The 68,258-nt window shown below is 40.8% G+C and overlaps 9 protein-coding genes across 9 annotated transcripts; 2 read left to right on the plus strand and 7 right to left on the minus strand.

Moving 5' to 3' along the window:
* Window positions 1-5,714: 5,714 nt before the first annotated feature.
* On the minus strand, window positions 5,715-6,419 carry LOC307018454 (olfactory receptor 5B3-like; the record flags this gene model as incomplete). Its single annotated transcript, XM_079648689.1, has 1 exon — window positions 5,715-6,419. The coding sequence occupies one exon, from the start codon at window positions 6,417-6,419 to the stop codon at window positions 5,715-5,717; it is 705 nt and encodes a 234-aa protein (XP_079504815.1).
* Window positions 6,420-7,494: 1,075 nt separating this feature from the next.
* LOC307018455 (uncharacterized protein) lies at window positions 7,495-13,074 on the plus strand (the record flags this gene model as incomplete). The annotated part of the gene is made up of 4 exons (XM_079648690.1): window positions 7,495-7,508; window positions 12,229-12,379; window positions 12,516-12,800; window positions 12,982-13,074. The coding sequence occupies 3 exons, from the start codon at window positions 7,495-7,497 to the stop codon at window positions 12,747-12,749; spliced, it is 399 nt and encodes a 132-aa protein (XP_079504816.1). The 3' UTR covers window positions 12,750-12,800; window positions 12,982-13,074.
* A 2,072-nt stretch (window positions 13,075-15,146) lies between these two features.
* Window positions 15,147-20,033, plus strand: LOC307018456 (uncharacterized protein; the record flags this gene model as incomplete). The annotated part of the gene is made up of 10 exons (XM_079648691.1): window positions 15,147-15,290; window positions 16,098-16,205; window positions 16,301-16,381; window positions 16,600-16,695; window positions 16,924-17,058; window positions 17,415-17,536; window positions 17,692-17,760; window positions 18,348-18,474; window positions 18,627-18,744; window positions 19,761-20,033. The coding sequence occupies 7 exons, from the start codon at window positions 15,147-15,149 to the stop codon at window positions 17,729-17,731; spliced, it is 726 nt and encodes a 241-aa protein (XP_079504817.1). The 3' UTR covers window positions 17,732-17,760; window positions 18,348-18,474; window positions 18,627-18,744; window positions 19,761-20,033.
* Window positions 20,034-20,891: 858 nt separating this feature from the next.
* LOC307018457 (olfactory receptor 2AT4-like) lies at window positions 20,892-21,878 on the minus strand (the record flags this gene model as incomplete). The annotated part of the gene is made up of 1 exon (XM_079648692.1): window positions 20,892-21,878. One exon carries the CDS (start codon window positions 21,876-21,878, stop codon window positions 20,892-20,894), a length of 987 nt encoding a protein of 328 aa, XP_079504818.1.
* A 5,191-nt stretch (window positions 21,879-27,069) lies between these two features.
* LOC307018458 (olfactory receptor 2AT4-like) lies at window positions 27,070-28,089 on the minus strand (the record flags this gene model as incomplete). Its single annotated transcript, XM_079648693.1, has 1 exon — window positions 27,070-28,089. The coding sequence occupies one exon, from the start codon at window positions 28,087-28,089 to the stop codon at window positions 27,070-27,072; it is 1,020 nt and encodes a 339-aa protein (XP_079504819.1).
* A 1,662-nt stretch (window positions 28,090-29,751) lies between these two features.
* On the minus strand, window positions 29,752-31,169 carry LOC307019796 (olfactory receptor 2AT4-like; the record flags this gene model as incomplete). The annotated part of the gene is made up of 1 exon (XM_079650901.1): window positions 29,752-31,169. The coding sequence occupies one exon, from the start codon at window positions 31,167-31,169 to the stop codon at window positions 30,150-30,152; it is 1,020 nt and encodes a 339-aa protein (XP_079507027.1). The 3' UTR covers window positions 29,752-30,149.
* Window positions 31,170-32,389: 1,220 nt separating this feature from the next.
* Window positions 32,390-34,748, minus strand: LOC307019795 (olfactory receptor 2AT4-like). Its single transcript, XM_079650900.1, has 2 exons — window positions 34,457-34,748; window positions 32,390-34,292 (listed from the first exon to the last, which is right to left on the minus strand). The coding sequence occupies exons 1-2, from the start codon at window positions 34,571-34,573 to the stop codon at window positions 33,228-33,230; spliced, it is 1,182 nt and encodes a 393-aa protein (XP_079507026.1). The 5' UTR covers window positions 34,574-34,748; the 3' UTR covers window positions 32,390-33,227.
* A 6,645-nt stretch (window positions 34,749-41,393) lies between these two features.
* LOC307018459 (olfactory receptor 2AT4-like) lies at window positions 41,394-42,347 on the minus strand (the record flags this gene model as incomplete). The annotated part of the gene is made up of 1 exon (XM_079648694.1): window positions 41,394-42,347. The coding sequence occupies one exon, from the start codon at window positions 42,345-42,347 to the stop codon at window positions 41,394-41,396; it is 954 nt and encodes a 317-aa protein (XP_079504820.1).
* A 6-nt stretch (window positions 42,348-42,353) lies between these two features.
* On the minus strand, window positions 42,354-54,915 carry tpbgl (trophoblast glycoprotein like). Its single transcript, XM_079652213.1, has 3 exons — window positions 53,651-54,915; window positions 42,551-42,606; window positions 42,354-42,413 (listed from the first exon to the last, which is right to left on the minus strand). Exons 1-3 carry the CDS (start codon window positions 54,661-54,663, stop codon window positions 42,364-42,366), a joined length of 1,119 nt encoding a protein of 372 aa, XP_079508339.1. The 5' UTR covers window positions 54,664-54,915; the 3' UTR covers window positions 42,354-42,363.
* Window positions 54,916-68,258: the final 13,343 nt, after the last annotated feature.

Here is a 68,258-nt window from a genome sequence, read left to right on the forward strand (position 1 = left end):
AGCTAGCTTGTCGGGTCAGGAGTCCCTCATGTCCTCTGATTTACCGGACGGAAATCAGGACACGAGGGCGTCCGCCACAGAGATGGAGCCCTGCACTGTGTCGGTCTGGGGCTCATCAGTAGTGGCAGCTGCAGAACCGGAGTCCCGCGCCGTGTCAGGCTGGGACTCGGTGGCAGCGAGGGACGTGCGAGCGGGGCCCCACGCTATACCAAGCTGGGGCTCCCGGCTGGACCGCCCGCCCGCAGAAGATGTCCTGGAGTTGGACTATACGGAGGACGAAGAGGATGCCTCTGGATTCCTCCTGTCCGACTCTGATGAGCAGGAAGACAACGTCTTCATGTCATCGGCTCAGGCGGCAACGCCGGGAGCGATGGCTGCTCTCCCGGGCGATAGCACACCAGCTTCGCCCTGTCTGAGTATGGACCTGCAGGTCCTGTTACTAGGTGAAAAATTTGCCCCAAGCAGCGAGGACAAAGAGGCAACTCCTGCCGGTCTTCCCGGAGATGTTGGATGAGGTGTCGGTCTCGTGGAGAGACCGGCCCTTCAGCAACAAGGCCCCAATCCAGGGTGCCTCCTCCCTAGACTGCGACGGTATGGAGAGGCTCGGCCTGCTCCGCATACCGCCGATGGAACCGCTGGTGGCAGCTCACCTCCTCCCGAGGATGGCGACTACACCGAGCAGGAACCCCACGCTGCCGGCAAAGGCGGACTGGTTCCAGTCTACCATGACTGAACGGTCCTACAGAGCCGCAGCATTGTCCGCCAGGGCTTTGAACATTTCCTCGCTGCTAACCGCTTACCAAGCGGAGCTCTGCGAGGAAATGTCAAGTAATCCTGGACCGGCAGTACTGGACAAGATAGCCGCGATCACGGACATCTGTCTCCGCGTTCAACGCTGCGCCGTCCAGGCCACGGGCAATGCAATGGGAATTATGGTGGTGCAGGAAAGAGCTAGATGGCTCAACCTCACCAACCTCCCAGACCGGGAAAGAGAGGATGTGCTGGACATGCCCAAACAGCAGAGGTCACAGCCCGCCCCGAGTCCCCAGCCCAGGCAGGAGACAAGGGTGAGTTGGCCCAGAAAATCTCCGGTTCCGGCTGCAGCCCAGGCGCAGCCAACCCAGAATGTCGGCCAGCAGTCGAGGAAGAAGAAGCGGGCGGCCTGACAGCCTCCTCTTCAACCCTCGGTGACGGAGCTGGAAGGTTTCCCAGCTCCATATGTGTTCCCGCTGCCTTAAGAGATGCCTCAACGCCATCCTCAAGTGCACCAAAACACGTCACAATATTGTTCTGTTTTCTCGGATAAAGCATTTTCCGCTGACGCATCCGGGCCTCAGGCCGAGGGCGCAGCTCAAAAAAATGAAAGAAAAAACAATAAAAACAATACAACCAATAAACAGCCCGCCATCTGTTCCCCTTTTGAGAGCAGCTACGGCCTCTCTCAAAAGGCAGACAATGAACAGGTCTGTGAAGGAATGTGCAGTGACGACTGGGGCTGTGAGGTCACCACCGTCACGTGCAGGCGCAGTGCTGGCTGGGGTTGTGAAGGCACCTCCGTCACGCGCATGCACAGTGTCGGTGGGGACTGTCAAATCGGGGTACCACCGTGTTCAGACACTAGAGGGCCCCATAACACAACAAATAGAGAGTCAGAGGGCAAAAGACGTGACATCTCCGCTGGCTCTAAGGAGCGAACAGTGGAAGATGCTCACAACGTCTGCTTGGGTGTTCAAGACAGTTACACGGGGCTACAGACTCCAATTCGCTGTCAACCCCCCTCGCTTCTCGGGCGTTCTGTATTCACAGGCCCGAGGGGAGTCAGCCCACATTCTAGAAAGAGAGATCCTCTTGCTTCTAGAAAAGAAGGCTATATCTATAATACCCGCCGAGCGGAGTCAGAGCGGCTTTTATTCCAAGTATTTCCTCGTTCCCAAACGGGGAGGGAACGGAATTCGGCCAATACTAGATTTGAGGGCTCTGAACGCGTATCTAAAATAATACAAATTCAGAATGCTCACTCACACATCTCTGCTGCGTCTCGTGCGACAAAACGACCGGTTTACATCAGTTGACCTGAAAGATGCGTATTTCCATATCCCAGTAGATTAGCCACACAGGAAATATCTGAGGTTCACATTTCAGGGGGTCTCTTACGAATACAGAGTACTTCCCTTCGGGCTGTCTCTCAGTCCAAGAGTGTTTGTACGATGTACGGAAGCCGCGATAGCCCCGTTGAGACAACAGGGTATTCGCCTGGCAACCTACCTAGACGACTGGCTGCTCCTCGCACAGTCGGAGCAGGAGGCTATTACGCAGACAAATGTCCTCGTAAAGCACCTGCTCAACCTGGGTTTTCATGATAAACACAGAGAAGAGCATGCTGTGCCCAGCACAGACTGTACTCTTCCTGGGTTTACGCCTGAACTCGGTGCCCTTTACAGCCCGCCTGTCAGCGGAAAGAGTGAAAGCTTTCAGAGCTTGTCTCGCTCATTTCCAGCTGCGCAAAGATGTTCTCTTCAGATCATGCCTGCGGTTACTGGGGCTCATGGCGTCAGCCATTCTGGTCATACGACTGGGACGCTTACACATGAGGGAGTTTCAGCGCTGGGTAGCCGCTCTAAGATTAAACCCCGCGTGACCACCACGGAAGGTGGTCACCACGGACGCATGTCTGACAGGCTGGGGAGGTATTTACGAGGGTCGCCCGGTGAGGGGTCTCTGGAGCAGAGACCTCCAGCGGGCGCACATAAATTACCTGGAGCTTTTAGCGGTGTTCCTCACCCTAAAACTCTTTCTGCCTTTTCTTAGAGGACACCCAGTCCTCGTGAGGACGGACAATACGACCACAATATCTTATATAAACCGACAAGGGGGTTTGCGCTCTCTCCAGTTACACATGCTGGCACGCAAACTGATCTTGAGGAGCTGCGGCCGTCTCCTCTCTCTGAGAGCGACGCACGTACCAGGGGTATTGAACCTCGGGGCAGACTTACTGTCCAGAGGTGCACCACTATATGCAGACTGGACTCTACATCCAATGGTTGTGAGCCAGCTGTGGGTGCGTTACGGCCGAGCCGCGGTGGATCTGTTCGCATCAAAAGAAAATGCTCACTGTCAGCTTTTCTTTTCAATGCGTGATCAAAACGCACCGTTAGGCGTGGACGTGCTCGCACACGATTGGCCTCCGGTCCTCCTGTACGCGTTTCCACCCCTGGCGCTGATACCCCAAACTCTGGCCAGAGTGAGAGAACAGCGCCACACAATGATCCTGATAGTTCCGCACTGGCTTGCAATGTATTGGCTGGCGGAGATATATCAGCTGCTGTGCGGTCAGCCGTGGCAGCTCCCACTACGCAGAGACATACTGTCTCAGGTGGGGGGGACGATCCTTCACCCACACCCGGAGCGCCTGGCCCTATGGGCCTGGCCCATGAGTGGTACAATCTGAGTACAGTGGGTCTCCCGCAGAAGGTGATAAACACTATTCAGAGTGCGAGAGCCTTCTCCACCAGGTCTCTTTAAGACTGTAAGTGGAGAGTGTTTGAGGAATGGTGCCTTCAAAAAGGGCACACCTCTTTTCAGTGTCCTGTTGGAGTGATTTTATCATTTCTACAGGACCTGATTGAAAAACACAGAGCTTTCTCTACGATCAAAGTCTACCTGGCTGCTATTGCTGCATGCCATGTGGGCTTTGAGGGTAAGACGGCCAGCCAGAATCCTCTGGTCTGCCGTTTTATGAAGGGAGCTCGCAGGCTCCTCCCTGTCTCCAGGTTACTGGTGCCCTTATGGGACTTGACAGTGGTTTCAGATTGGCTCACTCGAACCCCATTTGAACCTCTGGAAGACGCTGACATGAAGCACCTGTCACTAAAGACAGTGTTGTTACTGGCTCTGGCATCAGCCAAGCGAGTCAGTAACATTCATGCGCTATCTGTACATCCTTCATGCACTCAGTTTGCCCCAGGGCAAACGAGAGTGTTGCTGAAGCCCAACCCTGCCTTTATACCTAAAGTGGTTGGTTCGTGTACCCCAAATGACATTGTGGCATTTCCTCCGCCGCTGTGTCCCTCCGGGGAACAGCAGCCGAATTTGCTGTGTCCAGTTTGTGCTTTACGCACCTATATGGATAGGTCAAAAGAGTTTCGTCGTAATGACCAACTCTTTGTAACCTGGGCTAACCCTCACTAGGGCAAGCCCGTTACTAAGCAACGGCTCTCCCACTGGATTGTGGAAGCGATTGCTTTGGCCTATATGAGTCAGGGTTTGCAGGCACCTCCGGGTTTGCGTGCTCACTCTACTCGTGGTCTGGCTAAATCCTGGGCTTTGATCAAGGGTGTTTCCATTCAAGACATTTGTGCAGCGGCGAGCTGGTCCTCGCCGCTCACTTTTGTCTGCTTTTACAGGCTAGACGTCTCTGCTCCCAGTGTGGCCCATGCAGTGCTGGGCCCCCTGCTGAGTTAGAGCTCTAACTGTTAAGTTCTGGTTGGTCTTGGTGACTTTTGAGATAAGCTCGTCTGGCAATACGGGAGCTACAATATCCCATAGTGAGACATCGAACGGAGTGTTACAAATGAGAACTATAGGTTACTTACGTAACCCCAGTTCTCACAGTAACATGAAGTGAGATGTCTCACCAGACGGCCCTCCTTGCTATGGTGAAGCGAGAAGAGGTGCATATTTTGAATGACGCATGCGGCGTAGCGCAAGCTACTTATAGGGGGTGGATTCCCTGACGCTGACGTCAAGATCACCTGCCAATCAGGATTGGCGTAATGAGCACCTATTAGGAATAATGGCAATTAAAAACAGAGGGAAATCGGAGCATTACATTAATTGCTTGTGTGAAACTTTCTTTTCATTTAACTTCCAATTGCTTTCTAATGGCTGCAGGAGACACTCCAGAGGTCATTGACCTGCCACTCCGACAGTGTCCTCTGACACTGTTTTGTTTAATCAAATAACAATTTTTACTTTGTTGTATACATTTATAGGCCTCCCTAAAGGACTTTCAAACACTAATTTCCATGCGAACTTTAGGCTCAGCAGAAAGTGGTTCTTGTACATTCATTTTTAGGTTTATTGGTAGATTTCCACATGGAACTATATATCTAATGCCAGTTTATGTATATTATATAGATTTATATTTCAGCAAATAAATCATTTAAAAATAATTTACAGCTATCTACTGATGATGTTGGTATTTTCAATTGAACCACTTGCCGACATGGTTCATAGTAGGAGACATACAACAGTAGGAACAATTACACATTTCATTTATGAGGAATAAACAAAAGAGATACAGTAAAAAAAAAGTCAAAAGTATTTCAGATAATAGGATTCCATATGACACATAGAAGAACCAGAGCAGTCATATGAACACATTGCAAATAATTACAATCAAGTACAGTTTACAACAAGTATATTTTATGTCATAATAAGTCACTAATATGTTTTCCGGCATTATTTCATGCTCTTGAATTTGTTAACATAATAGCAGTATATCAAATAAAAAAGACATATTATGAATTAATATGATTGATACATAATATTAAACTTTAAGCTTTGAAATGCTTATAAATCAGACACAAGCATTCCAATTTCCTTTACTCTAGCCCTCTTTTTGTTCCACCAAAGACACACACACATACGCACACAATCGTGACCGTTGAACATTATAACTCTCCAATGATAGCTTTTGGAAAAAAATTAATTTGTTAAGGGCTTATTTTTACTCTTTTGACCAATGCCAGGGCTCTGGTTCTGATCTCTTTTGTTTTTAAAGAATATACAACAGAATTTATGCAGGGTGGGATGCAAGAGGCCAGCGACAGACTCAACACACGCTGGTCCGGGTCAATGGATCGCACATAAAGACCAATTAAGAAAATTATGATTATAGGAGTGAAAAATACAGCAACAAGGACTAGGTGTTCAATGCAAGTAGCGAGAGCTTTCATCCTAGTATTTACTGATTTCATCCTGAACACAGTGACCAGAATGATGAAATAAGACAGGAGGATGAAAGTCAAAGGGCCCATCAGATTCACCATGCTTGGAGTTGAAGCGATTGACCACTGTAGTGTGTAATCATTACAGGCGAGTCTAAAAACAGGTGCATAGTCACAGAAGTAGCTAAACACTCTGACAGAATTGCAAAAAGAAAGTCGAGTCATGATTGCCGTGCTGTATGCCATCATTCCCAGACTGTAAATCCAAGTAACGCTGATAAGACAAGACATGATCGGCAGTGTGTTGAATACGTTCTGACGCAAAGGGAAACATATTGCAATCAACCTGTCATAGGCAAGTATAGCAAGGGAATATGACTCCAAAGATATAAAAGCGTAGTAAACATACATTTGTAACAAACAGAGGTTGAATGGAACAAAGTTGTCCTTAAACAGAAATGTCTTTATCATGCTTGGAATAGTGCTTGTGTTTAAGATAATATCAATTACTGCTAGGTTGACAACTGCCATGAATTTTGGAGTGTGTAAGCAATGGTTAAAGGCAATTATGTAGATCAATAAAATATTGAACACTAGTGTAACCACATAGACAAATGCTAGAAAGATAATGTAGACACTGATGTTGGGAAATGTCTCAAATGCGATGATATAAAAGCCTGGAGGATGAATGATGAGAGAGTCGTTTAAAACAGAAGACATTGTTGAACTCGGCAGGCTACAGACTGCTGCTGGTCCGCGTTATATCAAAGCTCTGTGGGCTAAAAAAGATTAAACAAATACATTTATTACTTAGCTTTCCTATCACATACTTCAAATGAACACATGTACACCATGACCAGTCTTGAAGTGAATACAAACACACAACAGAATACAACACAGTGCACTTTTTACTCACCTTCTCTGTTGATGTCCGTTATACACAATGAGGCTCCATGTGTCTGCGTGTCTGACCTGTGTACAGTGGAAATTATATCATCTTCATTGATCTCTAGTGATGACATGAACTCTGCTAATTAAAGCAATATGTATAAACAATAACATAATTAGTAGGACCCTTTAGTTGCAATTAAAGTTGAATCCGTGAAGACTACTGCATTGTTTCATAACTTATCTTGCAGAGAAAACAAAACACCTCATTATTGTTTTGTGGCTCTCATTAATCTTTTTTTCTAAAGGGAAGGAAAGAATGCAGGTTATAAATAATGTCACTTAAGAATAACACTGAAACCCAAACAGCAAAGTTTGGAAGTGTTATTTACTCTTTTTGATTCTCTTTACAATATTACTTATTCAAACAAGCCTTTATTTATTCGGACAACATTAATGATTCTAATCTTTTTAGGATACTGTCAATAGATTTGGGAGATCTGGGATTATCTGATTTCATGTGATTGTGAATTTTATAGACCAGTGATACCAACTCTGTAAGCAGTCTAAATATGGCTATATTTTAGCGAGGGGAAAAACTGTCATGACCATATTCACAGCAGTCCTTTGACCTGTCATCACAATATCTCTTAATGTCATGGGGATCTATTGGTACACATGTACCTCCACTTAATAGACATGCTTATCCCAGTTCAGGGAAAAAATATTCAGTATTAGAATTGCGTAAATTGGGGATTTCTCTAAATCTGAGACAATTGTGAATCCGATTAGCTCAATTGTTTTCACGTTCGATGGTGTTCCGAAATAAGACCATCTTTTTTTATCTTGACCTCCCTGTCAAATTTGAGTTTTTTTGGTATCTAGGATAATCACAGCCTCATAAAGCTTTACAACAGCAAACTTGAGACCTACTGTAGGGCATTCAGAGGATGTTTGGCTTTTCTACTCATATTGACGATATGGTGGCAGTTTTCAGAATAATTTTCGCCAACCACAAAAACAATACAATTTAGCAGAAGTCAAACGTCTTTATTACTAGATCATGAATGTTCTCTCTCTACTGAGTTGCTTGAGGTCCTGAATGCACTACAGTTGCATTTTCGAGGGATTTGTTTTGCCTTTTTATCAATTCTTGAGTGATTGGTTAAACTTAACCCCAAAACATTTCTGTCTTGACCACGGTGTAAATGATAGAATCTGAATAAAATCTTTATGACTAAAAGCGAATGAAAAACAATGTCCAAAGCATCCTCCTCTCTGTTATCATCAAACAGTACATAATGACTCCAGACAAAAGGACTTTCTGTTGCAAATGACATCTTAGAGCAGGCATGGGCAAACTAAGGCCCGCGGGCCATATACGGCCCGTTGGGCTCTTTAATCCGGCCCGCCGAATATTGGTACAAAATTGTCCAAATTATGGTAAAGACCGCTTTCATTTTGCCTTTTTCCTGCAATACCCGGCATTTCAGTGCATCCCACTAGATGGCGCACTCTAGACACAATTGACCTTTGCTGGAGTCGGCAACCCGGCTAGATCTAAGAACCAAATACGTCATTCTTACATTGCATCTGTAACAATGAGTGGACCAAAGAAAAGAAAAGTCGGCATTGAGTGCAGAGTGTTTAATGAGGAGTGGACAGCTAAATATTTTTTCACCGATCTGCTACTGGCCCGGCCCGTCTGACACATTTTAAAACTATAGGTTACTTACGTAACCCCAGTTCTCAGAGTAACATGAAGTGAGATGTCTCACTATGGGATGCGCTTCAAAGCATATGCAAACAGAAGCATCAATCTCATTACGCCAATCCTGATTGGCTGGTGATCTTGACGTCTACGTCAGGGAATCCACCCACCCTATAAGTAGCTTGCGCTACGACGCAGCGTCATTCAAAATAAGCACCTCTTCTCGCTTCGCCTTGGCAAGAAGGGCCGTCTGGTTTGACATCTCACTTCATGTTACTCTGAGAACTTGGGTTACGTAAGTAACCTATAGTTCTCATTCGTAACACTCCGTTCGATGTCTCACTATGGGATATTGAAACTCCCGTATTGCTAGACATGCTTATCTCGAAAATCACCAAAACAACCAGAACTTAACAGGTAGAACCCTGTCTCAACACGGGGCCCAGCACTGCTCGGGCCACACTTGGAGCAGAGACATCTAGCCTGTAAAAGCGGACAAAAGTGAGCGGTGAGGACCAGCTCGCTGCTGCACAAATGTCTTGGATGTAAACACCCTTGAACAAAGCCCAGGATGTAGCCAGTCCACGAGTAGAATGAGCACGCAGGCCCGTTGGTGCCCGCAAACCCTGACTCGTATAAGCCACAGCAATCGTTTCCACAATCCAGTGGGAGAACCGTTGCCTGGTAACGGGCTTGCCCTTCTAAGGGTTAGCCCAGGATATAAAGAGTTGGTCATTGAAACGAAACTCTTTTGACCTGTCCATACAGGTGCGTAAAGCACGAACTGGACATAGCAAATTCGGCCGCTGTTCCTCAGGGGAACACAGCGGCAGAGGAAATGCCACAATGTCAATGGGGGTACATGAGCCAACCACCTTAGGTATAAAGGCAGGGTTGGGCTTCAGCAACACTCTTGTTTGCCCCGGGGCAAACTGAGTGCATGAAGGATGTACAGAGAGCGCATGAATGTCACTGACTCGCTTGGCAGATGCCAGAGCCAGTAACAGCACTGTCTTCAGTGACGGGTGTTTCATGTCAGCTTCTTCCAGGGGTTCAAATGGAGGTTGAGTGAGCCCATCTACTGTAAAATCACTGCCAAGTCCCATAAGGGCACCAGTGACCTGGAAACAGGGAGGAGCCTGTGAGCCCCTTTCATAATACGGCAGACCAAAGGATGTTGGCTAGCCGTCTTTCCCTCAAAGCCCACATGGCATGCAGCAATAGCAGCCAGGTACACTTTGATCGTAGAGAAAGCTGTGTGAGGGACCTGTAGAAATGATAGAATCACCCCGACAGGACATTGAAAAGAGATGTGTCCTTTTTGAATGCACCACTCCTCAAACACCCTCCACTTACAGTCATAGAGAGACCTGGTGGAGGAAGCTCTTGCACTCTGAATAGTGTTTATCACCTTCTGAGGGAGCCCCACTGTATTCAGATTATACCACTCACGGGCCAGGCCCATAGTGCCAAGCGCTCTGGGTGTGGGTGAAAGATCGTCCCCCCGCCTGAGACAGTATGTCCCTGCGTAGTAGGAGCTGCCATGGCTGCCCGCACAGCAGCTGATATGTCTCCGCCAGCCAGTACATTGCAGGCCAGTGCGAAGCTATCAGGATCAGTGTGTGGCGTTGTTCTCTCACTCTGGCCAGAGTTGGGGGTATCAGAGCCAGGGGTGGGAACGCGTACAGAAAGACCAGAGGCCAAACCTGCGCGAGCGCGTCCACGCCTAACGGTGCGTTTAAATCGCGTATTGAAAAGAAAAGCTGACACTGAGCATTTTCTTTTGATGCGAACAGATCTACCGCGGCTCGGCCGTAGCGCACCCACAGCTGACTCACAACCATTGGATGTAGAGTCCAGTCTGCATATAGTGGTACACCTCTGGACAGCAGATCTGCCCCGAGGTTCATCACTCCTGGTACGTGCGTCGCTCTCAGAGAGAGGAGACGTCCGCAGCGCCATAAGATCAGTTTGCATGTCAGCATGTGTAACTGGAGAGAACGCAAACCCCCTTGGCTGTTTGTATACGATATTGTGGTCGTGTTGTCTGTCCTCACAAGGACATGATGTCCTCTGAGAAAAGGCAGAAAGCGTTTTAGGGTGAGGAACATCGCGCGTTTTAGTGTGAGGAACATCGCTAAAAGCTCCAGATAATTTATGTGTGACCGTTGGAGGACTCTGCTCCAGAGACCCCTCACAGGTCGACCTTCGTATATACACCCCCAGCCCGTCAGACATGCGTCTGTGGTGACCACCTTCCGCGATAGGACAGCACCCATAGGCACGCCCCGTACTAGAAAAGTCGGGTGTAGCCAGTGGCGCAGTACCATTACGCATTCCATAGTGACCATCACTCTCCGCGCGCCATGACGCGCGGGGTCCAGTCTGAGGGCAGCTACCCAGCGCTGAAACTCCCTCATGTGTAAGCGTCCCAGTCGTACCACCAGGATGGCTGACGCCATGAGCCCCAGTAACCGCAGACATGATCTGAAGAGAACATATTTGCGTAGCCAGAAATGAGCGAGGCAAGCTCTGAAGGCTTTCAATCTTTCTGCTGACAGGCGGGCTGTAAAGGGCAACAAATTCAGGTGTAGGCCCAGGAAGAGTACAGTCTGGGCTGGGGACAACATGCTCTTTTCTGTGTTTATTACGAAACCCAGATCGAGCAGGTGTTTTACGAGGACATTCATCTGCGTAGTAGCCTCTTGCTCCGACTGTGCGAGAAGCAGCCAGTCGTCCAGATAAGTTGCCAAGCGAATACCCTGTTGTCTTAACGGGGCTATCGCGGCTTCCGTACACCGTACAAACACTCGCGGGCTGAGAGACAGACCGAAGGGAAGGACTCTGTACTCGTAACAGACACCCTGAAAGGCGAACCTCAGATATTTCCTGTGTTCTTCCAGCGCAAATCGACATAGCATAGGCAAAAAATCTGAAGTCAGGGAATCAAGCTAATTCATGAAAAAAGTCTAAACTGAGTAAAAATTCTAACTATAAATAATAGATTTTAACTTATGTCTTTTCAGAGTCTTCGTTTTCTAAATGTTTGGGAAGGCAATTCAATCAGGAGAGACGTGATGTATGAAATACATGTTTATTACCGGGACACATAATATGAAGGAATAGTGACAACAAGTGAATGAAATGATGTTTGGCGATTAGGCCCCGGTTTGCAGGATGATCATTCAGGAGGGGAAAACCGCTCCGATGAACCCCCCGGGGTCTAGACACTGATGGTGGTGATAAGTAGTTCGGTCCGGTCTGAAGGGTGAAGGTTTAAGCTTGGCCCTGTATTAGGAGACAGGAGGCGAAGGGGTGGAGGAAGGTTGCGCGTTGACACCTGAAATGACAACTGAAATGACAACTGACGGAGAGGGAAGAGCAGATTTAAAGGGGTTAGCGGGTGCGATGATTGGCTAGCCGGGGAGTAACGCCCCTGATCACTTAATGAGAGAGGAGAGAGTATTGAAATGACGTGTAACACCAGAGGATATTGGTCTTCCTGATTGAACTTGCGCTGAGCTACATGTGTTTCTTAGTTGTCACACAATTGTAATTGCTTTAAAAAATGCAATGATTTCTCAAATTTCATATTTTTTTACAAAGAAATGACGGAAGTTTGACATTTCAATTTCAGACAAGAAAATTAACAATAACCAAATAAGTCCTTTTGGCTGTCAGTGACAAGCTTCGAGCCACAACCGAAACGAAAGACAATGATGAAGGTGACGAGAAAGCCACTTTCTGGGGCGAGGTGTGTCAGGAGCTTGGAATTTCCGATTACAAGACCAATAGGACACAGCTTCATCATGCCTATAATCATCAGAAAAAGGTAAAGAAAGATTTCTATTTCAATTATTTATAAATATTACGTTATCCTGATTCTTAATTTGGATGTGCTATAATATTTAATATCATTTGATTAATAATTAAATCTTTGGATTTAATTTGCTCCTTGTCATGTGCAGATGAGACACAAGACACAGATGGTGACCGCAGCACCTGCCAGCCCATCAACAGACAGTGACCACACGGCCTGCCACCCCATCGACAGTGACCGCAGTGCCTGCCACCCCATCGACAGTGACCGCAGTGCCTGCAACCCCATCGACAGTGACCGCAGTGCTTGTCACCCCATCGACAGTGACCGCAGTGATTGTCACCCCATCGACAGTGACCGCACAGTGCCTGCCACCCCATAGTCGGTTACACAGGCATTCACAAAGACGAGTGAACCAGAAGACATTTCAGAGGTAAATATCGCGTATTAGCACGTAGTTAGTGTTAGTGTGTTATGAAACATGCCCACTACTGGTTGGATTGAAATTATAGTTAGTCCAAAATAAACAATTTCAGAGATATTGATTCACATCAGTAAAGAGTCATTCCAACTTTGGTCACTTTCGCTAATATTTTTTTCATTTTGTTTTACAGTGTAATTCATCAGGGACATATGACTCCTCATCACACTCAAAAGATGGGCAATTCTTACATTCATTTAAATTGCCTTCAAATACTCTTACTGAGGATGAGACAACATAGGTGTTGATTTAAATCTTTAAACTGGACTTCAGTCATGGCCAATGGCAACCGGAGTGTTCAGCCACACTGTTGCTTTGTCTTCAAATCTCACAGTGTGTTGGGTCAAAAAAGAAAGGGTTACTTTTTTCATGTTTTGGCTACTGTCGATTTGATGACTGCCCTGTGGAGGTCCATATTAACATTGAGGATGAGTCATCCCTTAAGGCAGTTGTGACCTTCAGTGGTGAAACAGCATGGCACAACTGTGAAGAACTGAAACATTGGCCTGTGCGTGCAAATGAAAGGGATGCACTTGCTAATGCCCTCACCAGCAAACTTCCCAGAAGTGTGTACCTTAATAATCTCAATAAACTGGATGACACTGTGTTGGCTTCTGGAAACAGAGACCAGGTACCATCAACTGGTGTGATGAAAACATTGTCTTGGCAGGCAAGAAAAAAGCAGAGAAAACACAAAAATGAAATGATCAGCCTCCTAAAAATGATGGAGGAAGAGCTCGGGACTGAGGAAGCAGTCATTCAAAAAAAAATTATAGCACACTCTAAAGGAGTCATGCTATGCTCCAATAAAACAGTTGACCTCTTCCATGACAGGTGCAGGGAAGACATTGTATATTTGGATGCGACAGGAAGCATTGTGAAAAAGGGAAAACCTCACCATTTTATGTTTATGAGAAATCCATTCAAAGGATCCTCCCCTGTCCCTGTGGCCACCTATATCACCAACGACCACACAACAGCCTCCATATAATTTTTCCTTGGAACATTTCTGACTGATGTAAGACTCCATGGAAAGACAGACAAACAAAGGCCTGTCATGTTAATATGTGATGGCTCTACAGTCCTTATGCAGTCCATGACCTATAACTTCTGTGGAGTCAGCCTCCAGGAACTTGTGTCCAGGTACCACAGCATTGTGACTGGACAGGCAAAGCAAGATTGCATAGGGCTACCAATCATGCATCGCTGTCTCAGTCATGTGATGAAAAATGCTAAGGACCTATGTCGAAAGCAGTAAGTGATTTCTGCCCAGTGCTACAATGATTCCTGAAGTCATTCATTTGTAAAGTCTTTGTAATAATAATTGTACAACCTTTTTCTTATAGTGCCGCCAAACATTACCACCTGGCTATGCATGTTTTTGGACTGATGACACAGGCCACCACAATGTCAGAGCTGGATGATGTTGTCACCAGTGCTGTGGTGGTATTCTCCAGCTCCCACAGTGACAGAAATGTTGGAAAACATTTCGAAAATCTCCAGAGACTACTGACAAATTCAGCACAGTCAGACTTTGACAATTCAAGCATTGTGGAGCAAGACTGTGTGGTATGTAATAATTATGTGAATGTTGGAAGTTGTTTCATATTTCAAAAATATCATACAAACTGATTTGTTTACCTTCAAGTCCAACACAGCACAGAAAAGAGGACAGAGGCAGTGTGACCAGAAACAATGGACACATATTAACATGGTTTACATATTTTCCTATTACCCAAAGGTCAATGCAATGCAACTAAACTTATTTGTGGATTATTTTTTCTAGAATGATATCAGACATACGCCCTTCAAACATCATTTTGAGGACTTAACACAAACAGTTATTGACAAATCTGGTGATGACAACATATACTTCTGCCTGACTTTCATCCCTTCCTTGCTTAAGTACTTTCTTCCCCTGGCTGGTCTGTGGTCTGGCCTACTCTTGGGTAAGTTTTATTTTACACACGTTTCTATAGCTGCTTGTTAATGTAATGTAATATAAAATAAGAAGGCATGTTTACTGTTTGGTCAAGTGACCTCGGACGCCATGGAACAGGGCCCATTTATCAGAAACTTTCCCTGAAGTACAAAAGTGCTGCAAAGAAAAACACAGGTACAATAAACCTAAAGCTTTCATGTAATATTGAATTTCATTGCATTATTCTATAATCAATATTATAAACTGCAATGTAAACAGTATGTAATCCAAGTGATTGTTAACAATTTCATTTGATGTACCGTAACTAATTTGTTCAACCGTAGAATTACACACAGGACAACAAAACTCAAGGGATAATGGAAAAAAGCCAGTGGGACCTCAAAAAGATCAGTTTTCAACGGAGACGTCTGACCACGCTGGACGATTTTGTACATACATACAAAGTCACCTTGAGCGCCCTGCTAAGGGAATATGGCGGCTCTCTGAGGAGGGGGCAGAAGGTATAGTTTGTTATTTATATATGGCTGTTACGTTATCACATTTGTCCCTAGTCATTAAGCATTGCTATCGATTATGTTAGGAAAATATCACTCGCCCCTGGCGTTTCAATAATCAGGATACATGTATTTATTATCCTTACAAGAATGGAAGTAGTCATCACATACAGAGCTGCATAGGACAAATAGTTCACAGAACAGTGTCCTTCACATACTGTATATACAAGAGACTTGTAGACAGACTTGTTACACAGTCACAAGATGGAGGATTACCGGTTCAAAGCAGTATACAATGTTTAGTTTGGATTAGCTAAGGCTCACGACAGAAATGATCATGCTTGTCATATGTCTATCTCCATAGAGGCTGAATCATCATGTTAATCACATAGCTATCATATGCCTAAAACAGTCTTGATGCTCTTCTTGGTAATCATACATCCTGTCATGTACACAGCTACTTAGGCTTCTTTGTCATCATGTTCTACTCTGATATTCAAAGAGTACATTCAGTATTTTCCCAACAGTTAGTCTGCAGGTAATTTTGTCATTATTATCAGTTATATTAGGTTTGCTAATAATATGTCACAATAATATTGATACACCAATCAAAACTGTGATGCAAACATGCTGAATTTAGTTGGTTTCATAATTTTGATGAATAATAATTAATTAAATAATATATTTATTTCAGTCAAAGAAAATGTTTGTTGTGGAAAGAAAAAAACATTGAATAACGTGAAATGGCAGAATATGTAATGAAAGGTAATTTATGAGTGCATTTACCCTGTCAATATTCCTTATTAACTGCAGACCCATCGTGTGGACATGGAGCGATGGAAACAAAGAAAGCAGAACAGGCGAGGAGTTTATGTGACACCCATAAACAAGCCTTTTGTTTTCAGACAGCACAAGAACTATGTATGTATTTTCGAGAGCAAACCATTGTTATCCTGTTTGTTGAAAATAACATAAATGTTCTAATATTTGTGTTATTAACACTTTGTTTTTCTCAGCTCATGCAGAAGACAAAAACACCAAAAGCTCCACTAAAAAAACAAGCGTCAGGTCAAACTGAAGCACATATTCCATCACAGGTAATCCCATTTAGCATTCTTAAACAAAGCCAGGAAGCATTTGAAACACATACATCTAAACCAGCTTGGAATCTCTCATTTTCTATTAGTATAGGTAAAAATAGAATAACTGAAGAGTTAAATTGTGTGATTAAGTGATTAACTATGACATGCACATAACAACATATATTGGACAATGTGAAAGGCAATGTTGATGTTTCGGCTTCTACTGTATCCAGGATCCAAAAGACAAGGCAAGACAAGGTCAATCTTCAGAAATGACGGAGCATGCTGAGGATGAAGCACAGGGAGGTAAAGTGGATGCTTCATCAGAGGTAAGAAACTGTAAGGACACATCATCAGGGAGTTCATCAGAGGGACCAGATACAAATGTTTAAAGAATTGATTAACTAAAAAGTGAAAATGTAGATTTTAATGTTTAAGGAATGCTAAAGAAATGTTATAAAATAATACATTTCAATTTACAATGTGTATCTCATGCTCTGTTAACAATCTAGCTTTGGGACATAAAAATGATATAGTATTTTTTGTGTTACCCCCAGCTGACCGCGTTGTGGGAAAAAAAGGACACTGAGGTGGCGGTGTCTGTAGTCCCCAAGCAAATAAGAGGACACAGTTTCACCATCTATCACTCTGACATACGGACCCTTAGACCACACCAGTGGCTTACAGGCGAGGTATTTCATCCATATTGTAGGACAGAACCAGTGCTCATACCAAGTCTCTTCACTACACATGAATCCAATATTCATGTGATGCTAACTTCACGTAACGCTAGCTTCATGACACACCACTAAAGTCTTGTTAGCACCAAAGGCCTAAAATGTATTAAATTGTTTTAAAAAGTGAATCTTAAAAGGCATCCACAGTTGAATATTTCACTTTTATTGTACACTAGAAGAAGTAGTTAAATGTGGTCACTCACTGTTATAATTTTCTGTTTTTATCAACAAAGCTTAACACCTGTCAACTACATTATTATTTAATATAGTTGTATTTCTTATTAATGTCTGCTTGTCGACATTCTCTCCAGATCATCGAGTGCCTTTTCCATATACATGCAAATAAATGTAAACTGGGGACAAGGATTTATATTCTCAACCACTACACAGCTGGTGTGATCCTGAAGAGGTCAGGAAGCACACTTTGTCAAAGGTAACTTGTGTTTCTGTTGAGGATAACTAAAAAGGTTTTCATTATGTCTTTGTCTAAATATAAACATACTCTATAGCTATTTGACTCTACTGTATAAAGAAAAGAAAATACAGCCTGATGGGAAATGGAAGTTGTTTTGTTCTTATGTATTACAGATACACTTTGACAGCTATGGAGCCATTGTGTCCTTTGTAAATGTGGGAAATATACACTGGACATTTCTGGTTAGTAGTGTCTATGTCATATAATTGTATATTTCTTGATCAGCTTTTGGAGATGTTCTGTTTATTTCCAAAATATATATTTATTTTTCTGTGTCCACAATACATCAATGCTGAAGAAAGCACAGTGTATTTGGCAGATCCTGCACGCAACTCTGCAGAGCAGGCAGAGTCATTCCCTCATAATGTTTATATTTATTGTTATATGTATGTGGGAATAGATGGATCAGCTCTATTGCCACAACCAGCCCTTTTGTTTTTTTTATGTTATGTTCTACTACACCAGAACATATAATGTGTGAAAAATGTGTGCATGTTTTATTTGGTCCATACCGATTATACCATAACAACCAATCCACTGAATAAACAACCTGTCCTTAGAGTGAACAATTGTCAATTCAGTTTGATATCAGACTAGGTGTCTGCATGTTATTTCTTAAAATATATATTTGGGAAACATGCATTAACATCACTCCAAATTGCGTTACTCGACTGCTGAGACACAGTGTGACAAGGATTTATTTTATTATGCGAGTATTGAATTTATACAGTATGCATTGTACGTTAATAATATATCTTATCTCACGCAGTAATTACTTCAAAATGAGGAGGACCTGCTGCAGTAAGACAGACTGGGTAGACATAACATGGAAGGGAGGAGTGATGAAACACCCAGTACAGCAGGATGGCAATAGCTGTGGGGTAGTTATCTGCATGGTAAGTGGAATACTTATTTTCATATATGCTTTTTGCTAATACAACATTATTTCAGCTTTTAGGATAAAGTTTGTTTTACTGCCTTTCACAAAAACACATTTGGGGTAGTTGGATAGTTATTTTAAGAACATAACATGGTGTATCACTTTAAGATGGCAAAGGAGGTCATTGAAGTGTTTCCAAAAACACCAAAAATGGGTTTTGGGACCACAACAAGGGAGATGGCGCATCAAAGAAAAGTCTTGGCCCTGGAAATACTGACAGCATCAGGTGCGTGCTACATTTTCAAAATGTCAATTCAATTGAGATATTGTTGTACTTGAGATGTAACAATAGGCGCTTTCACACCGCAGTACTTTTCCCACAAAGGTTCATGAGAACTTAGTTCATCAGAACTCTTTAGTTCTGATGAACTAAGTACAGATCGCGTTCACACCGGAATAAATCCCTGGGGGTGGATTAGGCAAATGAAGCCGCTGACGTCACTTCTTCTTCTTCTGCTTTGGGTTTACTGGCAGGCCGCAAACAACTTCACGGCGTATACTGCCGCCCAAAATCCCCGGCCGGAATTCTCCGGAGTTGGGGACTGGCTTCAGTAGAAGCTGCCGGGACTCCCAGCAGCTTCTACTGAAGCTTTCCGAGTAAATCGCCAGAACGCCGAAACCTCCTCATCTCCACCGCTCTCATGTTTTATTTTGTGTTGCCATAAATTAGTCTCTCTGCGTTTCTGCGCAGGGCTAATGCTAATGCTAATAATGCTAATGCGAGGATAATAAAATGGTGGCTTCATAACACTTTTTTTGAGTTTTACGGGGCGTGGTTTGCAATCCGCCCAGCCAATCAGAAATATAGCTCTTTTCTCACAAGAGAGCCGCATGAGAGTCTCTGCTCTCTAGCAGGGACGGAAAAGGGGGTAAAAAGGTTCTCATGAACTAATTTTAGTTCCGGCTCTTTTTGGCGTGAACGCGACATTTTGGAACCATATCGGAACTAAAGTGTGAACGCGGCTATTAGCATTTTTTTTTTATCAGTGTTTGACAAAGAAGTCAACTGTGCCATGTGCGCTGCCATAAAACGACCCGGCTCAGTGCCACATCATATCCACACTGACTGGGTAAGGTTTAATGAATATTGAGACTTCAGATATTTCACAGTTTAGATTTATAGAAAAGCATTAAATGAAAGCAGAAACTAAATACAAACACTTCAGGGATGCAGTTGACCATTGCTCGAAGCTGTTATAAGCAGGGCTTTACTCTTGTTTGTCTCCACTCCTTCTATTGCAGATTCAGTGTGACAGCTGTTAGCGGTGGTGCCATACACAGTGCCTGCAGATTGACCAAAAGTGTCTTAAAGAGGCACAAGTTGGGGACTGGGATTACTCTCTGTGTAAAAAATAATGTATGTGAATGAACAGTAAAGGGTTTTCTTGTGACAAGCAATATTTTATTTGTCCAAATGGTGGGGGATGCGGTTGCTGTTTGTCCTATATTACAAAAAAAAGCACCAGCTGGGGACTGGGACTCCAGACTTTCCCAGAAAGCAGGGGATGTGGTTGCTGTGAAATATTTTTCATTTATATGCTCAATTTGATATATTTAAAATCTATATTTGAGATTTGTTTAACTAAGAAGTGACCGTTGAATAAATATTGCAAAACAATGCCTATATCACATGGCAGCCAGTGTGAATTGTTTCATTGCAAGATTTCAAGTTTCTATTGTAAAAAATCTGGGCCATTTGTTGTGTCATTTCTCCAAACACATACAGTACAAATGCCTGTTTTAGAGTCTTAAAAAGGTGCAGAAGAAGAACTTTACATACAGACAGGACTATTGTACTGAATCCAACAGTACCAATTTTATTAAGTACTTAATGCAAAAATTCCTTTTATCTCTCATCAAAGATGGCAGAAAACATGCATTATTGTACTCATGGGTGGAGTTTGACAAAGGATTACTCAAAAAGTACACAGTAAAAGTACTTGATTGTACTTGTGGTAGTAGTCCAAGTAGTACTGAGTCCAACAGTATCAATGTCACTTAGAACTTAATGCAAAAAATCATTTGATCTCTCATCAAAGATTTATATTTATAGACCACACAGGTATTAAAAGTGCAGACATTTATTGCATGAAATATAAATAAGTAATTGAAAAACATCTAAGTAAAATTAGTATATATTTTAGTTTGGGCCCAATGTAAAAGCTATTTCAAAATATTTGTATTGAATAATATTGAACTTATATTTTGATAACTAAAGTGTTAAAAAGGTAGAGGACAGATTGTTAAAACTGGAAATGAAAATAATGTGTGTCAATTTAATTGTTTAAACTCTAGTGCCAACGCTCTCAGGTATTAAAATTGAGTCCCAGGTCTAGAATTGACAAGCTTCTACCGAGACATTTGATCACCTTTCTAAGGTTTGCTCTTACGTTGGTCTGTGCCAATTTTACTTTTTCTTACCAATGCCAGAACTCTGATTTTAATCTCTTTGGTTTTCAAAGAATATATGAGAGGATTGACACAAGGTGGGATGCAAGAGGCCAACGACAGACTCAGCACACGCTGGTCTGGGTCGAACAGACCCAGATAAAACCCAATACTAAATATGGTAAGAATAGGAATGTAAAACACAGCAACAAGGATGATATGCTCCACACAAGTGGCCAGAGCTTTCAACCGACTGTCTAAAGATTTCATCATGAATACAGTCGCCAGAATGCAAATATAAGACAGGAGAATAAAAGAAAAGGGTACTGCAAGGAGCAAAACAGAAAGGAACGAAGCTGAAGCCCACTGCAGTGAATAATCGTTACAGGCGAGTCTGAACACAGGCGCATAGTCACAGAAATAGCTAAACACTATCAGAGAATTACAAAAAGACAGTCGAGACATTAGACTTGTTGTAAATAGTATTACTCCCAGACCAAAAAACCAAGTCACGCCGACAATCCATGACATGCTCTGCATTGTGTTGATGGAGTTGTGACGCAGAGGGAAACATATTGCAATCAACCTGTCATAGGCAAGTATAGCAAGTGCATATGACTCTAAAGATATAAAAGCGTAGTAGACATACATTTGTAACATACAAAGGTTAAATGGAATAAAGTTGTCTTTAACAAGGAATATCTTTATCATGCTGGGAATAGTGCACGTGTTCAGGATAACATCAATTACTGCAAGGTTTACTACAGCCAGAAATTTTGGAGTGTGTAAAGAACGATTAAAGCAAATGACATAGATCACCAAACAATTGGACAGCACTGTGACCACATAAACAAACGATAGAAAGATAAAGTAGACACTGATGAAGGGGAAAGTCTCAAACCCAATGATATAGAAGCCTGGAGGATGAATGATGATGTTAGAGTCATTTAAAACAGTCCTGAGGAAAGACATAGTAGATCTCCGCAGCCTGTGATGGAGCATGGCTCTCTGGTTTGATAAAGAGGAAATAAATCACATCACACACGTAGATGTTGAAAAGCCTCATACTGTATGCAGAATTATCATGCCATTTTCATTAATACAATTCAACCATTCAACAGTGTTTAAAATAGTTATGTGATAGTTAATCATGAAGCTTACCTGAGACCCTGGATCAATAGTAACTCTGACTCTAACTGTCCGACCCCTCATACAGTGGAATATATACTTTCCTTATTGATCTCCAGAGATAAAGCTTTCTAGTGACACTGAGAAGAAGAAGCCTTTTAATGATATTAATTTATTCCACAGAGATCAGGGCATTACTTTTTCTTTTCATTAAACTTATTAAGCTCAGTTCACAAGCACTTTATTGCCCTCACTGATGAGAAGTACCTCTTGTGAGTAGATGGAGAATTCAGGACCAACCACACTTGACTCACTGATTTATTTGGTCACATACATGTAATAAGCATTATTGTGTAATCATTTGCTTATTTAGATTTCTGTAAATGTACTTTTTTAATACATTATTGAGACAAAACAACTTTCAGAAAGTTTGGAAACAACATGCATTATGCTGACTTTCTTAAACAGGCCATGGTTTTAATGAGCCTAATTTGTGATGCCGTCAACAGAGAGTTTCTGTTAATGACCTTGTCTTTAACAAGAAAACTTTTTACTGTGCAAAGTTCAAACTAATTAATCTGAGTTGTTATTGTTACTGATCTGAATAAACACAATTCAACATGGAGGTTAAAGGTCCCATTATTCTATGGAGTTTTTAGAAAGCGGTCCTTTCATTTAAAGTACCCTTTTCCAGGCCAGCAGCCGGGTCGGTTGTCTTGGTCTTTCTACACTGCCTAAAAGTCTTATGTTGCTTACTCCTATTAACACTAAAACTCCAGATATAATGTGTCATCTTTGGTCTTGTTGTTGGCCTTGTCATGCTCCTTTGGCATGTGTGACTAGAACTTCGATGCTACGGTTGAATTCAAATCAATTCAATAACAGACTTTATTTTATAAAATCTTTTACTTGAAACATTATGTTCGACAGCGTGTGCAAGTGAATCATATGTAATTGTAAAGATGGTATTAAGAGCTCATTCATTCAATTGTGTTTTGGAGTTTATTTATACTTGTTCTCTGAATCATTAGCTCGTCGGCGAGCGTCTGGTGGCCGGCCTTGCCACGGAGCCCGGCCGGGCACAGCCCGAAAAGGCGACGTGGGCAACACCTCCGCTTCTCCGTCCCGCGGGCCCACCACCTACGGGAAACAGCGATGGGGTCGGGTGCGCTGCCAGAAGGGTGGCAGTGAAGGCAGAGGTTCTCGACGGACCAGACCCGGGCGACAGAAGCTGGCTTTGGGGACGTGGAACGTCACCTCTCTGGGGGGGAAGGAGTCGGAGCTTGTGCGGGAGGTGGAGCGTTACCAGTTGGATCTGGTTGGGCTCACCTCTACGCACAGCGTCGGCTCTGGAACCTTACTTCTGGATAGGGGTTGGACTCTATTCTTCTCCGGAGTTGCTCAAGGTGTGAGGCGCCGGGCGGGTGTGGGGATACTCACAAGTCCCCGGTTGGGTGCTTCGTTGTTGGAGTCTACCCCAGTGGACGAGAGGGTTGCCTGCGGGTTATGGGGGGGAAAACTCTGACTGTTGTGTGTGCTTATGCACCCAACAGCAGTTCAGAGTATACGGCCTTCTTGGAGACCCTGGAAAGAGTCCTGTATGGGGCTCCTGAAGGGGACTCTTTAATCTTGCTGGGAGACTTCAACGCACATGTGGGCAATGATGGAGACACTTGGAGGGGAGTGATTGGGAGGAACGGCCCCCCTGATCTGAACCGGAGTGGTGGTTTGTTACTGGACTTCTGTGCTAGTCATGGATTGGCCATAACAAACACCATGTTCGAACATAAGGATGCTCATAAGTGTACGTGGTACCAGAGCACCCTAGGCAGAAGGTCCATGATCGATTTTGTTATCGTATCATCGGACCTGAGGCCGTATGTTTTGGACACTCGGGTAAAGAGAGGGGCGGAGTTGTCAACTGATCACCATCTGGTGGTGAGTTGGGTCGAGTGGCGCGGGAAGCCTCTGGATAGACCTGGTAAGCCCAAACGTGTAGTTCGGGTGAACTGGGAACGTCTGGAGGAGGCCCAAGTTCAGGAGGCCTTCAACTCACACCTCCGGCGGAGCTTTTCGGGCATTCCTGTGGAGGTTGGGGACATTGAACCAGAGTGGTCGGTGTTCAAAGCCTCTATTGCCGAAGCCGCGACGGGGAGCTGTGGTCTCAAGGTCCTAGGTGCCTCAAGGGGCGGTAACCCTCGAACCTCCTGGTGGACACCGGTGGTCAGGGAAGCCGTCCGACTGAAGAAGGAGGCCTTCAGGGATTTGTTATCCCGGGGGACTCCCGAGGCAGTTGCAAGGTACCGACAGGCCCGAAGGGCAGCAGCCTCCGCCGTGGTTGAGGCAAAGCAGCGGGCGTGGGAGAAGTTCGGAGAAGACATGGAAAAAGACTTTCGGGCGGCACCAAAGTTGTTCTGGAAAACTGTCCGACACCTCAGGAGGGGGAAGCAGGGAACCATCCAAGCTGTGTACAGTAAGGATGGGACGTTGTTGACCTCAACTGATGGAGTGTTAGGGCGTTGGAAGGAGCACTTTGAGGAACTCCTGAACCCGACAACTCCGCCCTCTATGTTAGAGGCAGAGCTGGAGTATGACGGGGGATCGACACCAATCTCCCGGGGGGAGGTCACTGAGGTCGTCAAACAACTTCACAGTGGCAAAGCCCCGGGGGTGGATGAGATCCACCCAGAAATGCTGAAGGCTCTGGGTGTTGAGGGACTGTCATGGTTGACACGTCTCATCAACGTTGCGTGGAAGTCGGAAACAGTACCGAAGGAGTGGCAGACCGGAGTGGTGGTTCCCCTTTTCAAAAAGGGGGATCGGAGGGTGTGTGCCAATTACAGAGGCATCACACTACTCAGCCTCCCCGGGAAAGTTTACTCTAAGGTACTCGAAAGGAGGGTCAGGCCGATTGTCGACCCTCAGATTGAGGAGGAACAATGCGGATTCCGTCCTGGTCGTGGAACGACGGATCAGCTTTTTACTCTCGCAAGGATCCTGGAGGGGGCCTGGGAGTACGCTCATCCAGTCTACATGTGTTTTGTAGACTTGGAGAAGGCGTATGACCGGGTTCCCAGGGAGTCACTGTGGGAGGTGCTGCGGGAGTATGGGGTGAGGGGGTCTCTACTCAGGGCCATCCAATCTCTGTACTCCCAAAGCGAGAGCTGTGTCCGGGTCCTCGGCAGTAAGTCGGACCCATTTCAGGTGAGGGTTGGCCTCCGCCAGGGCTGCGCTTTGTCACCAATCCTGTTTGTAATATACATGGATCGGATTTCGAGGCGTAGTCGTGGGGGAGGGGGTCTGCAGTTCGGTAGACTAAGGATTGCACCACTGCTTTTTGCAGATGATGTGGTTCTGATGGCTTCATCGGTCTGCGACCTTCAGCTCTCACTGGATCGGTTCGCAACCGAGTGTGAAGCGGCTGGGATGAGGATCAGCACCTCCAAATCTGAGGCCATGGTTCTCAGCAGGAAACCGATGGACTGTCCACTCCAAGTAGGGAATGAGTCCTTACCCCAAGTGAAGGAGTTCAAGTATCTCGGGGTCTTGTTCTCGAGTGAGGGAACAATGAAGCGTGAGATGGGTCGGAGAATCGGAGCAGCGGGAGCGGTACTGCAGTCTCTTTACCGCACCGTTGTGACGAAAAGGGAGCTGAGCCAGAAGGCAAAGCTCTCTGTCTACCGGGCAATTTTCGTTCCTACCCTCACCTATGGTCATGAAGGATGGGTCATGACCGAGAGAACGAGATCGCGGGTACAAGCGGCCGAGATGGGTTTTCTCCGCAGGGTGGCTGGTGTCTCCCTTAGGGATAAGGTGAGAAGTTCGGTCATCCAGGAGGGACTCGGAGTTGAACCGCTCCTCCTTCGTGTCGAAAGGAGCCAGTTGAGGTGGTTCGGGCACCTAGTTAGGATGCCACCTGGGCGCCTCCCTAGGGAGGTGTTCCAGGCACGTCCAGCTGGGAAGAGACCAAGGGGTAGACCTAGAACCAGATGGAGGGATTATATCTCTTCTCTGGCCTGGGAGCGCCTTGGGATCCCCCAGTCAGAGCTGGTTGATGTGGCCAGGGAAAAGAAAGTTTGGGGCTCTCTGCTGGAACTGCTACCTCCGCGACCCGACCACGGATAAGCGGGAGAAGATGGATGGATGGATGAATCATTAGCTATTATTTTAGCATTAAAGTGTTTAGTGTGATAGAGTATATTCAAACCTTGTGATTTGGTGATATGGTACAGGCCAGTTTTCATGTTGAAGGTTCACCGGGGTTACTCAATCTGTGAAGTAGTCAGTGAATCTCACATTCATCTGCATGACCATTTTATTTTCTTCATCCTTAAACAAGGTCTGTAATCGGGTTTTCTTTCAACACGTTAGATTCACTAGATTCCCAAAACAACAAAGTTAAACCGAGAATCAATGATTTGAACAGTAATGAAGTACACAGGTACATGAAGTCCACATGTTTAATGATTGTTACGTTTTTTACAGATTTTTAAATCATATATACGTGGAAGATGAATTACTTCACTTTTAAACTTCATTGTTGGTATAAATAAACATAATAAAACAATATTCACTTTTATCAGTCACACGACATCAGATATATAAGCAGTTGAAGTACATTCAAATTTGAGAAAGTTCTGACAATGAGTAATTACAAACAACATCAACACCAAATCTTTAAAGGTTCTCTAAATATATAGCACATCACAACACAAAACCTGCAAACAAAACAAAACAATGATCCTTTAGAGTTGAGCCTTTTGAGATTCCTTTGTGTGGCTCATGCATGCTGTCTGCCCATAACCTGCTTTAGTGATGAGGAGCAACAGAGCCTCAAGGCTGCAGCTATAGTCATGCTGTTTTCCGTTTGTTTTTTTTAACTATGTAATGCACACGGTAGATATAACGAAAAAGTGTTATGATAGAAATGTCGAATTTTACTTAAGTACAGATTAGCGAAGTAATATTAGAGATACCAGCAACAGCATACTAGTAAATCAATTGACTTACTACTGCCAATCGGTCCTTTTTTTATTTAGTGCTGTGTTTTATAAACCCTAAAAGGATTGTTTTTTGGGGGGTTTGTTGGTTGTGTGCCAATTGTATTTCTTCTTACCAATGCCAGAACTCTGATTTTGATCTCTCTGGTTTTCAAAGAATATATGAGAGGATTGACACAAGGTGGGATGCAAGAGGCCAACGACAGACTCAGCACACGCTGGTCTGGGTCGATCAGACCCAGATAAAACCCAATACTAAATATGGTAAGAAGTGGAATGTAAAACACAGCAACAAGGATGATATGCTCCACACAAGTGGCCAGAGCTTTCACCCGACTGTCTAAAGACTTCATCATGAATACAGTCGCCAGAATGCAAATATAAGACAGGAGAATAAAAGTAAAGGGGCCTACAAGGAGCAAAACAGTAAGGAAGGAAGCTGAAGCCCACTGCATTGTGTAATCATTACAGGCGAGTCTGAACACAGGCGCATAGTCACAGAAATAGCTAAACACTCTGACAGAATTACAAAAAGACAGTTGAGTCATTATACCTATTGTAAATGTGATTGCTCCTATAGCAAAAAACCAAGTCACGCCGACAATCCATGACATGCTCTGCATTGTGTTGATCGAGTTGTGACGCAAAGGGAAACATATTGCAATCAACCTGTCATAGGCAAGTATAGCAAGTGCATATGACTCCAAAGACCCAAAAGCGTAGTAAACGAACATTTGTAACAAACAGAGGTTAAATGGAATAAAGTTGTCTTTAACAAGGAATATCTTTATCATGCTGGGAATAGTGCACGTGTTCAGGATAACATCAATTACTGCAAGGTTTACCACAGCCAGAAATTTTGGAGTGTGTAAAGAACGATTAAAGCAAATGACATAGATCACCAAACAATTGAACAGCACTGTGACCACATAAACAAACGATAGAAAGATAAAGTAGACACTGATGAAGGGGAAAGTCTCAAACCCAATGATATAGAAGCCTGGAGGATGAATGATGATGTTAGAGTCATTTAAAACAGTCCTGAGGAAAGACATAGTAGATCTCCACAGCCTGTGATGGAGCATGGCTCTCTGGTCTGATAAAGAGGAAATAAATCACATCACACACGTAGACGTTGAAAAGCCTCATACTGTATGCAGAATTATCATGCCATTTTCATTAATACAATTCAACCATTCAACAGTGTTTAAAATAGTTATGTGATAGTTAATCATGAAGCTTACCTGAGACCCTGGATCAATAGTAACTCTGACTCTAACTGTCCGACCCCTCATACAGTGGAATATATACTTTCCTTATTGATCTCCAGAGATAAAGCTTTCTAGTGATACTGAGAAGAAGAAGCCTTTTAATGATATTAATTTATTCCACAGAGATCAGGGCATTACTTTTTATTTTCATTAAACTTATTAAGCTCAGTTCACAAGCACTTTATTGCCCTCACTGATGAGAAGTACCTCTTGTGAGTAGATGGAGAATTCAGGATCAACCACACTTGACTCACTGATTTATTTGGTCACATACATGTAATAAGCATTATTGTGTAATCATTTGCTTATTTAGATTTCTGTAAATGTACTTTTTCAATACATTATTGAGACAAAACAACTTTCAGAAAGTTTGGAAACAACATGCATTATGCTGACTTTCTTAAACAGGCCATGGTTTTAATGAGCCTAATTTGTGATGCCGTCACCAGAGAGTTTCTGTTAATGACCTTGTCTTTAACAAGAAAACTTTTTACTGTGCAAACTTCAAACTAATTAATCTGAGTTGTTATTGTTACTGATCTGAATAAACACAATTCAACATGGAGGTTAAAGGTCCCATTATTCTATGGAGTTTTTAGAAAGCGGTCCTTTCATTTAAAGTACCTTTTTCCAGGCCAGCAGCCGGGTCGTTTGTCTTGGTCTTTCTACACTGCCTAAATGTCTTATGTTGCTTACTCCTATTAACACTAAAACTCCAGATATAATGTGTCACCTGTGGTCTTGTTGTTGGCCTTGTCATGCTCCTTTGGCATGTGAGACTAGAACTTCGATGCTACGGTTGAATTCAAATCAATTCAATAACAGACTTTATTTTATAAAATCTTTTACTTGAAACATTATGTTCTACAGCGTGTGCAAGTGAATCATATGTAATTGTAAAGATGGTATTAAGAGCTCATTTATTCAATTGTGTTTTGGAGATTATTTATACTTGTTCTTTGAATCATTAGCTTTTATTTTAGCAGTAAAGTGTTTCGTGTGATAGAGTATATTCAAACCTTGTCATTTGGTGATATGGTACAGGTCAGTTTTCATGTTGAAGGTTCACCGGGGTTACTCAATCTGTGAAGTAGTCAGTGAATCTCACATTCATCTGCATGGCCATTTTATTTTCTTCATCCTTAAACAAGGTCTGTAATCGGGTTTTCTTTCAACACGTTAGATTCACTAGATTCCCAAAACAACAAAGTTAAACCAAGATTCAATGATTTGAACAGTAATGAAGTACACAGGTACATGAAGTCCACATGTTTAATGCTTACGTTTTTTACAGATTTTTAAATCATATATACGTGGAAGATGAATTACTTCACTTTTAAACTTCATTGTTGGTATAAATAAACATAATAAAACAATATTCACTTGTATCAGTCACACAACATCAGATATATAAGCAGTTGAAGTGCATTCAAATTTGAGAAAGTTCTGACAATGAGTAATTACAAACAACATCAACACCAAATCTTTAAAGGTTCTCTAAATATATAGCACATCACAACACAAAACCTGCAAACAAAACAAAACAATGAACCTTTAGAGTTGAGCCTTTTGAGATTCCTTTGTGTGGCTCATGCATGCTGTCTGCCCATAACCTGCTTTAGTGATGAGGAGCAACAGAGCCTCAAGGCTGCAGCTATAGTCATGCTGTTTTCCGTCAATTTTTTTAACACTGAAATGCACACAGTAGATATAACGAAAAACTGTTATGATAGAAATGTCGAATTTTACTTAAGTACAGATTAGCGAAGTAATATTAGAGATACCAGCAACAGCATACTAGTAAATCAATTGACTTACTACTGCCAATCGGTCCTTTTTTTAATTTAGTGCTGTGTTTTATAAACCCTAAAAGGATTGTTTTTTGGGGGGTTTGTTGGTTGTGTGCCAATTGTATTTCTTCTTACCAATCCCAGAACTCTGATTTTGATCTCTCTGGTTTTCAAAGAATATATGAGAGGATTGACACAAGGTGGGATGCAAGAGGCCAACGACAGACTCAGCACACGCTGGTCTGGGTCGATCAGACCCAGATAAAACCCAACGCAAAATATGGTAAGAATAGGAATGTAAAACACAGCAACAAGGATGATATGCTCCACACAAGTGGCCAGAGCTTTCACCCGACTGTCTAAAGATTTCATCATGAATACACTCGCCAGAATGCAAATATAAGACAGGAGAATAAAAGAAAAGGGTACTGCAAGTATCAAAATGGTAAGGAAAGACGCTGAAGCCCACTGCATTGAATAATCGTTACAGGCGAGTCTGAACACAGGCGCATAGTCACAGAAATAGCTAAACACTCTGACAGAATTACAAAAAGACAGTCGAGACATTAGACTTGTTGTAAATAATGTTACTCCCAGACCAAAAAACCAAGTCACGCCGACAATCCATGACATGCTCTGCATTGTGTTGATGGAGTTGTGACGCAGAGGGAAACATATTGCAATCAACCTGTCATAGGCAAGTATAGCAAGTGCATATGACTCCAAAGATATAAAAGCGTAGTAAACGAACATTTGTAACAAACAGAGGTTAAATGGAATAAAGCTGTCTTTAACAAGGAATATCTTTATCATGCTGGGAATAGTGCACGTGTTCAGGATAACATCAATTACTGCAAGGTTTACAACAGCCAGAAATTTTGGAGTGTGTAAAGAACGATTAAAGCAAATGACATAGATCACCAAACAATTGGACAGCACTGTGACCACATAAACAAGCGATAGAAAGATAAAGTATACACTGATGAAGGGAAAAGTCTCAAACCCAATGATATAGAAGCCTGGAGGATGAATGATGATGTTAGAGTCATTTAAAACAGTCCTGATGAAAGACATAGTAGATCTCCACAGCCTGTGATGGAGCATGGCTCTCTGGTCTGATAAAGAGGAAATAAATCACATCACACACGTAGATGTTGAAAAGCCTCATACTGTATGCAGAATTATCATGCCATTTTCATAAATACAATTCAACTTAACAGTGTTTAAAATAGTTATGTGATAGTTAATCATGAAGCTTACCTGAGACCCTGGATCAATAGTAACTCTGACTCTAACTGTCCGACCCCTCATACAGTGGAATATATACTTTCCTTATTGATCTCCAGAGATAAAGCTTTCTAGTGATACTGAGAAGAAGAAGCCTTTTAATGATATTACTTTGTTCCACAGAGATCAGGGCATTACTTTTTCTTTTCATTAAACTTATTAAGCTCAGTTCACAAGCACTTTATTGCCCTCACTGATGAGAAGTACCTCTTGTGATTAGATGGAGAATTCAGGACCAACCACACTTGACTCACTGATTTATTTGGTCACATACATGTAATAAGCATTATTGTGTAATCATTTGCTTATTTAGATTTCTGTAAATGTACTTTTTCAATACATTATTGAGACAAAACAACTTTCAGAAAGTTTGGAAACAACATGCATTATGCTGACTTTCTTAAACAGGCCATGGTTTTAATGAGCCTAATTTGTGATGCCGTCACCAGAGAGTTTCTGTTAATAACCTTGTCTTTAACAAGAAAACTTTTTACTGTGCAAACTTCAAACTAATTAATCTCAGTTGTTATTGTTACTGATCTGAATAAACACAATTCAACACGGAGGTTAAAGGTCCCATTATTCTATGGAGTTTTTAGAAAGCGGTCCTTTCATTTAAAGTACCCTTTTCCAGGCCAGCAGCCGGGTCGGTTGTCTTGGTCTTTCTACACTGCCTAAAAGTCTTATGTTGCTTACTCCTATTAACACTAAAACTCCAGATATAATGTGTCATCTTTGGTCTTGTTGTTGGCCTTGTCATGCTCCTTTGGCATGTGTGACTAGAACTTCGATGCTACGGTTGAATTCAAATCAATTCAATAACAGACTTTATTTTATAAAATCTTTTACTTGAAACATTATGTTCTACAGCGTGTGCAAGTGAATCATATGTAATTGTAAAGATGGTATTAAGAGCTCATTCATTCAATTGTGTTTTGGAGTTTATTTATACTTGTTCTCTGAATCATTAGCTATTATTTTAGCATTAAAGTGTTTAGTGTGATAGATTATATTCAAACCTTGTAATTTGGTGATATGGTACAGGCCAGTTTTCATGTTGAAGGTTCACCGGGGTTACTCAATCTGTGAAGTAGTCAGTGAATCTCACATTCATCTGCATGGCCATTTTATTTTCTTCATCCTTAAACAAGGTCTGTAATCGGGTTTTCTTTCAACACGTTAGATTCACTAGATTCCCAAAACAACAAAGTTAAACCAAGATTCAATGATTTGAACAGTAATGAAGTACACAGGTACATGAAGTCCACATGTTTAATGCTTAAGTTTTTTACAGATTTTTAAATCATATATACGTGGAAGATGAATTACTTCACTTTTAAACTTCATTGTTGGTATAAATAAACATAATAAAACAATATTCACTTGTATCAGTCACACAACATCAGATATATAAGCAGTTGAAGTACATTCAAATTTGTAGAAAGTTCTGACAATGAGTAATTACAAACAACATCAACACCAAATCTTTAAAGGTTCTCTAAATATATAGCACATCACAACACAAAACCTGCAAACAAAACAAAACAATGAACCTTTAGAGTTGAGCCTTTTGAGATTCCTTTGTGTGGCTCATGCATGCTGTCTGCCCATAACCTGCTTTAGTGATGAGGAGCAACAGAGCCTCAAGGCTGCAGCTATAGTCATGCTGTTTTCCGTTCATTTTTTTAACACTGAAATGCACACAGTAGATATAACGAAAAACTGTTATGATAGAAATGTCGAATTTTACTTAAGTACAGATTAGCGAAGTAATATTAGAGATACCAGCAACAGCATACTAGTAAATCAATTGACTTACTACTGCCAATCGTTCCTTTTTTTAATTTACTGCTGTGTTTTATAAACCCTAAAAGGATTGTTTTTTGGGGGGTTTGTTGGTTGTGTGCCAATTGTATTTCTTCTTACCAATCCCAGAACTCTGATTTTGATCTCTCTGGTTTTCAAAGAATATATGAGAGGATTGACACAAGGTGGGATGCAAGAGGCCAACGACAGACTCAGCACACGCTGGTCTGGGTCGATCAGACCCAGATAAAACCCAACGCAAAATATGGTAAGAATAGGAATGTAAAACACAGCAACAAGGATGATATGCTCCACACAAGTGGCCAGAGCTTTCACCCGACTGTCTAAAGATTTCATCATGAATACACTCGCCAGAATGCAAATATAAGACAGGAGAATAAAAGAAAAGGGTACTGCAAGTATCAAAATGGTAAGGAAAGACGCTGAAGCCCACTGCATTGAATAATCGTTACAGGCGAGTCTGAACACAGGCGCATAGTCACAGAAATAGCTAAACACTCTGACAGAATTACAAAAAGACAGTTGAGTCATTAGACTTGTTGTAAATGTGATTGCTCCTATAGCAAAAAACCAAGTCACGCCGACAATCCATGACATGCTCTGCATTGTGTTGATGGAGTTGTGACGCAGAGGGAAACATATTGCAATCAACCTGTCATAGGCAAGTATAGCAAGTGCATATGACTCCAAAGATATAAAAGCATAGTAAACGAACATTTGTAACAAACAGAGGTTAAATGGAATAAAGCTGTCTTTAACAAGGAATATCTTTATCATGCTGGGAATAGTGCACGTGTTCAGGATAACATCAATTACTGCAAGGTTTACCACAGCCAGAAATTTTGGAGTGTGTAAAGAACGATTAAAGAAAATTACATAGATCACCAAACAATTGGCAAGCACTGTGACGCCATAAACAAGCGATAGAAAGATAAAGTAGACACTGATGAAGGGAAAAGTCTCAAACCCAATGATATAGAAGCCTGGAGGATGAATGATGATGTTAGAGTCATTTAAAACAGTCCTGAGAAAAGACATAGTAGATCTCCACACCGGACGATCTCTGCTGAAAAGGTCTCCTCTCTAAAGAACAAAGAAATATTGTACATTAGACCTCTATAGAAGTTATAAACCATATGCTGGTTCAATTAGCAAATTAAAATATTGTAGTGTATATATAAGACATTCTCAGTCAATTAAAAAATGTACAAATGCTGAAAGAAATCTGTGAATGTGTCCTACTGTACCTGATAGTCTCTTAATGATCGTTGAGCAACAGCTCTAACGTAGTGCTGCAATCTCAAAGCAGCAAACACATGACTGCACGTCTGTCCTGTGTATAGGGGAAGATATACTTCCTTCATTGATCTCTTGAGACAAAACTAGCTAAAGAAGTCATTAAAGAACAACTGTTGTGCAATGAAATATTGGGCTACTAGCCATCTCGAACCTTCAGTTTAAAAAAGAAGATGCGATACCGTTCAGATAAATATCAATAATTTCGAACATCGCGGGGAAATTCCTTCGACTCATTTTGAAGTTTTGGGGTAAGCCGGAAGTGACGTCAATGCGGGAACGCTTCACTGTGCGGCGGGAGAGCCAAACACGGACAAAGTGTGTTGTCATCATATATACAGTCTATGGTTGTCATGCGTAGAAATGGTGAATTACTGAGTTTAGGCACGTTAATAACGTTTTAATGAAGTTGACTACAGTATATTCATATTTGTCAGTGCTGTCATGTCAATTCGGCGAACATAAACATAAATGATCGTGGTGAAGATGATGATTAAATTCGGATAAAAAATCGGTAGTGAGAGCTGCTGAATTTCCTCCCGTAGGATGTGATATAAAAACAAATCGATTATTTTTGTAGTTGTAAACTCAAGTGGATGAAACTACATTTATTAGTGCTTTCATGTCAATTCGGCGAACATATGATACATTAAATGATCGTGAGGATGATGATTTAAAAATCGTTTGTTTGAGCCGGTCTGCTTTTCCTGATGAGAAAACAAACCGATGCTTTTTGTAGTTGTAGTACACCAACATGGATTAAACGTGTTTTTTTTTACCACAATTTAAGAGCAGGTTTGCAACTTACTCTGATTAAGCTTATTTTATACTCAAACTCAACTAATGTTTGGATACAATGCTTCCCAATATAAAACTAAGTTGCTGTGTTGCGGACATGATTTCTGTACCAGAGATGATGTTGCAGTAACACTGCACTTATACTTTAATCTTCACACAATATGACAACTTTATGGTAACTCGTGTCAACTAATTCCTAAATCAGTCTGTTCAAATAATACTACTATTGTACCATTGTGGCCTCTTGTGACAGCAGACAGTGTGTTTGTATCCAATTATAATGAAAGGATATGTTAAACATTTTCTGCTTATTAAAGTGACAAATGAAAAAAAGAGAACTTCCCTGTGCTCTCTGCTGGATAAAACATTTAAAATAAAGTTATTAGATGTCCTCAAACCTTTCTTTGGCATAATCTCACTTTTAATTCTATTAGCTCTATTTATCCATAGCGCCATCGACCACACAAACATGAAAGTCCAAGTCGTGTTTTTTTTTGTAGCTGCTCATACTTTATTTTAATCAACAATATTGTGATTAGGTACAGTCTTTTGATTTGCATGCCCTCAACACATCCCAGACAGTGTTCAGCTCGGAGCAGACTCAGGGAAGGTTTTCTGCCGCTGCTTCATCAGCTGCTCTTTCCGGGCGATTTGGAAATTCATCATGCAGTCTTTGAAAGTCTGGACCTGACTTTTGCAGATGCGCCAGTCCTGGTGTTCAGCCATGCACTCCTGCACAGCGTAATGTTGCTCTGCACAGCCAGTGCGGGATATCATCCGATCAACGGGGTCATCCTCATCTTCATCTTTACGGCTGCGGTCATGGGGGGACGCCATCCTGTGCTGACTCGATTGCTCTGCTGAGGATAACACATAATGGTTTCAATATTACATTACATTGCATTTAGCTGGATTTCAGCAATAGACAGTCAATACACAGGTAATAAAATAGTCTTAGGAAAAACCACAAAGCATCCTAGTAGGTCTATCCAAGTGTCTTTGCTGTTCATTTTAACAGGGACAAATCAGTTCTTTTTTTTTACAGCCCCATATAAAAACAAACAATGAAAACTAGTAATGCCTCATATGCATATAGAATAGATAAAAACACTAACATAAATTAGGTGTGTCTTATTTTTCCATTGAGGTAATAATATTTGAATTCTGAGTCCCTGGGTCACATGAAATGGAAGCTATTGAACAAAAATGTATTATCTTCTATCATGTAAAATCAGTTATTGACACATCAGTAATAATAATTCGGTGAGCATAAGACATATATATAGATATATTATATAAGAGAGGAAGCATGAACATAACTTTGATTTTGTGTCACTCTAACTATAATTGTTGATGGTCCCTAAGTGAAACCTTGTAGTTAAGATCAAGGACTCGAATGTGAGCTAAAAGTCCTTTAGCTGCTGACAGTCTGTGAAACTGAGCAAGAAGACTGGAGTGAATTTCTGTTAAGGATCCGACCTAAAACTAGCTTCTACAGTCACGACATTAGCACTTATACTTTCACTCCACTACACAGACTCACAGTTTCAAAACATATAATGATCTTAACAAATATGATGATGAATAGCTGAAATGAACTTCACCTCGACCAGCTGCAACATTGGTCTGACATGTTGACGGACCAATAATACCCTTCACTTCTATGGGAGACATTTTGCACAACGAGTGGTTTTAGATTTAAAAGTTAAACTAACATTAAGCAGGCTAGACTTTGCTTAGATTACCTGTTATAGTACCAGAGCTGAATTTTGAAATAGGGCTGTTAATTTACGTGGATTTCCTTAAAAAAAATATTGCTAGTATACGTAAGTACAGTAAACATTCGTCGTTGTCATGTAGCTGCATTAACAAGAGAATACATTCAATAACCTTAGCTCAAAGGTAGGCTAACAGTATCGAGAGAGGTGCTAGCAAACACACATTTTTACGTAACCCTTCCTTGTTCTTACCTGTTTATTCTCTTTGAGCGATCTTTTCGTTGAGACACTGGAATTATTTTTCCATAGCCTGCAAAACTTTACTCTAGACTTCTCATAACAAACCACAGTCAACTGCAAGTGTTTCTCGGAGGACACATTTTAGCAGCGGACGAACGTGTAACCGTAAATAGTAACCGTCGATATCCGTTCGTCATTAGCTCCGCTTCCTACCGAACACTCAAGTCATTATGTTAATACATCGTAGCATTCATATCAGTGAATACATCGTTGCAACAACATCATCATTTTGTAGTCCATACTTTATCATAGTAAACTGCTTATGTGGTGAATGTTTTACAATGCATATCTATAGAAGGTTCTGTAGTTCATATAACCTGAAGAACAGGGCCGGCCCTCGACTTAGGGCCGGCCGGCCCCCCCGCGCGTTCTCACTACACACAACACAGAACCAACTTTTGTCTATAATGTTAGCATAAGCACACATATTGTATAAATAACCTCGTAAACACCGTGGACCTGACCTAACCTCCTCTAGGGTTTTTTTTTTTTTAGCTATTGAAGTTAAAAGCATCAATCTGGTGCACTTTGAGAGCAAAATGAAGAGATCTATGGATACATCTCTCAACACCCATATGAAACAGAACTCTAAACAGATTTTTCTTTATGAATATTTTACAAATCACTTAAACTGTATTCTTGTTTTGACATATAGTATTTCATAACTGTTTTTCATTTATTCTCTCTGGCTGTCCATCTCATAATGTTCACATAGAAACTAGCTGTCAATAGGAATATCATTCAGAAGAATTATAATTTCTTGCAAAAATCTGTCACCAACAGAGGTTGCATATTTAAATTCAGGTGTTGTTATGGCAACGTCAGTGGCCAAACAGCCGCACTTACTGCTGCAAATACGTTGAAACATGCTGTTGACACGCAGTGGCAACTATTCCACCATTTCAGCTGACTTTTTCTCAGAAATACTGTCACATAACATCCATATATTTCATTGCTAGGTTGATGCTTAGCTAAGCTAACTATGAAACACTTTAACTGACAGGACTCCGGATCAACTGTGTACTGTAAGGTAGCTTCTAGCTTCATGTCAAACAGTAAGCCAACATTTCCCAGAGAACTTTCTTTTAAATCACTAGGTAACGCTAAAAAACATTACATTTAGATTGTATGACAAAGTGTGTATTTAACATATCTGGTTAGCTATAGCTACTTGCTAACGGTTTAGCTTACCCCCGCGATTCAAAGTAACGTCAACGTAGCTGTAATGTATGCTTTGCTTACATGTTCGCATAACTTGGAAGTTTACTGACATTTACATACCTTGTTTACCTGGCTCAAGTGGTGGCTCTGGGGTTGTTGTGTGAGCCACCACTTGAGAATTGTCGTATTTTTTAAGAAAAAAATCCATCTTAAAAAACTCTGAGTCCGACTGACAGTTTATTTTAATCATTGTCACAGCTCACAGGATAGGTACCTGTCAGCCAATAAGACAGATGTTTATTTCCATTGAACTCTCTCGTTGCTCGTGTCTTGCCTCTGTTGCATTCACTGAGCACGGGAAATTACAATCCTGCCGTCCTCTCTAGTGTCATGATGAGGTTCAGGTAAAGCATGGTTAATGTATTGTATTATTGAGTCAATAATATAATACATGCCTTTAAGAGTAGGAAATCTAGCCATATTAATACAATTAATTAAACATACTTATCATTGCGACGGTGTACTGAGATTTTTTTTTTCTTTTCATTTTTTCTATTTTTCATTTATTTTTGCTAGGGGGCCCCTTAGTGGCTGGGGGCCCTAAGCGGCCGCTTATGTCGCTTAATGGGTCGGGCCGGCTCTGCTGAAGAATAAAAAAGCGTGCCTGTTACAAACATGTTGGGCCCACTCACGGGGGCTCATTATTTTACAGCCTGGTTCATAATGGTTCAAGATGTTAACATTTATTAATAAAAAAAAAAACAACCACTTAACAAAAACAGGTTGTGCCTTATATGGTGCATTGATCTGATTCTTGACAATTCAGTTTCATTAGTGAAAAAAAATTATATATTGTTTTCAATTTATTCGTTTATTTTAGGGGGACAAGCACAGACACACAATAACATTTGCAGAGGCAGTTTCTAAGATACTGTACACGTATATACAAGCCAAAGGTAAAAATAAAAACAAAAAATTCAAAATAATACAAATAAAAAACAGAACTCATATTATGGTCCTTTTTGAAGTGTGACTATTTAGAAACAATGGTTCAATCAAGTTGCTGTCAGCTGAATACAGGTAGAGCATACAGAGTTCAATTATTGTGAGATAAAATGTTTTGGTCATTTTGTGAACTGTGTACAGACTTAGTAATCAGGGACAAACACATTAAACGACTTTTCAGTTGGTAAATGTTCCCAGAGGAGAAATTCATCACTAAACACGATGGGTAAGACAAAACTAGTCGTCCGGCAGTTTTGCTTGGAGTCAGTAGGGGCTTGGACTGGGAGCTGTAGGGTCGCCGGTTCAAGTCCCAAACCAGACCTAAAATATGTAGTGTGGACTGCTGCTTGGAGAGGTTCAATTCCTGCCCTGCCGTGGTCCCTTTGAGCAAGGCACCGGACAACCCCCTTCCCCCTCACTCCCATTGCTCCCCGGGCGCTGTACAATAGCTGCCCACTGCTCCTAGTACTAGACTCCTGGTACTATAGGATGGGTTAAATGCTGAGGCCAAATTTCCCTGTGTGTGCTGTGTGCTATGCATGTGTGAACATTAAAGAGGGTTTCATCCCTCCCAATTCTTCTTCTAACTAGATAGTTCTAATTAGCCCAGCTTGTGTTGCCATCTCCAGAGAATTCAGATTAATGATCTCAACTTTAACGAACAAACATTTTTACTTTAATCCACATCAGACTAATTAATCTCTGTTGCACTTATTAGGAATAATGGCAATTAAAAACAGAGGGAAATCGGAGCATTACATTAATTGCTTGTGTGAAACTTTCTTTTCATCTAACTTCAACTGCTTTCTAATGGCTGCAGGAGACACTCCAGAGGTCATTGACCTGCCACTCCGACAGTGTCCTCTGACTATGTTTTGTTTAATCAAATAACGTTTTTTACTTTGTTTTATACATTTATAGGCCTTCCTAAAGAACACTAACTAACACTAACACTCAGTGGAAAGTGGTTCTTGTACATTCATTTTTAGGTTTATTGATAGATTTCCACATGGAACTATATATCTAATGCCAGTTTATATATATTATATATATTTATATTTCAGCAAATAAATAATAAAAAAATTATTTACAGATATCTACTGACGATGTTGGAATTTTCAATTGAACCACTTACCGACATGGTTCATAGTAGGAGACATACAACAGTAGGAAGAATTGTGCATTTTATTAATCCTCCCAAGTACGCTCCAGTTAATCTTTAAATATCACAAGTTTAAAATATTTATCCTTGAAAATGATAATGCATGCCTACATATCAGAGCCCAAATACAGATGCCTCTACATTATGTCCCCCTTTCACTCTTTTCATCACATATTTAGGAAAGGAAAACAAAATTCAACCTGTGCCAACATCGTCAAACTTAGGTCAAAAATGCTTCTCTGATGTTGTTTCATGCAACACACATAAAGGGACATTTGGCTTTGCCAAATCATTGGTGAGGAATAAACAAAAGAGATACAGTAAAAAAAAAGTCAAAGTATTTCAGATAAGAGGATTCCATATGACACATAGAAGAACCAGAGCAGTCATATGAACACATTGCAAATAATTACAATCAAGTATAGTTTACAACAAGTATATTTTATGTCATAATAAGTCACTAATATATTTTCCGGCATTATTTCATGCTCTTGAATTTGTTAACATAATAGCAGTATATCAAATAAAAAAGAATATAAGAAAAACATATTATGAATTAATATGATTGATACATAATATTAAACTTTAAGCTTTGAAAGGCTTATAAATCAGACACAAGCATTCCCATTTCCTTTACTGTAGCCCTCTTTTTGTTCCACCAAAGACACACACACATACGCACACAATCGATACCGTTGAACATTATAACTCTCCAATGATAGCTTTTGGAAAAAAATTTTTTTGTTAAGGGCTTATTTTTACTCTTTTGACCAATGCCAGGGCTCTGGTTCTGATCTCTTTTGTTTTTAAAGAATATACAACAGAATTTATGCAGGGTGGGATGCAAGAGGCCAGCGACAGACTCAACACGCGCTGGTCCGGGTCAATGGATCGCACATAAAGACCAATTATGAAAATTATGATTATAGGAGTGAAAAATACAGCAACAAGGACTAGGTGTTCAATGCAAGTAGCGAGAGCTTTCATCCTAGTATTTAGTGATTTCATCCTGAACACGGTGACCAGAATGATGAAATAAGACAGGAGGATGAAAGTCAAAGGGCCCATCAGATTCACCATGCTTGAAGTTGAAGCGATTGACCACTGTAGTGTGTAATCATTACAGGCGAGTCTAAAAACAGGTGCATAGTCACAGAAGTAGCTAAACACTCTGACAGAATTGCAAAAAGAAAGCCGAGTCATGATTGCCGTGCTGTATGCAACTCTTCCCAGACTGTAAACCCAAGTAACGCTGATAAGACAAGACATGATCGGCAGTGTGTTGAATACGTTCTGACGCAAAGGGAAACATATTGCAATCAACCTGTCATAGGCAAGTATAGCAAGGGAATACGACTCCAAAGATATAAAAGCGTAGTAAACATACATTTGTAACAAACAGAGGTTGAATGGAACAAAGTTGTCCTTAAACAGAAATGTCTTTATCATGCTTGGAATAGTGCTTGTGTTTAAGATAATATCAATTACTGCCAGGTTGACAACTGCCATGAATTTTGGAGTGTGTAAGCAATGGTTACAGGCAATTATGTAGATCAATAAAATATTGAACACTAGTGTAACCACATAGACAAATGCTAGAAAGATAATGTAGACACTGATGTTGGGAAATGTCTCAAATGCGATGATATAAAAGCCTGGAGGATGAATGATGAGAGAGTCGTTTAAAACAGGAGACATAGTTGAACTCGGCAGGTTACAGACTGCTGCTGGTCCGCGTTACACTGTATATCAAAGCTCTGTGGGCTAAAAAAGATTAAGCAAATACATTTATTACTTAGCTTTCCTATCACATACTTCAAATGAACACATGTACACCATGACCAGTCTTGAAGTGAATAGAAACACACAACAGAATACAACACAGTGCACTTTTTACTCACCTTCTCTGTTGATGTCCGTTATACACAATGAGGCTCCATGTGTCTGCGTGTCTGACCTGTGGACAGTGGAAATTATATCATCTTCATTGATCTCTAGTGATGACATGAACTCTGCTCATTAAAGCAATATGTATAAACAATAACATAATTAGTAGGACCCTTTAGTTGCAATTAAAGTTGAATCTGTGAAGACTACTGCATTGTTTCATAACTTATCTTGCAGAGAAAAAAACACCTCATTATTGTTTTGTGGCTCTCATTAATCTTTTTCTAAAGGGAAGGAAAGAATGCAGGTTATAAATAATGTCACTTAAGAATAACACTGAAACCCAAACAGAAAAATTTGGAAGTGTTATTTACTCTTTTTGATTCTCTTTACAATATTACTTATTCAAACAAGCCTTTATTTATTCGGACAACATTATGATTCTAATCTTTTTAGGATACTGTCAATAGATTAGGGAGATCTGGGATTATCTGATTTCATGTGATTGTGAATTGTATAAACCAGTGATACCAACTCTGTAAACAGTCTAAATATGGCTATATTTTAGCGAGGGGAAAAACTGTCATGACCATATTCACAGCAGTCCTTTGACCTGTCATCACAATATCTCTTAATGTCATGGGGATCTATTGGTACACATGTACCTCCACTTAATAGACATGCTTATCGCAGTTCAGGGAAAAAACATTCAGTATTAGAATTGCGTAAATTGGGGATTTCTCTAAATCTGAGACAATTGTGAATCCGATTAGCTCAATTGTTTTCACGTGCGGTGGTGTTCCGAAATAAGCCGCACCATTGTGTGGAGACCATCTTTTTGAATCTTGACCTCCCTGTCAAATTTGAGTTTTTCTGGTATCTAGGATAATCACAGCCTCATAAAGCTTTACAACAGCAAACTTGAGACCTACTGTAGGGCATTCAGAGGATGTTTGGCTTTTCTACTCATATTGACGATATGGTGGCAGTTTTCAGAATAGTTCTCGCCAACCACAAAAACAATACATTTTAGCAGAAGTCAAACGTTTTTATTACCAGATCATGAATGTTTCTACTGAGTTGCTTGAGGTCCTGAATGCACTACAGTTGCATTTTCGAGGGATTTGTTTTGTCATTTTATCAATTCTTGAGTGATTGGTTAAACTTAACCCCAAAACATTTCCTTCTTGACCACGGTGTAAATGGTAGAATCTGAATAAAATCTTTTTGACTTAAAGGGAATGAAAAACAATGTCCAAAGCATCCTCCTCTCTGTTATCATCAAACAGCACATAATGACTCCAGACAAAAGGGCTTTCTGTTGCAAATTACACCTTAGAGTCTTTCTAATGAACCCAGTTTGAGATTTCATCATCGGAGAAAGCAATTTAATGGCCCTTCTGATAACAAACAAAACTGTTTACTGTTCAAACCTTTGCCTAATTATTCTCACCTGCATCTATTAGCAGGTCTTGCGGTCTCATACTTGGAGGTAAATAGGTGGAACATGTTGGCCCCTGTGCACTGTGCTTTCTCCCAAAGAGTACCTTTTCTGAAATAACAAGTTAAGTTTGTTAGGCTAAAAAGTAGAACTTCCTTTGATTTGGAAGAGGATAAATACAATACTAATTGACCGACTGTCTTACTAAATTGAGTGTTTAGTAATGGGGAAACTATAAACAAATTCAGTATTCTTTTACAAAAACTGTCACACTTCGTATAAACTTGGCGTGAATGCATTGACTTGGAAACAAAGTGTAACATTGACAATAAATAGCATTTCCTGAGGGGGCTTTTATCACCAAACAGGACACAGTTACCCCAGACAAAAGGATTTTCTCCTGCCACACTGACTCCTAGGAACTATGCTAATGAGCCCTATTTGTGATGACATTACCAAAGGAGGCTAGCTAATGACCCTGCGTGCAACAAACAAACCTTTTACTGTTGAGGCTTAAGCCTAATTAATCTCCTCTGCTTCCATTAGAAGGTTTTGCTCTCTTGCAATTAAAACTTGAATGTTATGGGAATGGGTATACACTGATATGAGTCATTAGTGTTCTTGAAAATCTCAAGTACAAAGCCCTTAACAATCTAATGCTCACGTACCTCTTCTCTAAAGGGCTGTATGAAATAGGCCTGCAACTCAGCCCCCTTACACCAATGAAGCCCTTTTTGTAGTGTAAACTTTAGATTGTGTGAAGTTACTAGCCGACACAATAACGATTTACTGCAAAGATATCGAAGCTTAATATATTGGAGATTGGCCTGAAGCAACAAGACATCGAAAATGTAATTGTGCAGCAGCAGAAAATTAAAAATGCCTCACAAAAAAACAGAAGAAATTAAAGATTTCTATTAAGGATGTTATAAGTAACCACCACCAATGAATGAATGCACTATCCAATGTTGAATTTATAAAGCAAAGTATACATAGCCTATGTCCTTAAAACACAGCTAGTGGCCCACTGTCACAAAATAAATACTATTAGAAACACTACAATTTAATAACAATGCTTAAGAAACTGTATCTATTGTGGATAAGAGACAAATGGCTGGTGATTTGCTCAATAGGGTCAGGGAGAGGCCGCCAGTGTGTACAACTGAAACATTATCAATAAATTATCTTTACACTTCTAAAGAAAAGTTGGGAAGTCCAACAGTGTAACAAATCCTTGAAAAGTATTTTCTCAAGTTCATCACAAAGGTCTAACAATTACATTTTAGACAGACTTATAAAAGTTGGCTGATTCAGTGTCTAGGCATTATGATGACTTTGAAAATAGGACAAGTTAGTGATAAAGCCCAGCCAAGAACCAAGCATGATCCATGAGGACAGAGCAGATAAGAGCTGACCTCAGTGTTATTGTGCAGCGCAATAAAAACTGTGCAAAGATTAACTATCAGAGGCAAAGTCAGAAAACACAATCAAAAGTCATACATTTAAGGAGAGGCTGTTTACTCGGTGCTAAAAGTAAATTGTCACCAAAATGTGTGTCATTTATCTAAATTGGTCAAATGATCAGTAAGTACCATGATGAATCATTTCAGAACTATTGAAAAAGGATTGCTTGGATGCAATGTTTCTACTACTTCCTGTGTACATACAATGAGTGTATGTACACATTATTTTCTTTAATTGTTTACAGTCGGCTCTTACTTTAAACATTTATGTTATGAGGGTTTAAAGAAGGGTCATTATTCGATCGTTTGTCTATATTGAAGTATCAGGTTTTCCTCAAGATGTAACTTTAAAGTTTTTTGCATTACCACTTTCCTTCCGTTGTAATTACTGAGGGGAGAGATTAATTAGACAACAGTGGTTCAACAGTAGAGTGTTTGTTTACAGACAATGTCATTAAGCATGGTTCCCCAGTGCTGCCTCACAACTGGGACTCATTAGAAAGACTCTTCAGAGGCTTGATCCTTCTGTCTTGGGTCATCATGTCCTCTTTGATAATAAAATGAAGATGTAATAAAGTCCAAGGGGAATCTCATGAAAGTGTCACACTGCCAGACAAGACTAAAAATAACCACATCTAAGAAAAAGGCAATAAATGATGATGTCATTATATTTTGGGGAACTGTATTCCATGTCCAAGTTCAAGTTCTAACTCAGACCTTGGCTAAATGAATGCAATTAACCCGTGACATACGCTGTCATGGTGATATACAGCAGGAAGTTATGAGCTTCTCCTGGCCTTTGATTTATGTAGGTTATTTGGATTAAATGGAAGCCTTGAATACAGAATCCTGAAAAAGGGAAGGCCGAGAAACCTTTGAATGTATTTCCTCAAAGAGAAGAGACCCAGCAGCTGATTCAAAGTTTCAGGAACACGGATGGAGACTTTTGTGAAACAGTTAGACATGGGCTGATAGGAGGGGTTTCAAAAAGAACATGTATTCATTGTCAAAATGTGTTTTTACCATAACTCACTCCTTTTGGGTGTTGTACCTTTACGTATTTGAACAATTTGCAGTAACAGTGATTTACGGCTGAACATAACCTTCCGGATCAACATTTCTTGAACCCTGTCGTTGAATTATGATTATTTTCACTCCAAGCTATGGATATCACATTGGCGCTTCTTTTCTGATTTAATTGCCTGCATGAACTTGACTTGCAAAATAAAAAATTCTATAAAGAAAGTATAAAATTACATTTTTATATTAACTTTCACTGGAGACAGTCAGTCTGGGGACAGATGCTCTCAGCAGCGTCAGCTCCACCTCACTCTTCATCTGCCAATCTACTCCTACTCCCCTTGAAAGCAACTCCTGCATCTTGCAATTCTACCTCCATGTTTTTTATAGTGACAGGATAGCTAATCTTTGCCTGATAAAACACTGCTGTTCTTGGCCTAAATATATATTGTGAATTCAGTGTCTATTTAGACTGTATTCATTTTATTACATTGATACCTCAACCCTGTAATTCCAACTTCTCTAACAGCAATAGCAGACATGTTAAGCAAAGTAAGCCGAACTCTAATAATTGACTGGTGCATGTAAACATATGCTTTTTGCCTGAAGTGTCTTGCCAAAATCACATTCCAGTTAATCTGTCCAGCTGCAGTATAGCCATATGGCCACATGAGGGTAGTAGTTTGCGGATTTTCATAGTCAAAGAAAAAGTTAGTGTGCACCGAAAGGCATGTTGGACAAAGTAACCAAAAGCTCACTGACCTTAATGGTATATCAGTTTAGCATTAGGATGTTATCAGAGATATTATGAGAGTTTGTTAAACACATGTTACTTAATGGGACTTTATTTGTGAATACTGATAAAATACAAAATGTATAAAGTTAAGGGTACACTTAAAGTAACTGTAATGTGGTGTTGATGCATGTTTAAATTCAGGATGTAGTTAGTTGGATTGGAGTTGTGCACTGAGAGGAAAGAGCTCTTTGAATGCTCCAAAAGTGACAGACAGGTTGTCAGAGCAGATGCTGTTCTCTCTGAGGTAACGGACCAATGTTATGATCGCTCAGACGATCAGACACTTCTCTCCAGCGAAGGACAGCATGAAATATTCAAAATGCTGAGACAGCAATTTATTTTCACAGCCATTTCAATGAGAAACAGCCCATCAGATATACTCTCAGTGTGCTGGCAGCTAATTAGCAGAGCTACAGCAGTGGCGTTATTGATGAGGAGGAGATTAAATGAACACTAAATAGTTAGTGTTTAGGCTGAATTATTGTCATAAAGAACTGAAATGCTTTGTTCTTCTAGAACCACGTTACTGATTTTGTTCTACTTTATCAAGTATAATAGAGAAAATGACTTACAATCTAAGTAGGAAATGTAGAGCAGTTTGTCTTATATGGACCTACAGTAGTGTGTAAATCTAATAGAAAACAAGCATTTGAATGCAGTGAGTACTTACTGTTAACTTCAGATAAATAGCAGCCAAAACAGACAAACAGTTATACTTTTGGCTAGAGATTTAACATCTGCATGTCATTTTTTCTCGTATCTTCAACACAGAATTCAAGATATCATTTAACTGAGGCAAAGAACGTGTGGGTTTATCTGTTATTAAAATGTGCTGTCGGGCATGGCATAATAAATCTACAACTTTTACATTTAAGTATTCATTTAAACATTGATGGATTGATTGCTGGTTATATTTCCTACTTGTCCTTGAGAGGACAGGCCATCCATTACAATCTTAATGACTTCCTCTGGATTCAATATTTAGTGGACAAAAACTTTGTTTGAAGATGTTGTATTAAAAGGCAGAGCCATAAGGGCGTCAGACAGTTTGTCTCTGATCTTTTGTCGCAAAGCACCAATGATTGACCTTTATGTGATTTCTTAGTTCTCTGTATGATAACGGCCATGGTGCCTGGATTATATATTTTGCCTAAGCGTCACAGTTCCATTAATTCCCATAACCTGGGATGTGAGGGGTATTTGTGATGCATGTTAACCGAATGATCTAATCCAAACGCACCTGTGCCCTCGCTGCAACGTAACTTGATTGAAATTAGCGTGTGAAATCTAAGGGAATTCATATTTGTCCTTCAGTGAGGGATTAAGGTCAGAGCTCTCTCTCTGTATCTCTCTCGTGGAATCATTCCATATATTGACTGCTTAGACATTGACAGGAAAGTCAAAGGTTTAATTAGTGTATAGATCTGAGGCACCTGTACAGCTTGTTAGAACAGATCCAGTACTGCTGGTCAGAGGCTGATCGACCAGCTAACTGTGTTTATCCACAGTACAGGATGAATAAAGTAATAAACCAGCCTGCACTGGAGTCGACCTCTTTAGACCCTGATGTGGTCCTGATCAAAGAGCACATGACCTTTGAGCTTAAAGGCCAGACAGAGTTCACCCCTTTGGTTCCCATGGTTAGTTATTGCACTGCAGAGTAGACAGAAAATGAAGTATTGACTGGAGGAGTGCAGGCGAAAAATTGGATTGATGCATTATTTAATAAGTATCTTTCTTATCCTAACTTTAATCATACAATGCTGAACTTCTTACTTTTCTTATCTTACTGTGTGTGTATTTTAGAAGCATAAGCCAACACAATATTATGATGACATGCCAAAAGTATACCTTTCCCAGAGGGTGCATTTATTATCAGCGAGGTCACAGTGACCCCAGACAAATGATTCCTGCCTCTGTGACTCCTGGGAGTCACTCTAATGAGCCCCAATTATGATGGCATTACCACTGAATGCAGGGTAATGACCTTCCCTGTAACAAACAAACAAACAAACTAAATGTTAACTGTTCAAGTTAAAGCTTAATTAATCTCATAAGAGCATGTAGGGAATCCCAGGCCTGCATTCTGACAATTCAAAATGAAAGGGAATTTGTGGGGGTGCAAACTAATAATGAGCCTTTAACAGACTTTAATTAAAAATGCATTCAAAGTAAACATTTTAGTGACACTTATTCATTGATGTTTTTGTTTAAAAACACGTTGTTGACTTGCTCTTGGGGGAGTCCCTGTCCCCATCTTAAATTCAATCCTCTCAAATCTAATGTCTGATCTCAAGGGATTTTTTGTAAATTCAAGCCTTCAAGGGCTGAGGGAGGAAGTGAGCAATGGCAGACTATAGAGGAGCATATTTACCCAGAATGCATTGTAATCTTTTATTACATCATCTGTGCTATGTGAAACATGTACAAATAAACATGGGGCTGGCTAATGTTTTGAAATGTCTCAATACCGGTAGCTATACAATATCTGTATTTATTTGATACCTCACATCGAGCATTTATTTGTATTATTCAATGCCAACTTTCAATTAACCATCAACAATCAACAATGTTTAGACACCAACGTAAAAGGTGGCAAATGTTCCCTTTAATACAAATCTATCTGGATCAGAATCAGACTTGTTTGAATGATATGCTGATTTTAGAAAAATACTGGCCAATATTTTTCGATATATATATACAGTATATAACAAATTCTAATATCAGTTTGTACACCCAGGGCAGAGGAGAAGTAAAAAATACTGTTTAATAATTTAGATTTTGCACCACAAAGTTTCTTCCATTGATCGCCTTTTTTATTATTAACAGCTGCTGTCCTGTTCTGTATGTAAACATTAGTACTGCATTTAAAAATGCAATGCATTTGTAGTCGATGGGAACGTGTGTGAAAAATGTGTCTTTTGAATTGGAGTAAAAAGTTAACCTTTCAGATGCAGGAGGAATTTCTGGCCACTGGTTTTGCGTGGGACAGAGATTGGATAAAAAGAGAAATATAAAATCCCATTGCTCTGAGGTCACTTTGCCCAATGCAAACATTAGCACACAGTTCCCTCTCATTGGACTGTTCTCATCTCATAAAGTTTTACCAATAAAATAATTATTTAAAACATGAACCCTCTTCTACTCTTTAACGTCATCGACAATTTAACCTCAGTAGAATCTAACACGACAGATTTGACTGTCAAACACGTCTCGTTCTAGTCTCCTGCGGTAACAAACCCCTTCATGTATCTTCACAAGGCAGCAGAGGCACATCCAGCAATCAATAACCAGTAATCAGCAGCCTGTGAACTGGCAGACTTCTCTCCATAAGTCACAACCTTTACTTTCAGCTTGATGCATACTATTCAATCAGTGGTTGATGGGCTATGAGACATCAGAGTGAGTGTTACAGAGGAGATATAGAGGTCTTTTAAAAAGATGCTGGAAGTTCAGAAACTCAGATATGATTGCGTCCGCTGATAGCAGCAGCGGTTTATAGTTGATTTTCACATTCATTTTAGACGTGTCCCATCGTTTGCAGTTGAGCTTTTGCCTCCCAGACATTCATATAAGAAAGGAGAGGATGAGTCATAGCTTTACATAAGTCAAGGACATTCAGTGCCTGGACTAAAGAACTCTAATGAATCTTTTCTCTACTTCCCTGTCCTTTATCTGTCTTTTTTCTTTCTTCATTTTTACTGTGCTCAGCTTAAACCCTGTCCACGCATCCTTTACAAAGTCACTCAACTGGATAAAGTCATTTACCTGGATGAAGGGGAGCGAGAGTGGGAAATAGACAGTACAGGGGGTGGGCCGTGTAAGGCAGAAAGGAAGTCTTTGGGAAGCATGGTATTTGTAAGGAGAATGTGGTAAAATAGAGGAGAACATAAATACAGCAATAAGAGGTCAAATATACAGTATGGAGAATGCCTGAATACGTTGAACATGCAAATTAAGTTTACTGTATTCCCGCTAACTCTTTATTTGTGTTCAAGAATCCATTAAAAATGGAAAAAAGCTGATGATTGAGGAGGAAAATACAACATATCAACCAAAGAGAGAACATGTCAGCAAAGGCAGGATGAAGATACCATTAGATATTAGTTATTTTATTAAACATATGGCACAACATTGCTCAAGAGATGATGAAAAGTAAGATGGTGACAGACATTATGCCTGCTAAATATCAGCATGACGGCATTTTCACTGTGAGCATGCTGATGTTGACATTTAGCTCTGAGCTCTGTGTCCTATAAAACTGTGTAGGTGTAGACTGGGTACCTATGACATGCATACAGTACACACACACACACACACACACACACACACACACACACACACACACACACACACACACACACACACACACACACACACACACACACACAACACACACACGCATATGAACACACACACAGCATATCATTGTCATGAGTGTAATTTATTTGATGTTTGGCTGTTTTGTTCCTTTATGATGGATGTATTGTTGCTACTGTAAAGAGCCTTGTTGAAAATGTATCTCAATCATTATGCACATGAAAGTGTATGATGTCAACATGAGTCAATTCCACATGCTTTAATCTTTGAACAATGCTTTCCTAACAATGAAGCTTGTCTCTTCTTTCTCCATATACAACATGACATGCCCAGGACACTGCCATATCACCTGACATGTACTGTAAGTCACAATGTCTCACATCTGAGTGACATCATTATGTAAAGGCAGCTCCTACACTGCTGACCTTGTGAAATTGGAAGAGAACATTATCTATCTTTCTAGTCGCCCGTGTTTCAGAAGTATCTAATAAATAATGACAAGACAAATGTTTTAAATCTGCAGCAATTATCACTTATTTACATTTGTTAGGGAAAGCAGCTGAAATCACATTGATTCCTGATAGTTTTGCTGGTTGCTCATTTTGATACAGACCTTTTTTTTCAAGCGTTCTTTGCCCTCTGCCACTGATATGAGGTTAAATAGGAAAAAATGCAAACTATAACCTGTTCATGAAACAAATGATGAAATGATCAAAATCCCTGATGGTTTCACAAAAACATCTGTGTTGCTTTTTACCTTCATCTGTTCTTTGCCTGACATGGTTTTCACATGACTTGAATTGATATCCTCACACACACATTCCTATCCCCTGCTGTTGTGCATATTTTCCTGTATGACCCATGGTTCAGAAATCCCTGTGATTGTAGTACAGAATGCAGACCTTGAGTTAGGACGCTTGATAAGCTCCGGGCTGCAGAGAGACACTGACTTCAGGGGTCGATCGTGATTTCCCAAGGTTTATTCGTCACAGCTGGGCTGATTTGATTAACACTGCCATGCCATTCTGTCAGGCTATATCTCCCCGCGCAGACCTCTGCCAGCCCTGCACTCTTTGATGCTTTAAAAAATAAAACAGATGTGGAAGTCCAGACCTTTTTTGGAGAGCCTCGAGGGGCTGACAATGTGACATCTTACTGTAGTTCAGTGACACTTACTCAAATGTTCACATGGAGCAGGTGCACTCATTCACGCCTACATGGAGCTAATTCGTTTTTTTATAATATGTTTTTGATTAAATACAAATAGGGAAACACTTCCTTCGTTTATTATCTGGCACAGTGCTGCATGAAGTCAACGTTTCCTGACAGTGATGATAAAATGTTGTGACGTAAAGAGCACTGCTAACTCACCATTTGTATTTGACCTTTTATTAATGTTTTGTTTGGTTTTCTATGCCTACAACAATCACATGCATGGTTAGACTCTGTCTCTTTAACTCTAGCATCGCCTGCTTGCGGGAACATGGCATTTACCAGCTTCCTTGCCTCATTTTACCTGCCCCAGTCTCTCTCAGCACTTTGCAATATGCACTCTTGGTACATTAGAAACAACCTTGTTCTCTCTGAGGTGTCCTGAATGTAGGCCATTACTTTGCAACAATTTGCAAGGGCTACAGTTTTCAGTAATTAAATTGATTCGTTCCAGCATTAATAGTAACTGAAATTATATATATTTACTCTACTGTATATTTGTCACTTGGTTAATAAGATACATAATACTAAATTGGATAAGCTGCTTTAGATTGGGCAAGTTAACACAATCCTTTCAAGATACAATAACAGTGCTTGGAAGTTGTAAGTATTCAATTGTGTAAGATGAACGCATAGTCTCTTTACAGTCATTTATCTGTGTTTGGCTCTGTGCATATCCCACTGTGAGAGGAATATGCATGCAGTTCATTGGCCAGCTGCTGAGAATTATGAAAGTGATTGTAAAAACTATTGATTTTGACCGTGAGAGGGCACTGCCAGGGAATCTCCCCAGTCTTTTTGATATGTTTCTGATGGTTAAACAGCCACATTGGCCAGTCTCGGGTCTGAGTCCTGCTCGTACCGGTAGTGGTAGACCTCCATCTGGTCCCTGCACGCATCTCTGATGTTGTTGAGCCACATTTTGATGCCTCCCCGGTTTAGATAGAGCACCATGAGAAACACCACCCCGATCAGAGCCAACACCAAACCGAGAAACACGTAAGAAACCGCCTCCAGGTTCTCGTTCATACAATCCACGTCCTCCTCCCTGAGCTTCTCCACAGGGACCCCCCTCCTGGACTCCGGCTCGCTGCACACGAGCCGCCCTGCATCCGGGCACTGGGAAGAGTTCTTCAACCAGTAGTAAAATGCCTCCAGCTCACAGTTGCACCGAAATGGGTTTAAAGATAAGTAGAAGCGAATTCGCCTTTGCTGGTACAACGTGGTTACATTGTCCCCTCCTATGCTCTCTATTGAGTTGTTTATGAGCACTAAAGCGTGGAGATTATGCATATCTAACCGAATCTGGGGAATATGCTTTAGCATGTTTCCCGCCAACTCCAGTCGGTGGAGGTTGGGTAAACTTTGTGTGCTGAGTGCATTTGAGAGCTGCTCCGTGGCTGGAGGTAAAAGCGAGTGATTTAGGTAAAGAGAGCGCAGCTCCAGTAACCCGTGAAAAGCCCGTGCTGAAATAAACTCCAGCGAGTTGTGGCTAAGATCCAGCAAATGCAATCGAGGAAGTCCCAGGAATGCGTAATGTTCAATAACCCGTATCCCGTTATAGGAGAGCGAGAGTGTCGTCAACTCCGTCTCCGTCCCGTTGCTCATGAACGCACCACGCTGCAAAGTTGAAATGTTTCTCCCTTTGAGTATCAAGGTGGACGTCCACTCCGGTATATCTCCTGGTACCTCGGTGTCCTTCCCGTCACGGCAGGTCACTGTCCCGGAGTCTCTGGCACAGATGCAGTCCTCTGGGCAAGCGACATCCGTCCTGACAGTGGAAAACAACAAACACGCCAGCGCTGCGTAATACAAACACTGATTCCAAATGAGAAAAAAACACTTTGAATTGTCGGCTCTGTGAAATATCCACATCTTCTTCCGAACCGAATTTTAGTCTCAAAGCAGGTCTGAGTCTGTGTGTCTCGCAGAGAAGGTGAACGACTTGTATCTTTTCTCAGGCATGTAAAGTCGAATCAGTCCGGCTTCGGTCACTTTGGACCAGCAGAGTAGAACAAAACACGCTCTTTCTACTGTCACCTCGGTGATGTGGGTCTCTGTCCGGAGAAACTATGACTTTTCTTTAGGATTCTCGGTACGGTGGACAGGCAAATGTGGCTACGTGGAAAGCTGCTGATTCGCGCTCCCTTGGTGGTATTTTTGACGCCTGTCACAGAAAGAGAGAGAGAGAAATAGAGAGAGAGAGAAAGGAGAGGGGAGAGAGATATGCAAGCACTCCGGAGTCACTCATCCTCATATTATACTTATTAATTTGAAAAAAGCAAGGGAACATTAAATATAGACATATACTATGCTTTTAAGGCATTGTGAGTTAAATAATTGACATGTCCACGTGATGTTGCTGGAACAGTGATTTATTTTCCTAATTTTCCAATTAAAAAAACAAATCCTAATCCCCCCAGTTGGAACGATAACATTAGCTAGTTTATCAAAACTTAGATGGTTGCCAGATAATTGAACTCCAGAAGAGTTTGCCATTTCCTTTCCTCATCACGTTTCCATCATTTATGGTCCTAATTTATGGCATCTTATGTTTGTTGCAAATCAGGGCAGTGCAGCGGTGCCTGGAGGCCTTTGTAGTTCTTTCTAATTGATCCCTTTTTCAAACAAAGTAAACAGTTTTTCTGGGAATTGGTAACGCTCTCGCTCTCTACAGCTTAGAGATGGCAAACAAATCAATAAGCTTGAATACATTAGCTGCATCCAACTGAGATTTGCATGTGGTGCAGGATTGACATAGGTCTGTCATGTTGTCTCTCATGAAGAAACAGAAAACAAGAAGTTTAAATTCAAGCCTGCAATGAGGATGTAGTCAGTTATACCCTTTTTAAGCACACCGGTGGCTGGAAGCTTTGATATGAGGGCATCAGACCACAATGCATCACTAAAATGCAATATTCCCTTTATCTACAGTCATGTGTCTTATCCCCCTCCAGCATAATTAAGGACATATAAGCCAGAAAAAGGGGAATGTTTTTTTTAGGATTTAAGTGGTCAGCAAGAAATAAAGAGGGATAGAAAGAAAGTGTTATCATAAGACAAAGAGAATTAATAAAACAATTCTGTACCAGGTCAACTGATGCAATAACTTAAAGGACAATAAGGGCCTAATCTAAAATCATCTTGTGGCAGGGGCCATCTTAAAATAAGATTTGGACAGATGACATGCAAACAAATACTAAGAACCAACAAGACAAAGTGACAATCCAAAGGGAAATGACAATAACACACACACACACACACACACACAAACACACACACACACACACACACACACACACACACACACACACACACACACACACACACACACACACACACACACACACACACACACACACACACACACACACACACACACACACACACACACACACACACACACACACACACACACACACACACACACACACACACACACACACACACACTAACTGAGGGAGTGGTTTGAGTGTGTCCATCTTTGAATATGCTCACGAGCTTCTAATGACAGCTTTACAGAAAACGACATAACATTAAAACATGTATCTTCAAAGGAAGCAATGAATTAAAAAGCCTACAAATAGAAAAGTGAAAAGAAAGAAAAATGCAAAGCGGAATGCACTTCTTTTGACCAACAATGAATACAACATGAGCTGAGGAAGAAAAGAAAATACAGATAGAGACAGGAAGCAAGATTCAGCACCTCGGATAGCTCCAAAGTGCAGCACAGTGCAGTCGGTTCTGAGCTGAGTCGGGATGAAAGTAGGAAATGGAAGAGAAGAACAATAGCAAAGAAAATCAGTTTAAGACAAAAACAGAGATATTTAGACCATGTAGAGGAGATGAGCACTATTCGAAATAGCTGATAAGGGAAATAGAGAAAGGCTTAATGCTACTTAACATATCCATCACTCTCTATCACGTGTGGTCCCATTTATGATTTATAACGGAAATTGGACATCAAAAATAACTTTCAGGATGTCCTCACCATAATAGCTTTTTAACAAACCAAGCTCAGATCAAACCATTTGGGGTTTCCTTAATTGGAGCAGATGCAGAGAAACAGTAAGCTATCGATAGTCATTGAACACATCGCCAAAAGTAAACACAATTATGTGGAAAGAGTATCCGAATACTTTTGGCTCTATAGCGCATACAGTAGTGTAGAGTGCAGATCTGACTATTTTTTATTATAATGGAATAGAGACAGATAAACGAGTTACATCGATCTATAGTCTAAGTTGACAAAAGAGCAAATAAGCATATTAATCAAAATGACAAACTATTCCATTAAAGGACAATGGGAACCATGAAAGGCCTAGTGTTTGTATTTACTATGGCTCATGGCACTGGGGAGTGTGGAACTGATTGCAGTTCGCTGTCAAGCTCAAGGGCACTAAATCTGGATCTGCCGGACAACAGCGGCTATGCTGGGGATATAAATATAGACGCTGTGAGAGGTAGAGCGAGAGAAACTGAAGCAGAGAGGCAACAAGTCAGAAAGAGATAAAGAGTGATGGAGGATGGCCATACTGCTGGTGCTTCTGATAAGCGCAGAGGGCCATATTAATGTCAGGTTGTTTTTCCTATTACAGCACACGGGATAGTATTTCTTCCGCCAAACAAACAAGGACATCTGCTCAGTCCTCATCTTGTCCTCTCAGGACTCATTTGCCTGCTCCACAAGTGTCCGCTCTATCTGCCTGTGCAGACAGCTGATTTAGTGCTGGCAGCTATTCACAGGCTGTCACTGGGATATTGTTATGGTGCCCTCCTCGTGACCTTCAACTTGACACTGAACCTTGTAATTGATTTACTCAAGCTTGCCCATCCCTATCTGTAGACCACAGTGAGTGTGTTTGTGTGTATGTGTGCGTGTGTGTGTCAAACTTGTGACCAGTTGCCAATAACCTTGGCAGGCAAGTTTTCCTCAGGTGTGTCATTATTTCTGACGGCTCTGATGCACATGCTAAATTAGCAGTGGCATGCTGTGTGTGTGTGTGTGTGTGTGTGTGTGTGTGTGTGTGTGTGTGTTTACATGTTGTGTGCGCTGTGCCTACGATTATGTGTCCTCTGCATATTCCACCCTCACGCTTCTTCCATCCCTTGTCATCCATTAACCTTGTTTTTAACAGCCGAGCTGATTATTACTTCATCCTCCCACCACTGGGACACATGGACTAACACATGCTTGAATTCCTTCTATTTAATTACAATCAATTCAAAAAAGATGTAAAAGAAAAAGTATACAAAAGGCATGTGAAGATTGTAAAGAAGTCAAGGCTTTATCACAGTGTAGAGATATGTCAACATTATTCTGCTATTATATCACACAAATGCTGTGTGAAGATTAGAAAAGACTATAAATACAAAATGATGTACTACCTTTATTGACAGCAATTTCCAAAGGCACATTTACATGTATCCTCTTTGCTGGATAAAGCATGGGTACGGTGGGTGAGGATACACAAACGTGAACAGCTTTTGCTAATATTGCTTATGATGTTTTGGTTGTGACAGCGTCATAGAGATGCTCGCCTAAAAGCAGTTTTGTCCCTTTTTCAACTTCTCTTAATTGCTATCAAATGTTTGGAGAATCTCTCCTTCTTCCCAGCTTTCACAGATAAGCAATGTTTATTTAGGACTTGCGTGAAAAAGACATAAAGCCAGCTAACAGCAAACACACGCTTATATTGCTGCTGTCCACTAGATATAGGAGCCAGGGGAGATATTGTGGTACACCAGGACGTTCTGTCCCTTCCGCCTGAAAATCCTTCCTTAATCTTTAGTCCATAGTTTGAGGTGAGAAGTTGAAGGACTCTTTATCTACTGTGAATAATATGGTTTACAAACTGATACACACACATACACACACAGGGTTGAAAAATCTGTTCCCAAACAAAAGTTAACTGCTCGAAAGCCAGTGAAATGCATGATGCTATCTGCCTAAACTCCTGCAAAATAACAGTTGAAAGGCCAAAATAGATAGTAACACATCCCCTATTTCACTCTTTCTATCTCCTTCGCCTTCCACCGAAAGTACAGTTTGTTCCTCTATTTGTCCACTCAACCTGTCTCTAAGTCTGTATATCCGCAGGACTGCTCCTTATACAGTACTCCACCTCCGGATGAATAAGAGATGAGGGGATAAGGGAGGACAGGATGGAGGTGAGGGAGAAGTGAAGAAGTGTAGTGGAATCCGTGCAGAGTCATGAGGAGACAAGGGTGTAAATGGATCTTGAGGAGCCGGTGTCCCCTGTCCCGGGACCATGAATTAGTCATGTAGATTTGTAATGGAGTGAGCCGTAGACAGACAGACACAACCAGTCGAACAAAGCCAATTCACTCATTCAGAAGAGTTAGCTGTGGCCGTAAATCACTCTGTGAATGGAAAGCTTTAGAGCAGGGTGTTACGATGTGTGTAGGAAGCAGGACCCAAATGCAGATTAAAGTGACACAAATAACTCCTTTATTTCAAGGCTAAACTATTCACAAAGACTGAACAGAACACTCACCGCAGACCAAGTCATTACACAAGACGAACCGACAAAGACAGACAGAAAAACCAGAACTTAAATACACACAAGACTAATCATACAAACAAGACACAGGTGAGGAGGGAGGAGAAAACACAGGGACACCAGGTGAACACAATCGGGTAAATTAGACACACCAGGGAAACTAACGACAGGGAACCACAGACAGATCTAAACAAGACAAAACACAACGCAGACAGAAAACCAAAGACAGATCTAGACAAGACAAAACACAACACAGACAGATCGTGACACAGGGGTGTCAAACTCAAGGCCTGGGGGCCAAATCCGGCCTGCAACTTCACTTTATGTGGCCCGCAAGAGCTTGCAAAGAATATAATATGTTTATTATAGGGGTTAAAGGCCAATTTGCAGAAGCACGTTGCCCATAAACTACATGTGGCACAATGCATCTCAAATTTGACTTGTTTCTCAGATTTTGACTTTCTTTCTTCAAAATATTCATTTTTTCTCAGAATCTTAATTTCTTTTTTTTTCTTTTCCAAAATTTGGCTTTTCTTTTTAAATCATTTTGTGACGTTCTCACTGAAGAGACTTCCAATTATTTCCCCTAGACTTCTGCTGTCAGACATAGTTAATGATGAAGTTATTACCCTATCCGATAATAATCCAATGCAGAGGCAATAATGTAATATAATACATTATTTTATATATATTAAATATTTATATATGTATTTTTATATAGTCTTATATATAAAACTGGCCCTTTGAGTGCAACCATGATGCTAATGTGGCCCGAGAAGAAATTGAGTTTGACAGCCCTGCTTTAGAGGATGTTGTGATAACATTACATCTGATTAAAGCGACTACAAGGAACATTCATCGTGTGTTGAGTTCAGTGGCCCCAATGGAAAAAATGTGTTATGTTTCCATGAGCTACACCTCGAGATGTAAAGATTGTGATCCACCTAGCCCGAGCATTTGTTTTCTTTAAAAATGTATTCATAAAAATAGCACTATGCAGAATGCCCCATGCGCTAAGCAAAAGTTTATATTTGTATGCACAATGAATAACTGTAACATGCTAATGGTGAAATAAAGTGCATTTTATTTTACTAACCAAAATTAATTGATTTATTGAAGTTTAATCATGTCTCACCATCTACTTCACAAATAAAATAGACATATCAAATACCTGTGTTTTTTATAAGGATTCAAACATACTGTATCCTGAACTGGCCTCCTTGATCCTTCAAGGAGGCCAGTTCAGGATATGTTTGAATCCTTATAAATCTCTGCATTTCTCTCTATCAGTTGAACGAACGACCAAGTTTTACAATTTTAGTCAATTATTTGTCTTTTCCTATTCGCTTCAGAATCTAAAGACTTGAAAATAAATAATATAGGTTAATCACGGGTGTTAACAGATATTCATGACGTTATGGGCCCAATAGCCCTATGGATTTCCACAGTTAGGATTACAAAATAATGAGTCCCTCAGTAGCCGGATGGATTAGTTTACGTCTCCTCCCGGTCCATAATAGCATTATGTTTCTAACGACCACCTAACAAACGAATGACATGGATACTTTGCTTGCAATGACTCTATTTAGATTGAATTACAAAACGGTTGATATCTGATGTTCAGGTGACCGCTGTTTGTCCTTCAGGCTGACATTGACGGGCGACACAGAGGTCCCTATGGCAGTTAAGACACCCCTGCTGAAGGGTGAAGTGTATCAGTGACACCCTGAAAGTGAACCACCTGAGTCAGGGCAAGACATTGGCCTGCTGCCAGTCCTGTTAGAAGGGGTTAATCAGTTCCAGTAAGTCGGTGATCCTGTTTCAGCACCACTGTACGGACATAATCTTCCAATTGCTTCCATTTGTCTTTTAGATAATTGCACTATAAATACTTTACTGTATGTTTACTTTCTTTATGTGTTACAAAATGTGGTCAGTCAATCACTTGAGCTTAATAACATGATGATACCATAGAAGCATATAATACCTTTCTTTTTTTTATCTCACTTTATTTTAGAAATGTATTATCCCAGGATAAAATGAAAATGGGAATCATGTCGTTTTCAAGGAGATTCTAAACAAACACCAAACAAACTGGAGTTAGAGTTTCAAGAGTCCATAGAGGTCATCAGATAATCAGGTGACAATATGTTGACATGGGTGTTGACAAATCGTTAACTACCAGCGCTAGGCTATGCTAATATAGTAAAATATACTAAATTAATGAATAAATAAAGGACTTGAACAACATTTTTATAGCAGAGTCGTGTACATTTCAATGCTGGCTGTGGCCGAGCCAGCCTGACATCACTCTCTCAACAGCTTTCAATAAACCTTGGTGCTGTCAGGCTGTCTGGAAGAGGAGAATTAAGAGATGGTATTTATGTTTGGCAGGGCAAGGCAATCAGAGTAGTGCCCTCCATCCATCAGCAGCCAGACTGCTCATCACTTCTCCGTCAGGGTGAACTTTCCATAGCAAACTCTCTCCGTTCTGCTGTGCACCCGGAGCAGCAGGAGGACCACAGACCAGAGTCTGGCCTCTTACCGCACTTATTCAATAATGAATGTATTTGTAGCTGATGAGCTATGTGTGATGGGAGATCTCCAGGACTGTGTGGTCAAAGAAGGTATTAGCAAAAGTTAGTAACCACAACACAATGGTCTCAATTATCTATGTGTTTATTTACTCAAGTAGTTGACTACATCTTTGCGTATTTGGTACTTTTGTATTAGCATGTTTCTATTCACTATAACTTTGTTCTTACACTCTACTTCATTTACGGAGGTTTAATACTTTTTTCTTCACTATATTTATATAAATCAGTAGTGATTATTTGAAATAGAAAGACATAGCTTATGCAGTACAATATATTGTTAATTATTGCCAACCTTTCTGGCTACTACAACTAGTTAATCAATAAAAGCCATTAAGGAATTCTTAATTTTTAGTTTTAAATGACATGTTCGTTTGTGGATGCAACTTCTGTTTCGTTCTCAGCACATTGTGTAAGAATATAATGTGCTATATAAACTAAGTATCTTTTGCTTAGAAAAAAATTAGTGTAGTGCAGGGGCCCTTGACTGTTAGCAGTTCCATAAAATAGTTTTTATTGAGTAGGTTTTGTTTTAGGGTTTTGTTCAAAGCCCATATTGAGGATGGATTACCTAATATTTCACACCAAATCTAAGTTTAGCAAAACAGTCCAGAGTATGCACCATTATCATCTCAAGAGTTGTATTTTTGCTATGTATGCCTAGGCTTGAAACCACTAGACACTAGTAAGTGTACTATGTAGTGTAATCTAGCTCCAACTGGACTAGACCACTTACCAACAGGAGAACCAGCAAGGATTATCCCTGCTGAAATGTCACGACACTTGAACACGACAGCAATTTCCAACCTGCTCTGCTGCTGGTGAAGGATGAAGAAAGTAAAAAAGGAAATGTCCCTACAGAGAGCAATAAAGAATCACATTACATTACAGGGAGGGAGGGATAGCTGATGAAGGAGTATGAGCAGTCAGCGAGGGAATTGTCTTCATCATCCATCCACGTTTCACCACAGTGCTGAAAATACTTGTGCCATTATATCTGAGAGCAGAGCGAGACATGCAGAGAAAAGGAGGCATGAGGAGATGGAGGAGGAGGAAAGAGAGATTATCTTACATTTATTATGGCGGAGCTTATTAAAAAGAGGAGGTCATTATTTTTATCTGGAGAGGAGAGAGAGGGGGACCTATTCTTAGCTCTTAACCCGACAAGATAGATCTACAGTTTCATGTGAGCCTGTTTCAGAAACCCAAGCTCAACTGCTTCCTCAAACATTGGTTTGTCAGATAAATATATGTTTAAGGCACTTATGTAAACAAATCTTCAGTTACCCTATTTAGTGGCTCAGGCGACAGTGTGGAGTGCTGACACCACAGAATATAAACTAAGTAAATAAATACATATCCCCAAGGACACTCAATGTTCCTCAATATTTTTTATTTGCTTTTTTAGGTTCAAAGTATGTCAACTGGGTTATTGTCCCCTGGAGTGGTATGAAAAATGTAAGCAATATTCAGCTTTCATATCAGGGAACATCTTAACAAGAGAGCAGACGCTGCAGTAAATTCCTCCTTAGTGTTTGTCAACAACATCTCCTCCAGTTGTAGAAGATAATGTGATGCTAATGAAACCAAATTATGCAAAGTTATTTCTGCACTCATGTAATGACATGATTGTCCTATAATCTAAAAGTGCTGAGGATTTAAATGTCAAGAACCAGCTGGTATAGCGCTAAACTTAACTTAACAAACTCACAGACACATAACAAGTCTAAGAGGATTTCATGCTAACTTGCTAACCACAATCATGATGCTAACATGCGCACCATAAAAGCACCTGTGTGATTTTTCAGTACCTTAGACCGCATTCCATATTGCACTACAAGTCAGTAGGGTCCATCCTCTGGGGACCATGAATAAAGTCTTTAAAAGTATCGTTTTATTTCTCAAGTCGGGATTAAAGTGTTGGACACAGTGATTGGAAGACCAACATTGTGTGGGCTTGTGTGGCTAAAAAAACGAATATGATTGCCTCGTCATTTAAACCTGTGTGTGTGTGTGTGTGTGTGTGTGTGTGTGTGTGTGTGTGTGTGTGTGTGTGTATGTGTATGTGTATGTGTGTGTGTGTGTGTGTGTGTGTGTGTGTGTGTGTGTGTGTGTGTGTGTGTGTGTGTGTGTGTGTGTGTGTGTGTGTTCCAGCAAGGTGAGCAGACACTTTTAGGAAAGTTATTGCTGGTGGGTGTGCTGGCCCAGCTGACCCTCACATTGTCCCGTAAAGTCTACACCTCTCAGGCAATTGTGCCAAATTTAGCAAGCCCTTCTCTGTAGAGCTGAAATTACACCAGCCCTCACACACACAGAGATCGTGATTCCCCTTCAACCCACCAGCCCTCTCTCTTTATGTTGAAATTGTAGCCTGCAAGCTCCAACAAAAACTAATGAAAAACACCAGCTAGCTTTGACTGCTCCACTGTCAACAACGGCACCGAGGTAAAGCCTAGAAATCCTGTATTTAAAAAACACCGTTGCACAAAAATGTTTCAAACAGTGAATCAAGCTAAAATAGTGTGGGATCCTCGGTGCAAGCCGAAGGGACTATTCAGTGGACATTTACATTTCCGCAGCATCTGCAATAAACATGAACAACTAGAACATGTCCTCCTTGAGTCCAATATTGACTGTTTGGGAATATCTGAATCTTGGCTAAAACAGTCGTCACTATCCACTATTGTATCTATGTCAGGATATAATGTGTTTAGGAAGGACAGACTGAAGGGAAAAGGAGGGGGTGTGCTGCTTTATGTGAGGGTTACCTTTACTTGTAGGGATATTGCACTCCCAGCTAATATTGAATTTGATTGTGTTGGTGTGGAAATCAAACTATCTGAGGAAATGTCCCTCACCATGATTTGCCTGTATCGACAACCGCTAAGCTGGATTTCTATGACCAGGTAAAACTCCTGCTAAATTCCTGTGACTCCAACAAAGAGCTAATTATTGTAGGCGACTATTATTTACTCTCAGCTATTTCCATAATAGTCGGTAATAACCTTGCCTGTGTTTTTTACATGAGCAACAGCCACATTACCATCCATCATGTGTATCAGATGTCGGCCGCTGAAAGATCCAGCATCTTTAAGAAATCCTCTTAAAGGCAGATGCCGAAATCGGAGAAGTCGAGGGGGTTAGGCCCTTCAGAGAGGAAGAAGGGGCTCATGTATCCCTCAGGGTGGACAGAGGGCTTATAAAGGTAAAGATGAGACCCTCCAAAAAGGTCCGCACGGGATAATTTAAAGTGCAGGATGATGGATGAACAGTGAAAGAGAGTTCAATGGGATAAATAACAGAATACAATTTAATTATTATCACAAACAGCAAGCCCAAATTATTAATGTTTTAAAAACATCACAAAGAGTTTAACAATAATTGCTTTTCAGGGTTTTATTTTCGGGTTGGCTTTTGGGTAGTGTTTCGGAGCTTGACCTTAGTGATGAAGTGGAAATAGAGTATACTCTGCATCTGCTTTTCTATTGGTCGGATACAGTGACAGAAATACCTGGAAAAATAAGCTCTAAAGCAAAAAACAAAAACCAAAAGACAAGCAAAGGGACACTAATTAATGAGAAGTGCTATTTCATTTGGCACTCAAATTCATGGTCTTTATTATCTTTAGGGAGGCCTGACTTTTCATCTAGCCCCATTATTACGCAACCATTTTAAATGTGTCTTTCTATTTTGATATACTGTAGTTATGTGTACCAGTCAGATTCTCAATTGGTGGAATACTGCAGCATGGGTCCAGTGAGAGACCATAACGTTGTGGATCGAATACAAATCACAGGGTGAATTACCAACTATTTTTTCACTTGCTTTTATGGCAAGATAGGGTCTTTGAACTTGGTGGAATGTGTTAGTGTAACACATTCAGGCTTCTTACTGTAAAGTAATCTCTCATTAAACGTTTTTGTCATACTGTAGTTGTGCAGCTGATGATGATTCTAAACATTTGATCCTGGTAGGCCTGTTACCAACTACCTACAATTGTGTCTTTCTTTAACTTTACCATATCTAGCCACACATTCAGACTGAAGACCAGAGTTCATTGTTAACGTTACCAGCTGTTTATAATTCATGCAGGCGGCGAGTTGTAACGTTTGAGGCTTACAGGAGATGAGTCTTTCGGTCTGTGTTACAGATTGACGCAGGCCGTGTTACAGAATACACACGTCACAGCTTTTTGTTGTCAGTCTGGCCAATTTTGATTGCATTATGTATAGCAAGACATCTGATAAGCCCGAGACCTCAGCCACTGAAAATTGTCCTCAAATGGCTCTGGACATTCTAATAAGGAACCTGTGATCTGATACGGCCGCCACACGGTGATGTCTGCAGACTTCCTCATGCTGGTTGTGTTTCTATTTCTCATGCTCCTGTTCATGCTGTTTGCCTTTTCTTTGAAACATCAGCTGACATTTTCTCCCTGACCTCCTGCCTGATATAGAAACGTACAAACAAGGCACACAAACAAACAGGAATAACTCAGAAACCAGCATGTGATTTTAGATCTCGAGATGTTCAGAATTTGAATGTGGGGCCTTTTTCTTATCAATAGTCTTTCATCAGGGTGTTTGGAGAGGATTTTAACATTAAAACACTGTATCTTTAATACCTCTTGGATTACTATGACAGTAATGTTATCACTTACTATACTTAAGGGGATGTTCAGCCCCATTAGTACCTTCTTTTGTCTGCTGCATCTCCCTATATTTAATGTAAGCAATGTTATCTCTGGCTCTACATTTGCATATTTTAAGCTGCATCAGTGATTTTCCCACACTGAGAAGGCATTATCTGAAATGTCATGTTAACATTATGGTAATGTACAGTAGCTCATTAGAGGACAGACTGTACAAAAAAGTAAGTGCTCAGGATTTTCTAAGAGGGATTTCAGCGAGGAGTGGAATTACAAAAAAGGGTTCATATCTGGTTCACTTTTGAGGACTCTCTACAGCAGTGTCTACACAGCATGATAATATTTTCTGATCTGAAAAAACCCTGAACTGGTGTTTGAACATTCTTTCAAGCCAGCTATTTTAGACATCTACTGATTTGCATACAACATCAAAGTACTATGTATTTTATTACAAAAAATGTATACAATTCAAAGACTCTCGGGTCATTTAAACTGATTTTTAGTTTATAGGTTTCTATTTGTGGCACTGAACGTATGTTACATAAGATTTAAGGTATTTGTATTACATATACAAACATGTATGCATATTTAAATGCTGTTTACAAAAAAAAACTAGATAAAACATTCCAAAATAGCAAGTACTGAAGATATACAAAGAATTAAAAACAACTGCAAGATATAATAAAGGTGAAAGAGATGTGTCATCACAGTATAAAATGCAGTATAACATTTAGCTACATGTTCTTTGGTACATCGCCCTTCATAGTTTATTGTTCGTTGTTCAAGGCCTTCATAGCCTGTGTGAAACTCCTCCTCAGCTTGGCAGGCCTTGATTTGTGGCTCTGAAGTTGCTCGGCTGATTGCAGCCACATAAAAAATCTGTTATTATCTTCCTAGCTCTTCACCTCTTGTTTTATAGACTCTGTAGTAAAACAAAAGTATAATAAGAAACATTGCTCTTCAGTATCTGATACCTTTTTTAAGAAAGTAGTCTAAACCTTCAAATAACAATTCATTGTTTGAATCATTTCGAACATTTGATTGTCTCACGTTCTCAAATGTGTCTTGCATTATAGCAAATTGAATGTCTGGGAGTTTTGAATGGTTGGTTGCACAAAAACGACATAATGGGTTTTATTCTCTCATTGTCTTGGGTTTCAACAAAGAATGAAAAGAGCAAAGTCACCGTGAAATGATCCCTGCTTGTGATATTCTTTTATTATTTCCCCCCTGCTCAAGATGGACTTTTCTTTTGGTCTTGAGCCTAATATTAAGCATGCCCCCGCCCCCGTGTAGCCTTCACACACGACTTCTCCTCTGATTTCAGCAGCTGCCTCTCACGAGTTTATTATCTTAACCTTTCTGTGAGTACGTACCCACGTCAGTCGAACTGGCTGCCACCCAGAAACTGTTGACGTCTAACTGGCAGATGCCTCAGGAGTTCCAGCTGTGATCGATATGTTAGTGTCTTTGCACAACAGGAGCTTTATAATCATCTCTGAAAACCAAATTAACCTCTTCAGCAGAGCTCTGTGACCAGAACCCTCGTCTCTTGATGTTCATGTAGCAGATATGATGATGATGCTTTATAACACTGGCTCATAAAGACTTTAAGTTGAGGGGGACATGGGGTTGCTTCTGTTGGTTCAACAGTCAAAGCTATATATTGCTTTGCGGCCATTGAAGCATTACATTTAATTTGTT

Source organism: Notothenia rossii (assembly GCF_949606895.1).
Source record: "Notothenia rossii genome assembly, chromosome: 9".
NCBI lineage: Eukaryota > Metazoa > Chordata > Actinopteri > Perciformes > Nototheniidae > Notothenia > Notothenia rossii.

Coding starts and splice junctions, on each gene's coding strand:
- tpbgl (XM_079652213.1), bottom strand. CDS start 54,663: ATGTGGATATTTCACAGAGCCGACAATTCAAAGTGTTTTTTTCTCATT. Junction 42,607..53,650: donor ATGGAGGTCTACCACTACCG/GTACGAGCAGGA, acceptor CACTGTCCACAG/GTCAGACACGCAGACACATG. Junction 42,414..42,550: donor AACGGACATCAACAGAGAAG/GTGAGTAAAAAG, acceptor AATCTTTTTTAG/CCCACAGAGCTTTGATATAC.
- LOC307019795 (XM_079650900.1), bottom strand. CDS start 34,573: ATGAAGGAAGTATATCTTCCCCTATACACAGGACAGACGTGCAGTCAT. Junction 34,293..34,456: donor GATCATTAAGAGACTATCAG/GTACAGTAGGAC, acceptor TTTGTTCTTTAG/AGAGGAGACCTTTTCAGCAG.